Genomic DNA, 60,948 nt, shown 5'->3' on the forward strand with positions numbered 1-60,948 from the left:
GGTTTGTTATAATGCGTTCAAATAATGCTGGTATATCAAATATCGTGTTTATCAATCAGGTTAAAATAGATTTCACGCTCGAGGGGAGGTTAGCACCGAGATAACATTACCTTGATGAGAATGGAACACAATATGTTTTGCCGTGCACAGACACGATTTGGATTTAATTCTGCAAGCTACAGCAACTATATTCATGTATGCATGTATAACATTGATAGGTGTTATTATTGACAGGTGAGAAGGGTGAAATTGAATAAGGCTGGACTTGTCAGTGCTTGTAGATGTAAATTTTCTTATCGTATTTCAGGTTCATTTGTTTTTCTTCCACATTATTTTTAAATAATAATACTTGACAGATTCATTTATTACACTAACCCTCTTCATAAATAACCTAAACTATACAAATGATTTGTCTAATAATAGTGGAGTATAATCATGATAATAGTAAAACATGCAAGTCAATTATAACATAATGCATAATTTCTTATCATTCATTGTATAAAGTATAGCTGAGGGCCTACAGTAAAGCAAGGCTTATTGTGGATAGGCCTGGAGAATGATTTGGTACAAAATGTAGAATTAAAAGCTGCAAATGCTAGTTTTAAATGTGCAAGTGTTCAGTTATCTTCATGTCTCTAACTCGGCAATTAATTTTTTTTATCGAAATGACACTATTACTGATTAAAATCATGGCCATAGATTTAAAGTATTGTTCCACTTATTGTGGACAGCATAACATAATTTCTGGTTCAGTATTTAGCTCACAAACGCCAATCACTCGAAAGTAATATTTTCCGATTATTTCTGGTCAGTAACCATTTCGCTATATCACGCCCTAAACAGAATGAAGTTCAAATATTTCTGCCAATATGGTTACTCAAATTATATGATGAAATTAAAATCATATATATTCATTAGGCAATGTAACCAGCAAAATGAAAAGTGTAAAAATGTACATCATGGATAGAACCATAAGTAATATGATATTTTAATAGACCTGGTTGGAACCGTCAGAAATACTACCCTGAGCAAATTATAGTGTTTAAACAAAAATATATATTAAGGAAATAATAACACTGTGGGTCTTAAAATAAACTATGCACAGAAAACAAGGATGAAACTGTTTAGATGGTTGTGGAATCAAGAGAAGAGTATAGCTCTTGGAAACACAATACGCGTTTTTAAATGTGCATGTCTGTCTAACTTATACGTTTAATTGTTTATTTTTTTTTTGTATAAGAGTGGTAACATTGCATAATAATATTGCTTAACAAAAGTTGAACAATGTAACCAAGCATTGTGGTGTTTTTCTTAGCTGCAATTAGAAGTTGCACAAAAGCACCATAACTAAAAAGCTTGCAAATTTATGATATAAATGAATAATATGATGGACAATTTTCAATGGTAATTTTGAAGGGGAAAGTGGCAATGAATCATCTTTCATATTTATTAAACTGTTCATTTATAGAACAAAACAAAAGATTTTTACAGGCTTACAAATAATTCATTTTAGAGTTAAGACATCACATAAAGCAAATATCGACTGGACCAACAAGTAATGATTTTTATTGTGATAAAAGAAGGCCAATCAGATTCCACTTATTAATAAGATTTAGTTGTTGAAGACAATAATGAAGATTTTATGATTCTGACATTCATAAAAAGCAGTGTGAAAAGTGTATTCATTCGAAATTCTAATTTCATTCACAATCTATACAATTAAAACATAGTGACAACAAATGGGAACGTCCTCAAATGAGATTGTAAAATTTCATGTACCATTCACAGCATAATTACAGAATTATATCTACCTATAAGAATACAATTTATTCATGATGACAATATTACATCCCTGTGACATTTTGAGCAAGTTATGAATAACATGATACTAGACTGCAATATGAAGCGGTGACAGGAGAAATATACAGTTCGATGACATGAAAATATGTCATGAGTCATTTTTTTATATCAGTTATATCAGTTATATCAGCCTCTTTTGTTTGAATTTATTTCAATTAAAGGACATTAAACATTCATAATCAAAAGGGGGTATCATCGTAATGATTTGATTATCAAAAATACATTTTCTGTATCTCTCTTATTTAAATGACGTTATATTGAATGAAAAAATATCTGAGAAAATTGAGAGAAGAGTCAAAAGTGTCTCCCTATCTCACCACTGTTTGATAACGGACATGAGATTGCAACGGTTAATGTAAAAAAAAAAAAATCAAAAAAATCATACTGTCAATAATTGACCTAAAACCGTATCCCCATGAAAGTACGGTGTAACAGATCAACACGTTTGCAAAAGAATGGCAAAATCACCTTCAAAATAAAGATTTACATCACATTTCAATTAATGGTATACAGTTTGTATACCTTATCGCTTAACAAATAATGCGAATTTGTTTTTGGAATGAGAAAGTGACCTTCAAAATTAAAGTTATGAATGAAATCTTTTACCTCATCATTCTACATGAATTGAGCTGATGACGAACGTGTGCGGGTTTGCGATGCTGGTTTGTTTAACGAAGTAAATGGTAAAAATGCAACGAAGAAGATAGATCCAGACCATTCATTGCTCTTTGAACCATTAATTCGTCAACTACAAAGACTTTTATTGCAAAAACAGGCGATGAATAAACAACAAATCAGTCTCCCCATCTAAAGTCATGCATCCAGCATCAAGTCACGCGGTTGAACGGTCTAGTGTGAGATGCGACGCCCAACGTTCGGGCGGACATATCCCAGACATACACGGTGACACAAATAATAATTATCGGCACTCGAATTGGATGGGCCGGGTAGAGTAAGGATGCACGTAGACGAACGTGCTTTTCGGTTAGGAATTAGATGCACTTTATTCAATTAGTAGTATTTAATTAGATAGATACAGGTTATAGTAAGTAAAAGTGGTTATAGACATATAGACTTATTAAAAATCAATTTTTATTTCATGAGCATTTTTTTAATCAATTGGCCTAAATTGTTATTATTAAAATATGTACTGCTATAATAATCTCTCGTTTGATAGGCCTATACTGTTTTGTATTTATTATTACAATTCCTATGAGCGCCATATTATGGCCATGTAGGCTAAATTTGGTAACAATAGTTATTTTCATGCCATAACACCCGATCAGGCACTGTTTAAATACGGCCAGTGCAGCTAACTCCGAGCTCCACGCTATGTACAAGACAGTGTTCAGGGCCCGCATTGGTTTAGGCCGATAACACCCTATAAACAAGCTTATTATGGTGACTTCATGGTTAGGCCTACTTTAATTGTTCCAAGTAGCACCTCATTATATACCTTATGGAAGCGAGATGTAAATTGGCATGTATAGAAAAGAAAATTAAATATATCTGTTGTCTGGCAAAAATAGTGATCATAGCGATGATATATTTTCAAAGACAGTGAGATAACTTTGACGGATCATTGTTTTACCTACATGGCACTTTCAAAAAGGCGATTCGCCAATCCCGACTGAATACAACTATAGAGGCGTTAATCGTCGATTTTATCGTCGTTCAACCAAGGTTTCATTCAATGCATACTTGTTTATTATTCAGTAAAATTCTCAAGTGGGAGTGTCACGTATGACTATAACTTTTCAACAAGGAAATCTTTCTTTAGGCCTATATGGGCCTACAGCAGAGTGTCGTCGCCTGAGTTTCGGGCATGCAGGCGGATGTGAAAACCAGGCAGCTGAGAGCTGAATACAACGTAGCTCCCATATAGGAAGTAGCCCGATGGGTTGGGCTACGATGAGCATCATGTTCCGTTGCTTCGTCTGAGCCGCGACTTACGCCTTAAAAGCATTATAATATAGGTGGATTAGGCGACCGTTATTCACGGCTATTTTGTCAAAATATCCCTAGCTTCGTATGAAGTTTAGCATATTTCACATTAGCATGTTTTATATTATGCAGGAAAAGAAAATCCTTAACCACATCGCTCATCGTGATTAATAGCAGATAGAAATGAAATCGAAAGTGCAACTCCTTCCTGCCTTGACCAAGCTTAGTTTCATGAAAGATGCTTATAGGCTCTATAAGCATGCACTGGCTAAATTTGGAACATTTCTTGACCACAACTTATTTTAGTACATATTGCACAATCGTCTTTTCAATATATCGGGGAAGTAAAACTATGCAGTTGCAAATACTTGCAAGTAAAACTAAAGCGACTAGTTGGCCTTGGGTTTTTTACTGACCGAAATGTCTGTTGAAACCCTTAATTAACATGATATAATGATCCTTATCATGCTTTGCAATTATATATATATATATAACTAGACTTAATTCTCACTGCCAAGATTCCAATTATTTTTTTTAAAACAGAGAAAAGCACTGTAACTAACTATTTTTTTTTAAATAATTGTTCTATAAGTTTTATTTATAAATGAATATAAGACCCCCCCAAAAAAAAAAATTAAATTAAAAAAAAAATGATGATGATGATGATGAAATATGACTACAGATAGGATATCTAATTTTGAGTTTTCCTACTTTTAATATTATTCCTCTCTTACATGACTTGTGGTATAGTTATGTAAATTATGTTTAAATAGAAAACGAGGCAAACAGTTAAAATCATTTTTGGAATTCAACAAGGTCAACATTTTATACTATTGCAATAATAATTATATAGTATGTTTTCATGCAGGATTGGCAAATTGGCAAAATCATGAAACAGCAAAAAATGAACTCGTATTTGTTTTGTATTTTTGTATTTTTGGGGGGAGGGGGTGGGGGGAAGGGGCGATGCAGGGGTATTTGTCTTAGTGTTAGTTGTCCTAAATGCTTTGAATTTGTATCTGCTTTAAGATAATATACCACAGATTTCAAATCTATAAATAAAATTCTACGTTATTTCAATAGAAAAAATACATGTAATCGTGCTATACCATAAAGTCAGACAATAGCGTGAACACTTTATAGCAAAGCTTTTTTTTCCCTTCAAATTGTTAACTTGCTCAAATCTCAGCATGAAAACAGGTGTCACTAAGACAGAGAGTACCAAAACTTTATTCTTAAACACAATTAGGGGCAAAAATGAGATTGGTATCGTAAGTCCGTTGAGCCAAGGATGCTGTTGGACTGGATTTCCATACTTTGAATGATTTAAAGATTATAGACAAAATGTGCAGTGGTCATTAATGCTTTCACCTCTTCGTACGTTGAGTAACAGAATGTTATGTATACATTTTATTCATGTCTCGCAGTAACGTGAATGAATCTTTTAAACAAATTGTGAATTACTTGATCATTTATTTTTTATTTTTTAAATAAGACCCCAAGAACACTCCAAAAAGTGTGGATTTAAATAACCGGGGACCGATGTTTCTAGATAAAACATTTGAGTTCCTATGTAGGATGTATGTGTAGCTGCTGCTGGACAGAACAAATAGCAAAAGACAATCGTGGATACCTCAATATACAGTACTTAAAGTAAATTTCAAATGAAATATCTAGTGTAACTCCCGATTCATTATGCCATTTGCAGACAGAACTGACGTAGTTTCACTGATTATGAAATAATCATAAAGACAGACGTGGAAACCTCAATATATATATACAGTACTTAAAGTACATTTCAAATGGAATATCTAGTGTAACTCCCGATTCATTATGCCATTTGCAGACAGAACTGACGTAGTTCCACTGATTATGAAATAATCATAAAATTATCATTTGGATTGATAGTTTGCAAAGATGGTACTATTAAAGAGAGATGTGCAGGTTGGATAAATATCTAATAGGCTATCTCGGTAAATGTAAATCGTGCAGTTCATAATCAAGCAACGTGGTACCCTTAATATATTAAAAGAAGCATTTGGGCACAGTGTAGATCGTTATCCAGTTTTATATTAACGGAACTTACAGAAGGAATCATGGGACTAGGAATGTTGTAATTCTCGTTAAAAAAAGGAGTCCCAGGAAATTATAATTGTAGGTATGTCAATATCACAATCATCAAAATTTGTAATTTTCAATTAGTTTATTTTATCCGCTCTGCTTGATAAAAAATGTGTTAATCTTTTTCATGTGTTTTGTCTGGGGCTGTCTTATTATCAAGCAATCTGCTTACAATGACAGTCCTTCTTCCGCCAATAATTGTATAATGTTTGAGGAAATTTAGTATTTATGACAGTTTATCATTTCGTTTCTTTAAAATAATGATTTATATATATATTTGCGTATTTATGATTCATTGTCAGAGAAAAACGTATCGTACTTTATATTATTATCGGTTATCGAAAAACTGTGTAGTTACATGAATGCAGAAGAAAATCAAATCAAATCAAAATCAAACACGATTAGCCTTAACAAAAATTCAGTGTCACCATTGTAACTTATTTCGTACCAAAAATAAACGTTATAATCAAGTTATGTGGCATTGCCATTAAAGATGAAGTTGAGTTCTGGTCATGCGATTGCATTGTGAAAGAAACGGTGTGAAATCGACCAGAAAAGGTGGATCATCTAGCATATCAGAATTTGTGTGTATTGTAAGGTTCTGGAATCATCAAAATGATAAGAAATATGGCCAAGTCTTGGTAAAGTTACAAATACTGTACACATAAAGATGTATATGGGACTACACGTACACGTGGCGTAAAAACCTACCCCCCGAGTTTTACGAGTTACATGACATATTTAGAATATAAAGGCATTTGAAGAGCCATGCTTTTCAGGGAACATGTCTTATCTGATGTTCTTCCACACTTGCATAATAAGAATGATAACGCTCACAAATTATTTTTCACCTCTTCCCAGAACTCAACCTTCTCTTTAAGTCAATTCTTCCGGTGCACTCAAGCAACGTGTCGCTAACTTCAGATGTTGTACACTTCATTCACATTTGTGGTAGGTGGAAACAAAAGGAAGAGCAAATGCAGTCTTGGCTATTTGGTCAGGTAAATAATCTCATAACAAATCTGAATTTTCTAGTCTATATTATACTCTATCTCTTTTTTATCAATCAATGATTAATTGAAAAGAGAGTGATAGTACCATGTAACATTGGATCATAAAGTGGTACATTCAATTGCAATTTAGTTAGCCTAAATATTCCATTAAATCGATGATTTTATCAAAAGTAAATTAGTAAGAGTAACGTTAAAATACATTTATAACTTATCGTTACAGCTAGAATTCACAGTGAGTTCATAAGATGGTGACTAGTAATATTTTTGAAAACATACTAGATAAAATCACCAGCATTATACCTAAAATGTGACGGAATTTCTGTGAAAAGTCATTCATGATCTCGTACGCATAGATTTCCACATTTTCTCGTTGCATAAGACCATCTTGGATAGTATTCTTGTATAATCTTTGATCAACACAATTCAAGTTATTACACAAGCTTATTTTTCCCGAGTGGAATACATAATAACGCCTTTAACATGTTCAGTATTATGAAAAGCAGTGATATAATTATATTTCCATATCTTTCAATCTTTAATACCTATGAATCTTAAATTTTACCCCAAAACCCAAAATGGAATGCCTTGTTTTGACTAGATAAGAAATCATTTATTAATATTGGTTAGAATTTCAAGCCGGTTTGAATGAAAATACATATATCTAATGTCCACAGCTCTAACTGCACGTCAAACGCACCATGAAAAAACATGCGATATAAATAAAACAAACATGTTTTTTTTTTTTCTTCTGCTGCTTCTTGTTTTTTTTCGCCCGTACAGTCTTCTCATATTTTAACATAATTTAGATAGCCTAGGTGTTAGGATTGTTTTGTGAAACTATATAATTATATAACTGTAATTGTAGCAGAAAAAACAGTTAAAAAAATTAAACAGAATTATGAAAGTCACAATTTCTTTAAAAAATATTACACTAACTTCAGTGGTATCAAGACTGTATAGCCCAATGCATTTATGGAGACGTGTTTGGGGTGTTTTTTAAAAGCAACCATTCAGCACCATCTTCACTAAGTATAAAAACTGAAGAGCTAAATACACAAAAATTGAGGTTTTAAGCCGGGGTTTTAAGATAAGAAAGGAAACACTTTTCAATAAGCAATGATTTAAACAAAAATATATAAATGGAAAGAATTACATACCCCGTTCAAGTGACAGCACTCTGACAGGCTTTCCTCATAACTTAACAGCAGCCATCTGCCCAGGAGCACAGTCGCATAGCTTCTGCCAAATCGCTGCACAACGCCTGGTAGGTATACCTATGGGTACGGACACGTGTGTGATTACGCAAAGGGGAATTCCCTATATATTTCGCGCCTTTTTCTCAAGCGCTGATTGGTTAATACTGTTTCCATGCATGGCACGTGATCGATCTCATTGGCTAAAAGGCCTTGACAACTGTCTACCAATCAGAGGCACTCTGATGGACCATGATCAGTCTCACTGATTCGCAAGGGCCAGGGTGACACCACCCTATAGTAATTCATTTGGCGGGAAACGCACCTTCGTGGCACATTTCGTGCGAGGAATGCCGGTGATATTTCTTTGATGATTGTTTTCGTATAGAAATAGAGCATTTAAGCGGGAATTTTGGGGTAAGGTTCTATATAATGATTTGAAGCCTTGATGTAAAAGCATAAAGTCTTTGCACGTTTGGTTATCATGTTGGCTGTGATAATGACAAAGGGCATCATTGTAGATGTAACATCTTAAATTAATGCGGATGCTGAATATATAATTGTTTGTATTATTACGTCCTCTATGACTAAAGAGTTATATAAATCCAATGATATAAACCCAAGTGAATTCAAATACAGAACAGTGCCAACTTGACTAAAACATCTCCACAAAAGGCGTTTACCTAGTACCCAAAGATGGTTCAATAAGCATGGAAGACGTCTGAAATATACTCATATTAAGCAGATGACTTTACAAAACATAGGGCATGAGTCAAGTGAAAATCGATATAATATTATCAATCAATCAGTGGTGAATCCAGGATTTTAAAGCAGTAGGCCGAGGCAATAATCTGAAAAATCTGACAATTTCGGGGTTTTGGTTCCTTGTTGGGTCACAAATTGGGGATCCGGTAACTTTGTCTCAGATTCTGAAATAAAATTCTGGATTTAGCTCATGATGCAATGATAATTATAAACCTTTAGGTCAGTCAGGAACCCCATGACTTTTACAAGCCGATCGCCTGTCTGATTATCAAGATATTTATGATTGGAATTACAAATTACGTTCGCCTGACGGTTTTCATAACACTACAGTCTATTGGGGAAAACGAGTATGGTAAAACCGGTCACTCAAAGATTTTTACTTTTTTGAGGCACTTCTAGATCATTTTGAAGCGCAATTTGTTTAGGGCTTCAATATTACACCATATCACAGACACTGATAACACGTCTTTAACAATGTTAAACGATCCATTTCTATGTCCCATTTGCAGCCAATGTCAAATTCTTTAGAACGTTGCAGGAATTATGCGTATGTCCTATCTGTGAAATATAAATGTTAGCACTTAACAGTGTCCTAATATTCAAATTATGCAAGGAAACCCGTTTACTTTCTAAACTTCAATGTCATACACTGTTGAGTGACTGACTGACTGACCTTTTTTTTGGTGGTAATAACATACATAAAATGGGCTGTTAAGGGTACATAAGCATTTGTCTACATCAATAACCCACTTCTTGTAATAGCCAAAATCAAACTGATTGAATCTTTGCGCAGCACAAAACGTACGACCATTCGGTACATGGGTATGAAAATCAGGCTATTACTTCAGTGATTGTAATCAGTCAATTCGACAACCAATGGTCGTTATTCCCACTTAAAGACATGTTCAAGCCCTTTCGTTTGGAGGGAAGTTCTAAATTAATATTATCTTTCAAATGCCGTTGGAATTTAACCTTTTCATTTTATTGGCCTGCAAACGGGACATAGTACCTTTAAATTCTGTGTACTAAGGTGTATCTGATTGGAATTTTCCAGGGGACATGTGAAGCCTCTCCGTACTCTGGAGTAAAGTAAAAGTATATACATGTACATGAGTTTGGGGTTTTTGCCAATGAGCATGTTATTATTGTTTGCAGTCTAATGAGCAATCATGTAATGGAATTAAAAGAATCAGGTGGAACTGGACGAGATTGAATCACATGGGGAAAACCCCCTCCTTGAGTGTGAGAGATTTATGGTAGACCATGGATTCCTCGCTTTCGAAATATCTCACCAAAAGGGAATTTTAAGAAAATTCAGGAATTCAAAGTTTAAAACAGAACATAACAAGGTCATTATGTAATTTCAAAATGACTTTTTATCTAAATCGAAAGACGGCACTCTGTATTCCTAAACGTTCTTCCAAGAGTTACACCATGAATCTTCAATTATGTTTCATGTTTCACTAGACTGAAAGCCCACGAGACCGAAAAAGAAAAAAAATACATGAGAAAAAAAAGGAAAAAAAAACGAAGTTCCCAACGGCCCACGAACAAGATGAGACCGACAAAACGTGTTGTTTTAATGTCGGTCTCGGGGCTTTGGGCAGCTATTGAACATGTACATGCTTATGTAAACATAGTTACAATGTTTTAGGTGACCAATGCAACGTGTAAAAGCTTATAAAAAAATCAAAATGCTCGTAAAGGTCGCCAAAAATTGCAACTTTGTGTAAAGAACCTAACGAATGCAACCAAAACATGATCTGGATGCAACAGCTGCTTTCACTTCGTAATATTGCTCATGTTTCTTCTCTATTCAAATTGCCAAGGCACTCTTGAAATCAGGGGATAATGGACGGCACTATATATAGCGCATGAACCCGGATCTCCCTCTTCCCAGGCCAGGGATGACAAAACAAGGGAAAACAACGGACACTGGTCGATGAAGAAGATGATGAACGTATACCCAAGCACCTAACGATTATTTACTCAAACGTGTGGCTATTAATGATCTTTTTGTGTGCAAGCGCCTAAACGAGAACAAATTACGGCCTTTGAGTGATACAGACTGACGGAAACGTAGAAAGTGACAATGAAAATGTGCGAGAGAGAGAGAGAGAGAGAATCAAAGTAAGAAGGGGAGCGGACATGATAAGGTGAGAGAGAGAGAGAGAGAGAGAGAAAGAGCAACACTATAATTCGAAATATTATGTCATTTGCTTGTAGTGTAAAAACCCGTTTCCACAAAAAGCTTGATGTTTCTTTTCGTCTTTTTTTAATAAAGGGGTCCCCCCCCCCCCTGGCAAAAAAAGGAGGAAAAACAAGGAGGAAAAAAGAAGGAAAAAATAAGAAGGAAAAAAAAAAAGGAAAAGAAAAGAAGGAAAAAAAAGAAGGGAAAAAAAAAGAAGGAAATAAAAGTGAAAAGAAATCAAAGGTATCAAAATAAGCTCATCTGACCGTAATTAAATGCCTAAAACCCCTTGACTTCCGGTGGCTCTGCCCCTTGGACCCCACATAGGGTCCTAAGGCGGATGGCTGGATGCTAATCTGACTGTAATTTGATGCATAAAACCCTGAGCTTCTGGGGTCTCGGCCCCCTGGACCTAACGCTAATTAGTGTCCTGCCAGTGTCAACAAATAAAATAAAAACAAATATGTTCATCTGACCGTAATTAAATGCCTAAAACCCCTAAGTTTCCGGGGTTCCATTCCCACGACCCCACCAGGGGCCCTAAGGCAGGCCCCTGGATGCTCATCTGACCGTAATCTATTACCCAACACCCCTGAGCTTCCGGGACTCCGCCCCCTGGACCCCACGCCAATTCGTGACCTGCCAGTGTCACAAATAAGGTATAAAATTATGCTCATCTGACCGTAATTTATTGCCCAAAAGTCCAAAACCCCTGAGCTTCTAAGGGCTCCGCCCCTGGACCCAACACCAATTTGGGTACTGCCAGTGTAACAAATAAGGTATCAAAATATGCTCATCTGACCGTTATTTATTGCCCCAAACCCCTGAGCTTCCAGGGGCTCCGCCCCCTGGAATCCACGCCAATTCGTGACCTGCCAGTGTCACAAATAAGGTATAAAATCATGCTCATCTGACAGCTATTTATTGCCCAAAACCCCTGAGCTTCTGGGGGCTCCGCCCCCTGGACCCAACACCAAATTGTGTCCTGCCTGTGTCACAAATAAGGTATAAAAAATGGACATCTGACGATAATTTAATGTATGAAACCCCTGAGCTCCTTGGGGCTCCGCCCCCTGGACCCAACACCAATTTGTGTCCTGCCAGTGTCACAAATACGGTATAAAAATAATGCTCATCTGACCGTTACTTATTGCCCAAAACCCCTGAGCTTCCGAATTTTCGAGGGCCAAAACAAAATGTAGTGCTTACTACCCCCCCCCCCCCCCCCCCCCCCCCCCCACTGAGTCTCACATGGCGGTTTAATTTGGGGATTCAAAGGCTAACTGTAGCCCGAATACACCATCATATCACCATCATATCACAGCAATACTCGAAGTGCATGTGTAAAACTTAAAATATATCTATTATCCCTATAATTTGTTTTAGTTTAACACCTATCTTAAAATAAAATATAATTTGTAAATAACCATAAGAGAGAAAGAAGGGGGAGGGGGGAGGTGGTGGTGGGGGTGGGGGATGGGAGGGAGGGAGGGAGGGAGGGGGGGTAGAACAAATACATGCGCAATACTCATTATTATGTTATTATATCTGTGTAATTATTTTATTCATTTGGACGCCTGAATTAACAAGCTAACATAAGCTTCCTACAGGTGCTCCCTTTTCCTTTTACTCATTTTCACAGTTTGTTTAAATTAATTTAATTTAATGCTCATGATTTGTATATTTTAAACTGTTTGTACTTTATCACATGTATATATTTGTATGTTTTTTAACGGAAATAAAGTCTTTTGAATTGAAAAAAAAAATTGAAAAAAAAAAAAAATGTATATCTAATCCCCAAACGATTCTCATGAATTTGCCGGTGAGATCTTGAAACATAATATTTTGTTTTCTCCGCCAGCCTTAGAATAAAACCAGCTTCATAATAATTATGCACCACGATGATAATGCTTCCTTCTCAAGTACTTGGCGGTGTGCAATAACAATCATTTGTTTCCTGTGATACTATTTTTAAATTCATAGATGAGGCAACAGACAGTAGTTGTGGTCAGACCATGAAAAGGCTATTTTTAGACAGGTTTGGAAGCAGTCTGTTTGCTCTTCTTTCGATGATTTGTGTTCATGTGGGGAGGGGGGAGAGGTGTCTGTGTGCTGTAAATCACAATGCCTATACAAGTTCATTTTATTGCAGTTTCATTTTAAATGATGGACAAGAAACACGCCGATTGAAACTACTTTCGAAAAATCAACCTACCGCAACTTCAATAGTCCCGTGCGTGACATATTGAAATGAGCGAACAGTAAAGCCTATTGGAATTGCTCTTGAGGGTTTTTTCCCGAAAGTCGTTGCCAAAGGGAGTTTACACATGTCTACATGGATAAAAAGAGAGAGATAGTGAGCGAAAACAAAATGGAAGTGATGGGATGTGATGATGGAAGAGTAACCATGATGAATTGAGCTTAAATATAAAGTGGAATTCTGGTCATGTGATTGCATCGTGAAAGGAACGGTGAGGAATTGATCAGTAAAAGTTGATCATGTAGCGTTTAATTATGGTGTGTACTGCAAGGTTCTGGAATTATCGAAATGATGAGAAATTCGGCCCAGTCTTGATAAAAGTAACAAGCACTGTACATAGAAAGATGTATATGGGACTACACAAACATGTGGCATAAAAATGAGGCCAGTATTTATGAGCTATTACATGTCATATTTAAAATATGAAGACATTTTGAAGAGCCATGCTTTTCAGAGATCATTTTTTCTCTGATGTTCTCTTCCTAACTTAATTGCATAATAACTATGCAAACGCTCACAAATTATTTTTTACCTCTCTCAAAACTCAACCTTCTCTTTAAAAGTAAAGACCAGTATTGGAAACGCCCCAATTTCAAAAAATGAAATGGAAGCTCTCATTACCAATCATGTGAAAGAATATGTTTTGACTAATACATGATGATAACAAATTTGCCGGGAAACTAATTACTAATTCATATATTTGGTAAATTTGTTTCTCTCATGGTCTGTGAGAGATATAGGGTAGTCCCATATACATCTTTCTGTGTATAGTGCTTGTAACTTTACAAAGAAAGGGCCAAATTTCTTATCATTTTGATGATTCCAGAACCTTGCAGATGCTAGATGCTAGATGATCAACCTTTTCTGACCGATTCCACAACGTTTCTTTCACAATGCAATCGCATGAACATAACTGGTCTTTACCTTTAACGTCGAAATTGGGAAGGGCTGTTGTATCAAAAGAAAGAGGGGTTGGGTCGACAGAGAGTGGGATAGGGGTGGAGGGAAATGGAGCTAATGTTGTTGTGCTTTGTAGGAAGGCATTTTGAACTACAGTCGTCGATAGTCACAAACACTTAAGCTGCGAGACTATACCTGTATATCGACAGACTGAGCGGTCTGCGACTTTTTTAAAACCTTGACCAACCATCCCAGCGCTGCATTTGATTGGCTCTAAAGAAACATATACGTCATGCGTTTTCATAAATATTCACATAATCTGATGCGATAATGTATCATATAATGAGATGTTGTATAGTGCAAAGCTATGTTTACTTACAATAAATGACATCGCGAGAAAATCGGGAGGCTTAGCCTATCCTATCGTAAACGAATAACTACCTAGGTCGAAACTTGTCCATAATAATTGCGACATACCGGTTAGTCCACTATCTGGCCGATTTAATTTTGATCTCCACCACACCGTACCAACGCAAATATTCAATTATTCAAGTGCAGCGCTAATATAAAAGTTGGTCTAGGTTAAAACAAGACGCGAATGGCCTTTTGCACCCCATATAGTCGCGGTATATTTGACATAGCCAGAGGTAGGCTCTTCTCAAGACTTTCAAGGAATTCTGTTAAATAAAAATTTACAGTCTGTGTCTGCAGTCTAAGTCATATATAAGAGTAATTCTTTCTTTTTTCTCTTTTGGGGCAGAATCTATGTGGTAGAGTGTTATTTAGACATGACTTTTGTTCTATATAATTGATTTTATTTTATTTTATTTCTGCATTTTTCCAAATATAATAACAGAATAACAAAGAACATATACACGTAAGGTATAATACAAAATCTACAAACAATGATAACTTCATGTCAAAATGTCGTTTTTGGGGTTTTTTTTTTACATACGTACATAGGCCTATAATAAAGAAACTTAATATTTCTATAACATATTATTATAAATTTAGAGTATTATCCAAACTATCAGTTGAAAAAGTACAGGAGACCGCAATCATAAGCGAAGCTTGACTAGGATGTCGGCCTCAAATAGAAGAAAAAATAATCTCAAGGTAAAACTTAAAATGAAAAAGTGTTTAAATGTTCTTTGTGTATAATGTGGGCCTCCTGCCGATATTAATTCTTTATATTGCATTTTATAGTGTATAACTTGATTTGCAATGGTTTAAATGAAATTTGTAAATAAATCGATACTGATCTCATGTAACACAGAATATGTCACTTATTTAAGTGATACACACACGCAAATTATAAAACAAAAGAACAGAATATACCCATAAGATCAAATATTTTACATTTCAAAGTAAAGAAAATATCAACATTGCACAATGAATACAATATGTGTCTTGCCCTCTCAACTTTCTCTCTGCTCTCTTTATTCATTTATCTTGATATATCAGTACCCCCTCTCTCCCCCTTTCCTTCTCTCTCTCACTCCTCTATACTTCCCGTATTTTTAGAAAAAGAAAAAAAGCATGAGATCAATTTAAGAACAGGTAAGGATGCATTCCCCCAAAAATATGACATTTGGTCATCATATAGATGATTCAATTGCAGATTGTATGGAAAGCTGTATTCAATTGCATAGTATTGTATTTCAATTCAAAAGGGACAAAGCTTATTACAGATCGAACTAAACAAAACAAAAACTAAATACCTACATGTAGATAAGCACTACATGCATTAGTTTGAAATCCGATATTCAAGTATATTCATTATTATAATTATGTTAAGCTCATAAACAAATGTGATTCTATCGTCATTGTCACTCATTGAAAAAAAATTGCTGCAGCAGACATTGCAAAATCACAACAGAAGTATTGTATTATATCTACATTTAATCGAGATTCTGACATTTGAATAAAACATAAAATATGTCCAGATTAATGACATCATATTTTTTAGTGATCAAGAAGAATGGTAAAATTCAGCAATACAGATATTTTATAATAAAACAAAAGTAATCAGGCCGCGCATTATAGTCTACAAATAAATCACACTATAATTAATTTTATACGAAAGATCTAGAATATGTACTAAGAAAAGGATATTATATATGTGATATATGTTGTATTGTGCTTCTCTTTGGTTAATGTCTCTTTACATTGATAATGAATTAAAGAAACAACTAAGCAATTAAGATATTTTAAGATTAAAAAAGTGATCAGGGCGCGTATTATAGTCTACACATACATCAGATAACAATTATATTTGTACGAAAGATCTACAATATGTTTTGGGCATATGATATTTTGATTAAGTATCTCTTTGCAGTGATAAGGAATTGAAGAAACAATGCAGCAATACAGATAATTTATAAACAAAAAGTTGTACTCGGAGGGCTTATCATTGTCTAAACATAAATAAATTAAAAAATATATATATTTATACAAAAGATTTAGAAAAGCTATTAAGAATGGGATATTATATATATGATATAATTATGTTGTTATTGTGCTTCTCTTGGATATAAGTGTCTCTTTTCAGTGATGAATAATATAATTGAAGAAACAGTACAGCAATACAGATTATTTATAGACAAACAGTAGTACTCGGGGCGCTTATTATAGTCTAATCATAAATGAAAATTAAACAAGTTTGGAGTTTAAATCTCCAGTGGTTCTTGAGATATCATGATAACAATCTCAATGTATGGAATTTCATAAGTTGACCTCTGTGACCCTTGACCTTTGACCTACGTGCTCCAAAATCTAATCAGATTGTCTTCCTATGGTGATACACACTATCATTAAGTTTGAAGTGAAAATTCTCCAGTGGTTCTTGAGATATCGCGATAACGATCTCAATGTATGGAATTTCATAAGTTGACCTCTGTGACCCTTGACCTTTGACCTACGTGCTCCAAAATCTAATCAGATCGTCTTCCTATGGTGATACATACTATCCTTAAGTTTGAAGTTTTTCACATCTCCAGTGGTTCTTGAGATATCATGATATGGGGATACATACTATCATTAAGTTTGAAGTGAAAATTCTCCAGTGGTTCTTGAGATATCGCGATAACGATCTCAATGTATGGAATTTCATAAGTTGACCTCTGTGACCCTTGACCTTTGACCTACGTGCTCCAAAATCTAATCAGATTGTCTTCCTATGGTGATACACACTATCATTAAGTTTGAAGTTTAAATCTCCAGTGGTTCTTGAGATATTATGATAACAATCTCAATGTATGGAATTTCATAAGTTGACCTCTGTGACCCTTGACCTTTGACCTACGTGCTCCAAAATCTAATCAGATCGTCTTCCTATGGTGATACATACTATCCTTAAGTTTGAAGTTTTTCACATCTCCAGTGGTTCTTGAGATATCATGATAACAATCTCAATGTATGGAATTTCATAAGTTGACCTCTATGACCCTTGACCTTTGACCTACGTGCTCCAAAATGTAATCAGATTGTTTTCCTTTAGTGATACACACTATCACTAAGTTTGAAGTTTAAATCTCCAGTGGTTCTTGAGATATCATGATAACAATCTCAATGTATGGAATTTCATAAGTTGACCTCTGTGACCCTTGACCTTTGACATACGTGCTCCAAAATCTAATCAGAGCGTCTTCCTATGGTGATACATACTATCCTTAAGTTTGAAGTTTAAATCTCAAATGGTTCTTGAGATATCGCGCTAACAAACTCAATACAAGGAATTTCATAAGTTGACCTCTGTGACCTGTGACCTTTGACCTACGTACTCCAAAATCTAATCAGATCGTCTTCCTATGGTGATAAATACTATTCCCGAGTCTTAAGTTTAAATCTTAAATGGTTCTTGAGATATTGTGATAACGGTCAAACGGGACGGACGTACGGACGGACGGACGTACGGACGGACAACCCGAAAACATGATGCCTCCGGCACCACCTTCGGTGGCGGAGGCATAAAAATAAAACAAAATATTTATACAAAAGATTTAGACTATCTATTAAAAATTGGATATTATATGTTGTATTGTGCTTCTCTTTGGTTAAGTGTCTCTTTGCAGTGATAAAGAACTAAAGATACATACAGCGATACAGATATTTTATAAACAAAAAATGGTACTCGGGGTGCATATTATCTAGTCTACATATAAATCACATGCTATAATATTCATTGATAATATATATATATATATATATAATATATCTACACTGTATATATCATAATATACATTGTATTTTACTTCTCTTCGGTAAAGCGTCTCTTTACAGATGAAAACAGTATCCAACTCAGGTGGTAATAATGCGCATAAAATTCAAATAGATACAACATAACTTTAAGCTACAAGGAGCCTAGTGTCTGTCACTAATAATGAGAAACAAAGAATCAAATAAATTTCTAAAAACATTAACTTGTTGTTGATTGATGCAATTTTTATCCATCATTCACTACTAGTGTTTCCTCTAATAGACATGTGCGAATAACGTACACAACAGAAGCCTCTTTGAACAAACATGTAAAAGGACTAAATCGTAATCAAAGTGCACAATTTATGTTTAAATTTATCATTATCACTATAAGGATAATGATGATAATGATAACATTATTATCATTGTCATCTATTAATATCATCATGACTTTTAAAAATTATTCGTCATTATTATTATCATTATTATTATTACCATCATCATCATTCTTGTAATCATTATAATAATAATTGTTTTTAATATGTTTGAAAAACCGTGTTCTCAGCCAAATTAACCTTTAAAACTTAAAACATGTGTGTATTGTTTTAAAGTTTTAAAAAAAAATGTCTACATAAATGCAGATTCTGTCACGTCACAATCTTGGTGGTGAATTAATGTTAACAATATTTATATGAATAAGCGTTTTTGACTTTTTGAACTTCCAAGACTTTCCTGGAGAGATGGGGGCGTACGCAGGATTTTTTCAAGGGGGGGGGGGTTTTAAAAATTTGAAAATCGCGCCGGCCGAAAAGTCGCTCAGGGGGGGGGGGGGGGGGGGGGGGGGGGGGGGGGGGGGGTAAGAGGACACTTTTTTTCTTTTTTTTTTGTCTCAAAATTTCAAAATTTGACATTTTTTTACGTATGGGGGGGGGGGTAAGGTCACCTTATTTAGGTTAGCCGTGGGTATAATTTTTTTTTTTTTTTTTTTTTTTTTAAATAAAAAAAAAAAAAAAAAAAAAAGCCAAAGGGGGGGGGGGGGGGCTTTTAGGTTTTTTAGGGGGGTTTACATACATTAAAATACCAAAGGGGGGGTTTGAACCCCCAAAACACCCCCCTGCGTACGCCCCTGGGGTCACATCTATGAAAAAAGGACGATGGAAGTAGTGGTGGATGAGGGGGAGAGGGTAACCTTTTTAAAACCCAAGTGGTATACCTGAAATACCCACGCAGGCGATTATGCATCCCTAGTTGATAGGTGTCGTTTATGAAGCGCCTAGGTCCCTTAAGAATGCCGCTCGTGGTTGTACTTGCGTACACAAAATTCTGCTCTTTTTTAAAGAGTGGCAGCCCCCTCCCCTCCCCACATTCTGTAAAATTCTAGAGCCCCACGTGGTCCTGGACTGAAGATCATCGACTGGTGACAGTTCTACCACAGTTACGACAAGAATCTAGACGGGGAAAAAAATAGAAAATGATAAACGGCTGAGAACAAAGAAAGCAGGTCAGTATAAAAACGATTCTCCATGTATGCCTCTTGTCATAAATGTAATGGAATGATACAAAACAGCAAAGGGATCCATAATTATTCCTAAAATTCTACTCTGTCTAGCCTTGTCAACAAACTACGCATTTTAGTATGATAAATAGTTGTATTAAGCAGGTTTAAAAATCAAACAACTTGTCATTATTATAGAAATGAGTTCTACGACACATTTAAAAATTATCTGGATTATAGGATGTATAACAAAAACTCCTTTCCAAACAATCGTCATAAAAAATGTTCAGCAAGCTTTTATTCCGTTTTAACAACTAAGCACGTCTTTGTAAGAAGGAAAGGGCAAAACCATAGCCTAATTAGGATAGTTCTTATCAGATCGGACGTCAGGCTATTCCTAAATTTATTTGGTAATATTTTAAATTTGTAAACCTCATCAGGGTACTGGTCAATGTGCATACCTGCTCTTTGCCTCTGGCCTGCAGACATCCTAGAGAGTGACGTCACGGCTTGTTTTCTCGCCCTGTCCGAGAGCATGTTTCTTGCTGCCATCTGAACATGGCTAGGAGCCTCACCATCATCATACAGCGCGTCGACGTCCGATCGTGCGTACTTTCTGCAGTGCGTGCATAGAGAGCGAGATGGATGGTTTGCGGTAGTTCGCCGGAGAGCTAATGACAATCGTGATGTTGAAGCCCGTGTTGAAGTAGCTTTCTGACTTGTTCCCTTTACTCCTAACATATCAAGCTGTGAGAGAGGAAAGTATCGGAGATTGGTCTTGCTATCCATAACAGTTTTCCGATATGAGCAAGGGACCCTTTACCCACAAAACGAAATATGTACTGAAAAACCATGTTCCACTTAAATATTGATAATTGTGAAAGGATATGAGAAAATTTGAATTTCAAACGTCCCTCTTCGGAGTTTCTTCCCTCAAAACTGTCTCTCTTTACAACATAATGTGGACAAAACATTGCAAAAGGGGACAATATGTTACCTTCTTTTTTATTTACCATATCCATTTCCCCCCTCTCTGTTCGTGGAAGCATTGAAAATGTAAAGCTAAGTATATTTCTTTAATTATCTTTACAGTGCTTGATGAATTAAACCAAATCAAAATCGAATCCATTGAAATTACCTCAACCTCTAATCTGAAACCTCACATTTGCATACTCTTATATGACTATTTTATGTTGACATATTATGTACAGTAGCATTCATTTATAGTTAGATTCATTGTTGTTGAGGCCTTGAATTATTATACTACCATATTTTGTATTACTATGATGTATTGCTTATTTTACTTTGTTATACTTTGTTATTTTAACTCCTTTTTATATGATGTTTTTAATACCAGGTCCAAGATGCAAAACATATTTACCTCTGATCTTGTGTACCTGTATAAATATGTTTGAACAAATAATAACATATAACATAAACGTCATCTGCATTTGATTCCGTAAAATTGTGTCTCACTTGTTTGTCTCCGACTTTGCCAAGCCATGTTTCTTTGTCCATGGTGTTGATCTTCTTGATTGCTGCGTCCATGTCTCTTACCCTTGTCCTGTTCTGATGTTCTCTCTTCTCATTTATGGAGTCTCTGTAACATTAAAGATAAAGGTAAGTTCGGGTCATGCAACTGCATTGTGAAAGAAACGTTGTGGAATGGATCAGAAAAAGTTGATCATGTAGCGTGTAAGTATTTGTGTGTACTGCAAGGTTCTGGAGTCATCAAAATCATAATAAATTTTGCCCAGTCTCGGTAAAGGTACAACCACTGTACACAGAAAGATGTATATGGGACTACGCGACACGTGCGGGATATCTATAAGGTCCAAATAGATATACTAATTTACCAAATATATCAATTAGTAGGCGGTTTCTCAGCACAATTTGTATCATCGCGTATTAGTCAAAACATATTCTTTCACATGATTGGTAATAAGAGCTTCCATTTAATTTTTTGAGAGGGGGGGGGGCGAGTTCCAAAACTGGTCTTTACCTTTAACCGTGAGATTATTTGACACTGTGGTTTTGTGTGAACCGCCAGGAAGTACGGTTTCTCAAATATTCCGGAAACATTGAAAGCAAAGTGTGTACACATTCTCAAAAACATGGAGATGTTCGAATAATGTGGTTATACTGGGTTGGTGACACTCTGAGTTTCCCTTTGTGACCACAGTATGCCCACAGTGTTTACGTTGTTACTAGCATGGTAGCGATCTAAATGTCATGTGGTCTCATTGTGGCGCGTACGCAATTTTGTAAAGTTTATTTGTGATCACAGTCTGCTGCCGGTGTGAACAATGTCTCGACACTGTCAAAAATGAAAGTGAGGTTATATGGTATTGTGTGGACTCTGATTTTGTATTACCACAGTCTTCACCCATTGTGGACAGTGTGTTTACATTGCTTCTAAAAAGTTGAAATCACAATGTGTGATCTTACTGTGGTGTAAAATTTGGTGTGGTTCTTTCTGCGACCATAGTCTGGAATGTTGTTCACATAATTGTTATTATGAAAGTGTTCGTAACCCAGTGAGTGATCTCGATTTGAGGTAGACACAATGCGAAACTTCTATGCCCACAGTGTGTAAAAATGTACCACACTGTGGAAAAAGTGTGAGCATAGCACTTTTGCGTAATCAAAACTATGGAAAGACTTCTAACTCTATTCATACGCTTTTCTTTTTGAGAGAACATGGCGTATTGAAAAACCATCTAACTATATAATTAAAAAAAGGAAACTTAGAATAGAGCGCAGGTGAATCTTAACCCAATCTCGATCTCCTTCTCTATCGACTTTACAATAATCGAGAATTAGTTACTAATTTCAAATCTGGCTTTGTACTTCCAAATTGAAGTTAAAATACATGTATAGGAGCATAATTATTTACTCTTCTACAAGGAGGAAGCACTGTGAATTTTGAGCTCTAGCTCGTCCTTTCGACTGCACCGTTCCGATCTCATTGCTGACGAAGTTGTACCGGATGATGAAATTACAGGCAGGGACGTCGAGGCCTTCCTGCACGATGTCAGTGGCGATCAGGAGATTGGCCTCGCCTTCGAAAGAGAATGAAATCGTCGGACATGAATGATTATAGGTGCCCCAATATTACGCCCAGAGGACTTTTGCTCCAGGCTGTATTTCGATAGGGTCAGAGTCATGATTGCCATTTTTCTTACGGTTGACTTTTAGTGTTAGGTATTGTGCTTGCTCTAAGGTTGAAGTTAATATTTCTGTTTTACTGTAAGGATATTAATTGCGAACTATTGTTGTCTAAATGTATGAATAAAAAAAAAATCACATTTAGTAAAGCAACAGTATGTGATTTATCTTATTATATGTTTGTTTTGCTATTGACCTCGGTATATTTAAACAAAATGTACTGAAAACAACCACTTTCTAACGGCTCTAGTCTATACATCAAGTACATATCTCGTGGAAAATGTAATTTGTTGATAATGATGTGCTATTTCATCCAAGAACATCTCTTAACCGACGTGTAACTGATATTCACTGGTGAGTAGCACGTTGTATCCTGCAGCTTCCATCTCTTCGGCTTTAATAAAGCCTGGCTTATCCATCTTAGTAATAATAATAATAATAATAATATTCAGCTTTTATATCGCTTAATACATCTCGGACGTCTCTAAGCGCTTTACAGATATATTATTGCACCGGAAGTAAAAGAAAAGAAAAAAGTAAAGAAGATTCTAATATCAGGAAGAAAAAAAAGTTTTAAAACTTTGTATACAGTGCTTATAATACATCAATAAATGATGTTAGAAGGAACGGAAACAAAGTAAAAAAAAAACGCAAGACCATTCACCTGTCCTGAATTGATTAAGCGCAGCTTCTTGTTTTGCCGCAGTTTGGGCATCTTCCATTTCTTTGCCCTGACCGACGATCCGAGTCGGTCGTACCTTCGATGTCGAGTAACCGAAGTGGTATCCGATGAAGTCATACAGGGCTCGGGTAGCGAACCGTGTCCTTGCAAGTACAATGCCTGTAAAAGAAGACCAACATGTTTCCATAATGTCTGAGAATTCACTAAGGGAGCGGATCCAGGATTGTCGGAAAGAGGGTGGGGGCGAAATTGCTCCCCATATTACTTTATCTGGAGGAAATAGAGTACCGAAGCTGTGACATCATAAAAATCTATTTTCAGAATTTCTCAATTTTTACCTCATTTTCCGAAAGAGCATACAAAAATAATGTCCAAAGGTCAAAAACCAATTCTCGCTACCCCAAATAGCGATTCTGCCGAGATCCGGGGAAAATCCTGAAAACGCGCATTGCATTATGGGATAGCTTTTCGACATTACAGCTTCCTGTGCAGGCGTTCGTGATCACAACCCTCTCTTTCACGGTAGAGTTTAACGGCCTTTTGTGCTAAAGTCACTAATTCTGCCCGAAGCTTTCCATTGCATATTATAATCTGTACAAATTACACTGATTGGCATCGATTTTAGCGTGCGTGAAAACTCTGCACAGCGAACACAGGCGCTAGCGCCAGCGGGATGGGACTCTATACCGGAAGTTGTAGTGACGACCCGAGAGAGTGAAAATTACCTCATCTCGCGAATTTCGAGATTTTCGTACCTATTTAGGGTAGCGAGAATTGAACATGTTCAGTATTGACTGAGATATGACCATCTGAATAAATAGATTGCCTATAGGAACTCGGTGTTATTTTGCTCTAGTTCGTAAAATATTTACCTCTCGAATTTGGTATTGTGGTGAATACATGTTTCAGCTTGTCAACCAGTTCTTTGAGTTTAGGAGTGCTCAGGGGATCCTCCTTGCGTGCCAGCTGCTTCAACTTGGCCACACGGTCTTCATACATTTCTCTGCACGCTTTTCCCGCCTTGTTCATGTCAAACTCGAGCCGCTTCTGTTCCTTAAAAGCCTCTAATGCATGCAAAACGTAGCCGGCTGGTAGATCCTCGTAGGTTTGGAGGGCCATGTTTAGCTTCAGAAGATAGGACGCGGCTGTAAAATAGCCACATTTGTTTTCATTGAATCAAGAAAAAAATATATAAATCGTGATAGTTGGCATGACTTACCGCTAGTATCCACTCTACCATTAATCTTGTAAATATCTATTTAATAAAAATCAATATCATAACTTCTTTCTTCAGTAATATAATGTGATGGAACTGTTTTACGCATCTGTTTATTTATTGTTTTTCTTCAGATTCATTGATTTTATAAACGCGATGGGACTTTTTGGTTTTAGCACTCCCAATTAACTGATATTGTAATTATTACTATTATTACTATTATTATCATTATCATTATTTACCAATAAAGAGGGACATGTTCTTCTGTTCTGCTGTGGATGCTATTTGCCCAATCCATGTCTCATATAAGATCGATCCGTACGGTCGGGAAGGATCACCGACCGCCTTTCCAATCAAGAAACGTTTCTCCATATCTACCATAAGAGTCTTTAGTGTCTTCAAGAAGCAGGTGCTGATTTCTGAGGGCGCCCTGGGAGGGGTAGAGATTATTTCATCCAGCTCGGGGGGTCTGTTGATACCTTCCAGCTCTGTGCGATGATAAAATATGAAAAATAATTGAGATCTTGATCCGAAATTTATTGTAAGACTCGCCACCCCTGGCCTGCTGGAGTAAAGTGAGTCGGTCTGTGTGCACGTGCCCATGAAAAATTATTTTTAAAAACACAGGTGATCCGACGTTTGCTCTGGCGACACTTGCCCTGGACTTTATTGCGATACAGCGATAGAGATAGGCTTAGGGATAAGATTGAAATTGGGTTTTATGTTAGATTTCGCGTAAGAGTTAGGGTTAGGGTTGGGGATACGGTTGGTGTAAGGTTATAGCGTTGGGTCCAGTGTTGAGGTTCAGAATTCGCTTATTGTAGGAAATGGACGCGGAGTAATCGTGCCAAAGACAATTGTCGTTAAACCCCCCCCCCCCCCCCAAAAAAAGTGTTATTGATGATGTTTTTGCGAATACTAGTAAGCTTTTAAAGTTGCTCATGCGAGGGTATATAGAGGGCAGAGGGAATACGCTCAAATCACTCGAGGAAATACTTCCTACCGGGTATTCTACACCTGGGTGGGGAGAAGCAAATGTAGAATAATGTCTTGCCACAGGACATGTGGGGAACAGAGTGATGGGACACCTTTTTTCATACCTTTGACGTTGGAAGGATCTGTAACTGTTACAACACCAGTGCAGTCCAGGTTGGCGCACAGATTGACGACGTGTTTCACTGCGTCAGCTGACCCACCCGTTCCAAGAGATGCTGTTAAACCTGGATTATCAAAGAGAACATGCACAAAGAGCCGACGAAATACATCATCATTAGGGACTTTTAGATGTGCACGTTGACATAGGGGACTACTACGTGTGACGTCATTTTAAGGCACTGTCATTGCTTACAAAGGACGTCACACGTAGCAGTTCATTATGTCGACGTGCAATTAAAAAAGTCCCTATACGTGCAACTCATATGCGATACACATTCTCTTTTTCAATTATTAAAATTTGAGGAATTTGTACGTCACAAGATTACCCTTGAATAAAGGTGAAATGCACCGATTCAAAGACTCGCAAGACTTTCGAAAAACCAAATTAAGTCAATGTCTACACCCTGTTGAATTGCCTTAATAAGCTTGTTCTGATTATGTAATATGTCATTCGACTGTTCAAAAGATGACGCAAAGGGCTACTGAATTACCTTAGGTTGATTTTTCGAAAGTCTTTGCGATCGTGTTCGATAACAGTATGCTATCTTGCAAGAAATGAAACGAAATATTATTTTAGACATCCGCAGACGTTTTCCTTTTAAAGCTTATGCAATGGTCACCGATTAGGCATTTTCTATATAGAGGGAGCAAGTAGCTAAAAGTAGTACAGTGGGCCTTTAAGATCCTGTAATTAAATCAAAATTATATTTTGAATTGTGAAAAGGAAGGACCCGTACGACTGGTTACCCAGATCAAGGAAAATGCACCTTGAAATATGAAGTCTCGTATTTTACATAATTCCTATTCGTGTCTCCCCTAGCCTGCATCTTATCTTATCTCTCCTTCCCTGTCTTCTCAAAAACACGTTCACTCGGGCTTTCGATAAATCAACAAGGGAATTTTCTTAAACCATATTGGTCTGCTGTTAGAAATTAGGTTCGTGTTACGTAATACCTATGATATTCACTCGATCATTGAAATAGGTGACGCACAAGGCTTTTTAAACTGTCGAAGGTTCATTTTTCGAAAGCCGTTGCGACTTTCGAAATTTCTTTGGAAATTTAAAGTCCCTCTGCACTAGTTTGGCCGGGAGGGATTAGACCTTCCACCATGGTCACCGTCAGGTGGTTATCTCCAGGGCCGTAGCCAGAGTTTGATGTTTTTTTTTTTTTTTGGGGGGGGGGGGGGGCACATAGGTTATAATCGATCGACGTCCTGGGGAGGGGTCTAAAAAAGTTCAACCCCGTGGCTACGTGCCTGGTTATCTCATCAAATCAGCTCTCAATTAACATAAGAAAAAGGGGATCATGGGGACCAATGGTCACCGACTAGGCATTGTTTGTTATATAGAGGGCGCAAGAAGCTATAAGTAGTGCAGTGGGGCTTTAAATCACCTATCAGCCTCGAATGTGCAGCTTACCAACTATCTGAGGCAGACCTCCAAATGGCAGCCCAACCAACCAAGCTCCTCTCTTCTTCCTATCAATCAGCCGCTTCTTCTCTTGCATATACACCTTCATGATCTCGTTGTAAGGGTGGTTCTGCGTCGTATGATGACACTCGTCAAATACCAGCATCGAGAGCTCCTCGAACCGGAAGTGGCCATTGTGGAGCGCGTTGACCAGGATCTGAGCGGTGATCATGAGGACATGGACGCTGGGATTGTCGAAGGTTCTTCGGAATTGGCTCGTCTTCGTGACGGCCACTGCCGAGGTCGGCTTGAAGATATCCCAGAATGCATCGCGTTGCTGACCCTTCAGATGGCGTGTCGGGACGATGAAGGTGGCTGACTCCGGAGAGAGAGAGAGAGAGAGAGACGGATTCATAATTGTGAAGAGAATTCAGATTACATTGACAATCACAATCAAGTTACATCATTGTTTTCAGTTCCCCTTCAAGGCTTAGAAGTAGTATGTTTTTAGCGGGGTTTTAGAGATGGTTAAAACAAAATAACATGCCCCCTTTCTTTTGCTGGTTTGTTAAACATAATTCCCCCCCCCGCCCCTAGCTCAACCCGGTAAAGAATCCCGGTTATGTCTTGGTATTGTGTGGATGGTTTGATACCTTAGGATTTTCATTATTTTCTTAACAGGTAGAATACGTTTCCTGAGGTCTGTCTGTCATTTTCTGGGGGAAACATCTTACACAGATCGAAAGTGGAAAATTGTACTTTAATGACTTGTAAAATTACCTTTAAAGCGCTCTCCTTGTTTCTTCAGTTCGACCATCCTACGATGGCAGAGCGAAGCAGCCGTCATCGTTTTACCCGAACCCGTAGGGGCGCAGATGATGTAGTTATAGCCTTGAAGCCCTGGAGCAGCGAGCTCCTCCTGGTAGTGTCGAAGCCTCTTGCCCTGACTCATGGCTCTAATGATGTAAGATATCCTGGTATTTAGAAGGGCTAACGATGTCTTAATAGACATTATTTTCCCTAAATGTTCGAAATATTCCTAAACGCAGATCAGTTTTCAATTTTCAAGTTTCGTAACGAATGGTTTGCTACAGAGTCTCGTCGGCTACCATAGTCGGGCCATATATATCTACAAAAGTCAATTGAGGCTCATAATCTTGGTAAAATAAATGTACTTTTAAAAACTCCTCCAACTAGTGCGATGTCTGTATATAGGTACTAAAAAGATGGCCACGTGTCTCCAACATACATAATTAGATTTAGAGCGAAAATAAAGCATGGATTTATGACCAAAGTAGTTTTGCCGAACGTGCATGTGTTCATTCGTCTGATCAAAATTTGGTACCGTATATTCCAAAAGAATAGCTTAAGCCTTAAAGGTACTATGTCCCATTTGCAGCCAAAAAAAAATGAAAAGGTTAAATACCAACGGCATTTGAAAGATAATACTAAATTAGAACTTCCCTCAAAACGAAAGGGATTGAAAATGTCTTTTAGTGGGAAAATAACGACCATTAGTTGTCGAATCGACTTTAGTGATTGCAATCATTTTAATAATAGTCTGATTTTCAGACCCTTGTATATACCGAATGGTCGTACGTTCTGTGCTGTGCAAAGATTCAATCAGTTTTATGTTGGCCATTACAAGAAGTGGGTTATTGATGTAGACAAATGCTCATGTACCTTTACAGCCCATTAATTTTCATATTTTATTACCAAAGAAAGAAAAAAAGTCAGTCAGTCACTTAATAGTTTTTGACAGTGAAGTCTAGAATGTCAACGGGTTTCCTTGTATATACTTGACACTGCTAACGTTTAAATTTCACAGGTAGGACATACTTGACATTTTCTTAATTCCTGCAAAGTTCTGCAGAATTTGATGTTGGCTGCAATTGGGACATAGTACCTTTAAGGTACCTTAAAAAAAGAAATGTAGGTGACTTTGTTATTGTGGGATGAACCTTAGTCCGTAATGTCGGCAAAAAAAGAACAAGATCTGGTCATCTTTGAAACATGCTCTATGAGATGGTCAATTGCTCTGAAACTATTCACGTGCAATAAATGGAAATCAAATAGTCCAGGAAATATCGTTTTTGTAACATCAAAAATTTCGTTCTTTAGCCCATGAGGCTATTCGTCAGCGATATTATTATTTGAAATATAGTGTAAAGACCAGGGGAAATTCCAGGATTTTCCAGGGGGGGGGGGGATCAAAATGTACGAAAATGCGAGCGCGAAGCCTTTTCTGCGTGGGGTCTGGGGTCCGCTTAAGGGCCCCGCACAACTTTGAACCTTCGTTCGTTCGTGTCTTAGATAAATGTGTCTTGATCTTCGGAGTAGTTGCTACAACCGGCCGTGTCAGACACGTTGCCCCGGGGTGCGAGATAGGACTCTTGTAGCGTGCCCCCATTTAACACAATTATACAATAACAATTAACATTACATTTAATTAAAAAATGAAGCGATTAATATTACTCTCATGTTACGGGGAAAGATATATATATATTATGAATCAATTGATTTGGTCGATCCAGGTTGAGGGCACAAACACTGCACTACTGGACAGAGATCCTAATAATTATAGAGCTCGGTCATGTTGCTCTGTTCGCCAGCAGTTTAAGCATATGGACTGCTGGTGAACAGAGCAACAAGACCAAGCCAATAAAGTTAATAATGGACTTGTAAATATCAAAATGAGATTAGAAAATGGGGTTAATGTTGGGGTTAATGTTGGTGTTAATGATGCATAACTAATTTTCTAATTCATAAAAGGGGTTATTGGTCATTTAGGAATAAATATATTCTAGGCAAGAGGTAACTAACTTGATATGAAAAGGATGGGTTTTATAACATGCCTATATAATGTAACCAGGTATGTTATGCTCTGGTAAAGCCGTCATGCGATAGTGGATCTCCAGCGCAAAGCAACAAGAAACCAAGGGATAAATGGGTTGATTGTTTGTACACAGGATAATGCAAATTTAAATAGATATTTAATTTTTAGCCCGTGGTCGCTTACAAATAAAATCTTGATAATGTTTCACTTCATCATTTCAAGCACGGTCGAAACCATGTGATTTCCAGACAGATGAACAGAGATAGGATATTGATTGACAGTTTAATAATAACGTATTTAGGTCTGTTTGGAGCCAGAACGACGTTAAAGGTAATACAAAGTTTGGGGAAATTTTGAAAATTGGGTGGATAGTGATTCTTTACAATTCTGATATATTTGGATGCCCCTGTGGATATATTAAAAGCACTAGAAAATTTAGGCCCTAAAACACTTCTGCTTTCGAGAAAATTTGAATATAAAAATTTACCGGTGCTCCCGGTTAATTTTGATAAATTTCAAATAGCGTCTACGGCCGTATAATGGCAGCTGCGACCATGAAAATCTCAGTATATGTAGTTGTGATATATAATTTCCAAACGGGAATAGCTAATCGGTCGATTTTAGTCAAGAAACATTGTTTTATAGCTTAATTAATATCTTGACCTTGAGAGGGGGCTATACAACATAAAGAGTTTATTGTTTACAATTTCATAACTTTAGACTCGATTTCAACCGCGACAACGATCAATGAATATTGTAGGATCGCATATGCTTCCATTATGTTAATTTGAACCAAATTCATGACCCCATACCAAAACTTTGTATTACCTACATCCTCCTCGTTCCAAACAGACAACAAACTATTCCACCTTGTTCTAATACAGTCAAACCTGTCTGTTGAGGCCACCCAAGGGAAACAGAAAACGTGGCCACTATAGACAGGTTTTACAACACACATTTGTTTCTCGAGGGAGACAAAATACATGGCCACTAAAGACAGGTTTGACTGTAATTGAAAATCTAACCTGACATAGCGACAAAGATTCTGTTCACAAGGGACTCTGCAGGCCCTAAAAGAAATCAACGCTTTATGGTATACATTCTGAGGCATTTTGAAATTAGTAAACTGATCATTTATTTAAAAATATATTTTGGGAAGGTAAAAGGGGGCGTGCGCCCCCAGGCCCCCTGCACGGATCTGCCCCTGAAGACCACACCACACGATAATCTCACAACGATCCGATTTTGGAATAATTTGCTATAGCATTTCATAAGAATATTCAAATGTAAAATCTAAATGACCGATGATCTGAATGGTCACAGCCATAGTTAATAATATTGAAATTCCAAGGCGTTTCATGCTTCCTTAGAAAAGAAAAAAAAAATCGGCTCAGATTCGTGAGAGATGTCAGTTTTGTCACACCAGTCGTGCGATTGTATACGATTCAATGGCTTTTATTCTGACTATAGAAGAGGTAGATTATGCACTAAAATTCAGATTGTTGGTATTCTTATCATAATTTAGAACTTACATCACGAGAATGATGTGTTAAGACATCGTTGTGTTGAGCATTGCGTGTACGCATGCGCAGAGTTGAGACTTGGCATAAAACATTGGAAGTCAACAGTATGATGGTAACTTTGTTTAAATGTGTCCTGCTTACTGCGTCTTTGCAACAAACCCACATATTTAAAGCATAACAATTTTGGCGACAAGGAACGGATTAGATAATATGGAACGACTGGATTATGAGACACTGGGAAAAAGTGGATAATTATGGATTCTGCTTGGATTGCACATCGTCGTGATTGTGGGCTTGTCAGTGTAATGCCTTCGCCAGTCCTACGCCTAGCTATGTGCAGAATTTGGCCTCAAGACAACCTGGCTTACAGGGAAGGTGATTTCTAGGTTTAACCCCCTTGTGTGCTGAAAAGTGAAACTGTGATGTGCATAGAAAAACGCCATCATTGTGTCCAGACCCACATAGTATTAGTTATGGTGGCCCTGAAGGGACATCGCGAATAGACTAAATCGTGAAAAATATGCGATAAAATTCACGATATCGTCAATTTTATCGCATATTTTTCACGAAGAAATTCACGAAATTGACGATATCGTGAACTTTATCGTGAACTTTTCACGATGAAATTGACGATATCGTGAATTTTATCGTGAAAAGTTCACGATATAAAGTTCACGATATCGTCAATTTTATCGTGTACTCTATCGTGTACTCTATCGTGTACTCTCCTGACGGGCGCTTCGTAAACAAAACCAGCCCTAGCTGGGGGAGACAGAGAGAAGGAAAAAAGGGAAAGGGAAAGAGAAGATAAAAGGAAAGAAAGAATAATAAGAAGAAAAGAGGGAAACGGGGGGGGGGGCGAAGGGCTCTTGCCTCCTCCTCACTCCCCCCCCCCCCCCCGCCAAAAAATAAATAAGGAGAGAGAGAAGGGAAAGGGAAAGGGAAAGAAAATATAAAAGGAAAGAAAGAAGAGGAAGAAGGAAAGAGGGAAACGGGGGAAGGGCGAAAGGCTCTTACCTCCCCCCCCCCCGCCAAAAAAATAAATAAGAGAGAGAGAGAGAGAGAGAGAGAAGGGAAAGGGAAAGAAAGAAGAGGAATAAGAGGGAAACGGGGGGGGGGGGCGAAGGGCTCTTGCCTCCTTCCCCCCCCCCCCGCCAAAAATAAATAAGAGAGAGAAGGGAAAGGGAAAGAAAATATAAAAGGAAAGAAAGAAGAGGAATAAGAAGGAAAGAGGGAAACGGGGGAAGGGCGAAGGACTCTTGCCTCCTCCCTCCCCACCCCCGCCAAAAAAATAAATAAGAGATAGAGAGAGAAGGGAAAGGGAAAGGGAAAGAGAAGGTAAAAGGAAAGAAAGAAGAGGAAGAAGAAGAAGAAAAAAGGGAAACGGGGGCGAAGGGCTCTTGCATCCCCCCGCCCAAAAAATAAATAAGAGAGAGAGAGAGAGAGAGAGAAGGGAAAGGGAAAGAGAATAAAAAAGGAAAGGAAGAAGAATAAGAAGAAAAGAGGGGCTCTTGCCTCCTCCCCCCTCCCGCGCCAACAAATAAATAGGAGAGAGAGAGAGAGAGATAGAGAGAAGGGAAAGGGAAAGGGAAAGAAAATATAAAAGGAAAGAAAGAAGAAGAAGACGGAAAGAGGGAAACGGGGGAAGGGCGAAAGGCTCTTACCTCCCCCTCCCCCTCCCGCCATAAAGGGAAAGAGAAGGGAGAGGGAAAGAAAATATAAAAGGAAAGAAAGAAGAGGAAAAAGAATAAGAAAAGAGGGAAACAGGGGCGAAGGGCTCTTGCCTCCTTTCTTTTCTTTCTTTTCCTTCTTTCCTATTCTCCCTCTTTTCGTTTTTCTCTTTCTTTCTTCTCTTTCCCTTTCCTTCTCTCTCTCTCTCTTATTTATTTTTTTGGCGGGGGGCGGGGGGACGAGGTAAAAGCCCTTTGCCCCCGTTTCCCTCTTTTCTTCTTCTTCTTCCTCTTCTTTCTTTCCTTTTATCTTCTCTTTCCCTTTCCCTTTCCCTTCTCTCTCTCTCTCTGATTTATTTTTTGGCGGGGAGGGGGGGGGGGGGGGGAGTGAGGAGGAGGCAAGAGCCCTTCGCCCCCCCCCCCCCCCGTTTCCCTCTTTTCTTCTTATTATTCTTTCTTTCCTTTTATCTTCTCTTTCCCTTTCCATTTTTTCCTTCTCTCTGTCTCCCTCAGCTAGGGCTGGTTTTGTTTACGAAGCGCCCGTCAGGAGAGTACACGATACACGATAGAGTACACGATAAAATTGACGATATCGTGAACTTTATATCGTGAACTTTTCACGATAAAATTCACGATATCGTCAATTTCATAGTGAAAAGTTCACGATTAAAGTTCACGATATCGTCAATTTCGTGAATTTCTTCGTGAAAAATATGCGATAAAATTGACGATATCGTGAATTTTATCGCATATTTTTCACGATTTAGTCTATTCGCGATGTCCCTTCAGGGCCACCATAATTAGTAGATATTAGTAGATGCCAGGGAAACATCTCTTATGGGGGTTCAAAATAGCAACAACAAAACAAAATCGCCTCGTCGCTATGCGGTTCGTGGACGATGCCCCGCATGTTAGTAGATGCCAGGAAAACATCACTTACCGGGGTTTAAAATAACCACACACAAAAAATCAAATAAGTCACCCCCCCCCCCCCCTTGGCAAAAAGCTAGCTCCGCCCCTGATTTCCACAATTGCTTTATCCACGTACACCATAATATAGTTAGAAGATGATAGACAAGTACGTCGCCAACATTGTTATGTTTGCAGTATGTGGGTTGGTGCAAAGACGCAGTCAGCAGGACACATTAATAGATCATCATAATGTTGACTTCCATTAACGCCATGTTTACTAGTGCAAAGTCTCAACTCTGCACATACGTGCAAGCAACGTTTAATACACTATGATGTAACTCGATACATAACATGATGCTTGCTTAGATTTCCTTATCTGATACAATTGCTATTTCTTTGAAGATCGGATCGCAGAAGAATCGTATAGTATGCGGTGGGATTGAACATTCTCAATCGTGCGATTTATTAAACTGTATTGACCCGTACAATTATATAAACACAATCATGCATGTGTGTAGGCGTAGCCAAAGGAATTCCCCAACCAAATAATGAAATTCATTGGCACACCCAATATGTCAGCATAATCGAACCTACATGTATTTTATTTCTATTTAATTTGTCGTTCTCCATGGCTGTAAATATACTACCCCACCCCCCCCCCCCCACAAAAAAAAAAAATATATATATATATATATATATATATATATATATATATATATATATATATATGTAATAATAATAATAATGATACAAAAACAAAAGGGGGGAAATGAAAAAATAATAGAAACAAATAAAAAATGAAAAATCTTACAACCATTGAAAGGGACTACCGTGATTATGATATGATACATCCAACATAATTGTAGAACATTAAAGTTAAAGATATGTATATAAAAACTCTGTCAACCTTACATTGCCGATCACGAGGCGGAAATAAATGTCACAGTCCAACTCAATTTAATTAAATGTGCATGGAGCAGAGATAAAAATCGCGTGCATATAATTATGATAAAATTTCATAAATATTCATGTAATGGTAAGGTGAAATATTATATTTGATATAATCTTACCTGGTAATGTTGTTATGTGGAATCTTCAGGCTGAAACAAGAGAGAGGTTTATTCAGGTGGCAGAATGAAGAGTAAGACCAGAAAAATGAATCTCAGAAGAAGATCCTGTGTATCTGTAGAAATACTGCTCTCTCTCTCTCTCTCTCTCGATTGATCGATCGAACAGAGAGGGTTATTCAAGATATGAGCAAAAGGCAGCAATTGAACAATGTTGAACCCTACATCGTCGCCTTGCACCAACTATTTCGCAATTTGATCGCAGTTTTCCGCACTGCAGAGCACAGATTACTAACTGAATCTGCTATACGGAATGCTGGGAAATCCCCCAAACTTGTCTTTAAAATCAGACGCTTTTAAGCTTTATGTTTCCAAAGTATTACAAATGATCTAGAATCATCCTTCAGCTTGTAATATTAGACACTTTCGAATACATTTTGGCATACAGAACAGAACAATACAGATTGATACCTCATCGCACGAAATTTTCATTTTAAATTCATAAATCCCCCAAAATTTAATTCGACATTACACACACACACAGGTCTGAATTTGAGCGCACATGTACGCATGCGCAGTTTTGGGGAATCCCAAAAGCATTGACCCGACTGGCGGGTGACCTCTGCTTCAGAGGAGAGTAGTATTGATCAGTCATTTATATACTGCTCCCATCTCTCTCTCTCTCTCTCTCTCTCTCTCTCTCTCACTCCCTCTTTCTCTCTACCTACCTCCTCATTTATCTAATTTCTTCCTTTCCCCTCTGCTTCAGCCTATCTCTCCCTCTCTCTCCCTCCCTCTCTCTCTCTCTCCCTCCCTCCCTCGCTCTCTCCCTCTCATATCCCAATACATGTTGGGGTTCATTCTCTTTAATTCTATCCCATGCAATCCATTAAGTATTTCATATAGTGCCTCTTCCTTGCAGCTATGAGGCAAGACTTTGCTTGTGCTGGTAGAGAGTAGAAGAGAGAGAGAGAGAGAGAGAGAGAGAGAGAGAGAGAACAATGTCTTTCAGGGGCGGCGGAGCGACTTCCAAAGTGGGGGCACCAACAAAAAAAAGAAACTTTCTGGACAAAAGAAAGCACATTACAACGGGAAATCTCAACAAAAAAATATACATTTCTCAGACATTGTTATAAACCCCTACATTGTGATTGCATCCCCCCAACCACTCAGTGGTAATAGGGTATACGCGTATGCATGTTCCCTCCTTTTGAAACACTCCCCCCCCCCCCCCCCCCCCCACCCTAAGTCCGTGTGTGTAAAGTCAATACAGGCCGATTTTGTGTGTGCTACGAGCCAGACGCGTGCGTGAAAAGTACCCCTTTACCGGACATTTTGGGAACATGAATGCGGTCCCTCTATTCCCGGTGTGTGTGTGTGGGGGGGGGGGGCGGGATTGCATTATCTGGGATGATTTCTTCATTTGTTTCTCTCTATGCATCATACAAGATATTGCTTAAGCATCATATAATACTTTGCAGTTGGGTGGAATGGTCTGAATATTCATTTGCGAGTGAACGAAGCGAGCGTGGACAATGACAACTTATAAAGAGGAAACAAGGGAAACGCTTTTCGCGGTCTCGCCTGTATTGCGCAATTCGATATGATGAAAAATTGAGGTTTGGACACTTATCACACTTATCACACACAAAATGGAGCACATGTCAAATTACAAAGGGTAGTTAATCAGAAATAAAAATGGAGCACTTCTTACACTTGAAAAGAGACAGTCACCGGCCAGGGATGAAAAAGGGCACTTATGAGAATGGGCATGAGTCGACGGAAAAGGGGCACCCATCAGATGTTCAACATGCATCTATCAACTTGATAGATGCATTTATAAGAGGTGAAAGGGGCATTGATCAGATATGAAAGGGACACTTTTCATAGGTGGAAACGGGCATTTATGAGAAGGGGAAGAGGCTCTTAAATCATAAGGAAAAAGGGGAACTCATTAGAAAGGGGCACATATGAAAATAAAAGGTGCGCTTATACGATTTAAAAAAGGGTAGTTATTAAAAAGGAAAGGGGCAATAATTATTGTCAAAGTAAAATGGGCATCTCTCAGATTTTTATAGGGCAATTATCAGGGGACACTTCTCGTACCTGAAAAGGGACACTTACTATAGAGATTAAAAAAGGGCACTTATGAGAATGGAAAATGGAACCTTGTCGAAGAAAAAGGGGCACGTGTAAAAAAAAAATGGGCACTTATCAGAGGTGAAAAGGGAAAGGAGTACTTTTACAAAGTAATAGATGCACTTGTCAAAGAAACGGGGGCACTTTTCTATGAAAGGGCACTTTTTACAATGTTAAAGGGGCACTTTCTCTGTAAAAAGGGGGCACTTCTTACAATGTTACAGGGACACTTTTCCTATGTAAAGGGGCACTTCTGGGGTACTTTAAAAAGTGGGGAGGAGGCACTGTGACCCCAGTGCCCCCCCCCGGAGCGCTGTCTCTAATATATGTTGTATAAATATGAAATGGAAGCAACATTTTAATTATGCCAGAAAACACCATGTCAATTTCTCACGTTTTAAATTTTCTTTGTGAACAGAGTCTCTCCCTCTTTCTACCATACCAACAATAACATTCATTAGCAGACATATTTGATTGGTGGATAGGCTTACTGCTTTAAATGATATAGGGTGGCCCCTGTTTATCTACTAATGGATGTCATGCACTTGAACTGCTAATTCCATTATTCCATCACATAAATTATGAAAATCAAAATTGTCATCGCAAAGATTCCATCAGCTTTAGTGACGTCATCCTGATGTATTCATCGTTTTGAACCTAATTTTGGGGATTCCCCACTGCCAAGCTAGATCATACCACTCGTAAAAGTGGGGGATTACTCCTTCAAAACTTATTCCAGTTTTGATAACTTAATGCTATTTTATATACTTTTGACTGATATTATTTATACATAATCATATAAAGAGCAAAGTCAAAAAGATTAATCAATTGATTTCTTAATAACAAAAACAAAAAGCCACACACAAAATCTTGACTAATAATTTGACCCCTCTTTGAATGCAATCGGGCGTCAGTAACCTCGATCATACCTTATGTGCAGCGCAACTATACCACCGGTGCGTGTACATACACTCTACTAGACTCGCCCGTCTACAGCTATGTGAGTGAATGGACCTGAAAAAAAGGTTAATACAGTACATAATATTTCGTATAATTTTTCTTTCGCGATGGCTGCTGAATTCAAAATTAAGAAAAAACCCACTTTCAGGAGTATTTTGCTGCATATTAAGAAAAATTTGACTAAAGAGGATCGAAAGGATTTGGTGTATTTAAAACAATTACCCAAGAAGGATACAGAAGAATGTGAGCAAGATTTCTACCATTTTCTTGATTACATGTCGAACAGACCAAACGATTTTGGTTATGGCGAGGACGATCCATGGGAACTGTTTGAAGACCTGAATGAGATTGGACGTCAGGATATATGCAACACAGTCATGCAGAAGTATGGTAATTATAATAAGCATTAAAAAAGATTAGCCTGTCATATGCCCGGCCCAGGACGCGTCTTTTTCTAACCTAGACCAACAATTTCTGTCTCTTTCGTTCGTTGGGCTCTGATTTGGCCATTTTGGGTAGTCGACCCTACCCAAATCAGAGGCTAACGAACGAAAGAGACAGAAATTGTTGGTCTAGGTTAGAAAAAGACGCGTCCTGGGCCGCCAGCCGGGCATATAAGACGTATAAGTCTTCGCTACGCCTACGATTTGTGCGCTTGTCGTCCAAGTCAGATTTTTGCTAGATCTAAACAGTAGAATTTTAACCATTCAGAAGAAATATTAATTCAATGACATGACAAGCACACAGGACCAACTATCACAAGTACCAGAGGGCACCGGGGGTTGGCGGTCACTAAAATCCTTTTCATTGGCAACGGCTATAGACCCTAAAAATATGGGATCTAACTTCAGTCAAAGAACTTTTGATAGTAAGCAAATATTAATCGACTACGAGGGTATGGTGCAAACTATCATAGCCGAGGTGATCTCGATCGGGGCTACTATCTATGGTAGCCCCGAGATCCCCGAGGCGATGATAGTTTGTATCCATTGCCCGAGTAAAGGAGGTTAATATTTGTTTTATATCCCACATCGGCAATAAGGTCTATTTAAAGTGAATTTTACATAATTAAGAACTGATTCTGCAGACAGTTTAGCTTCAGCTAGATTTTACAAAGCGCAACATGCATACATCTAATACAGTCGATGCGCGCTCATTTGACATTGACATTGACTCGCGTAACCTACTTTGCTATGCGTATTCAATGGGCAAGGTTGGGCAAGTGGGGTAGCAGCAAAAAATTACTTTACAATAAGTACTATCTCAGGTAGATAGTACCTATCTATACCTTTTTCGTGCTTTGTACAATTAATGCAAACAACTATACATGAGGGATATAACAATTAATAACAATAATAATACACAATATTAATTTGGCGCTTAATACGGGTGTCTCTAAGCGCACTATAGTCTGACTAAAAAATCATTTACCAAAACTTATGATAAACACACAACTTATACATCTGTATACACCTGGGGGGGGGGGGGGGGGGGGGGGGGGGGGTATGAGGACACTTCTTTTTTTTTTGGTCTCGAAATTTGAAAATTTGACATTTTGCTCCGTTGGGGGGGGGGTAAGGTCATCTTTTTAGGTCAGCAATTGGTATATATTTTTATTTTTTTATAATTTTTTTTAAAATTAATTAATTTTTTTTTTTTTTTTTTTTAAGTTCCCAAAGGGGGGGGGGGGGGGGGGGGGGGTTCTCAAAAATACACACATACAAAATACCAAAGGGGGGGGGTTTAACCCTCAAACCCCCCCCCCCCCCCCTGCGTCCGCGCCTGTACATAAGGGTTATCAAATCACAACTCCTATGACACATATTCCAGGCCACAAAGTCAAGGTCAAAGGTCATTTTTAGGTCAGTAGACTTGGATGATGTTTCACAACTTAATATGAGAATTAATAAACCAATTTCTGTTATTTGTTCATATTCTATTAAAGTTATCGATCTTGGTACAAATTATAGTAAATAATTCTTCTGATGATTCTTAGTCAATATTCACTTCAAAATGCTGAATATATTCAGAGGATTTTATTTTGAGGGGCCTGCTTATGGGCCATCCTGGCTATAAATAATGTCCCAACCTCAATTTGTCTTCATATCGAATTGCGTAATGCAGGCCATTTCCCTTGTTTTGTTAAAGCAGTGAAATTTCGGTATGCATGATTTTTGTTTATACAAGAGAAATAAAGAGATATAGTGCGGACACTTTCCTGTTCTTCCTATTTTAAAAATGTCATTGTTTTACAATTATGCTGCATATATTTCATTGCCACTGGTTTTATTAATTTTTTCCATCTTTTGTTTCACCTCAATCTGAATTGTAGAAGAGCTTAAACAGTACAAGGATTCTCAGACAAGAAGCCAAGGACAAGGATCTACAAGCCCTTGTGGATCAGGAACTCCTGCTCCAAACCCGCCGTCTCCTGGATTACCTGTTGTGGGTAGTAATATTAGCCAAGGTCCTATTCCATCCCCAAGCACACCCCTAGGTCAGCTTCCTGCATATTATCCAGTCTCTCCACCACACAACAGCCCAAGATATCATCAAGGTGGTACTTCACCTGGAGCAATTGCTTATGAACCACCATGCAAAGTCCCAGGCTCACAGTTTCAGGGTTCAACACCGGAAGCTTTCCCTACCACTTCACCTAGAGCAACATCTTTTGAACCACCATGCAAGGTTCCAGGCTCACAGTTTCAGGGTTCAACACCGGCAGCTTCCCCTACCACTTCACCTAGAGCAACAGCTTATGATCCACCATGCAAAGTCCCTGGCTCACAGTCACAGGGTTCAACACCAGCAGCTTCTCCTACTAGTGGAAACCCACAACAGAGCTCAGCATTAAGCCCAAATCCTGGTGCTGGGACTACTTCTAGTCATGGATTAAAGAGCACAGAGCCATTGCCACCAATGCCAAGCAATGTCGTCCAAATGCAAGGTTTACCCAGTGACCAGTCATCTGTTGGAGTGGTCCATGCCAACATTGGTCAAGATGTCAGTTCAGTTAGTTTACCGAGATCTCTAAAAATCAATGAACCTGTGGGTAATCCTGCGGCTGTTGATCATGGCTTGAAGAGCTCAGAGCCACTCCGAACAATGCAAAGTAGTATGGAACCAGGGCAAGGTAAGCCTGCTTCAGCTACCCCTGCTCATCCGTCTCCTGCTAACTCAAACTCAGTCATCAGTACAGCATCGCCACTTACGAGCAACGATCCAGCTGAAATTGGCCATTCAGGTAATGCTAATGCTGAGCAGCTTTCACATTCCAGTTCAGGATCAATGATAAGTTCAGCAAGATCCTTGCGCACTAGTGATGAACAAGCAGCTTCACAGATACAGATTCGAGCACCTTCCTCTCTGCGGGCTGCTGGTAACATGAAACACACCCTAGAATATGTGATCCAACCATCCTCAACACCTGATCATCTAAGGGATGTTATCCAAAGACTTCTCCTTGAACTCAGTCTCATTGAGGAAGAGGAGATTGGGACGAGTGTTAAGAGTAATCCAAGCCAACAACAGCCTGTCATTGGTGAAGGCGACACGGTAAGAGATTGTGCAAATGCACCTTCTAGAGCAGAGGTTCTCCCAGCAGATGTTGTCAGAGATTCTGCATCAGATCCAGAGCAAGTAGGTGAATCTGCAGCAGGGGCACTTGATTCTTCCATTCTTGACTTCCCTCAACCTCCAACAGACAAGAAGGTTATATTGAGAGGCTACCAGGTGGAATTAGCTGACCCAGGACTCCAAGGTGTCAACTATGTAATCTGTGCTCCAACGGGGTCAGGAAAGACCATCACAGCAGCTCAAATTTGCTACAAAAATATGATGAAAATGAAGGAAGCTGGCAAAGAAGATGACTTCAAAGCCATCTTCATTGTTCCTACAAGGCACTTGAAGAAGCAGCAGCGAGATTGCTTCCAAGATCTTTTCGTTTCAGGGCAGGTTACATCACTTGCGGAAGGGCAGATGTTCCGTGATGCCTTAGGGAAAGGTAATGTAAGAGTCTTGATGATAACTGCCCAGGTGTTAGTGAATGCCCTGACTCAGAATGAATTCAAGCTACCTGAAGTGTCTATGCTGATATTTGATGAATGTCACCACACCACCCTGAACCATCCTTACAATGAAATCATGCGACATTACATGATGGAGAAGAAAGCTGTTCTAGTTCAGCAAGGAATACCTGAAGAGCAGTGGCCTGTAGGACAGCCTGTAAAACGTCCCCAAGGAGGAATACCCCAGGTGGTTGGTAAGTTGTCCAGAATTGATTTACATTCTTAAATTTCTGCCCGGTTTGGCTGACTAAAGGCCTGTCGAAATATGCAGCAGCAAAACCCAGTAAAAAAAAGGTTTGCCACTTCATATTTGAATGAAAAGTGGACTACCATCAGCGACTGAAAATTAACATTAGTATTCTAGTCGTGTATTATGAGATTCTGGAATCATCAACATTAGTCAAATGGGCTATGTATTCCTGAAAATTACAAACTGAAAAGCAACAGAAAAATTAAAGGATGAGACAAGACTCCACAAGCATTTCGTCCAAAGTTTTAAGTTATTTTGAGTCATAAATTGCAGTTTCAGGAGTATATGTTGGTGAGATGTTGCTATGATAATATTCTATCACATGCATGTGAAAGCTTTCAGATTGATTGATTTAAATCAATCATAGCTCTTTATAAGACAGGGTCCAGAACTCAATGTTCTGTTTGAATACATTTCTTTCCTAGGGCTAACTGCATCGGTTGGTACAGGCACTTCTGATGATGCACATGGTCACATTGTTACGCTATGTGCAAACTTGGATAGCTCTGAAGTCAAGATTGTCACCGAGCCAGAAAATGTGCAAGAAATGAAGCAATGCAACAAGACGCCTGAAGAGGATCGGATAATTCCAGTCCCTAAGAGAGAGTTAACCCCAGAAAGTTCCCGTTTTATTAAAATTCTGGAAACCGTCATGGGAGAGATTAAGGAGAACGTCCTTAACAAGCACCAGGATGACTTCACCTCAAAAGGCATCGCATTCTACTCCCCAGCATATGGAACTCAAGAGTACGAGAACTGGATTGCCAAGATTCGTGCCTGTGCAGAGCTTCGCTTCCCCAACCTTGAAATCTGTGCCAATTATCTGTTCCGTCTAAACCTAGCCTTACTGCTGTACAATGATTTACGTGCTAAGGATGCACTAGAATCTATGGAGATCTTCAAGCTACAGACAAAGGGGAAACAGGATGAACTAAGGGATGGGCGACACTGTAGGATGATCTATGAGAAGAACTTGCAGGAGCTGACGGAACTAGCAAGTAAGGAGAATCCGTTGTCTAATCCCAAGTTACTCTGTCTACATGAGATGATCAAGAGGGTGTATAGCAAGGAACCGGAATCAAAAGGTGAGTATCGTGGATTTTATCAGATCTTCAATTGTTATGCCACATAGTGATGCAAAGCACTGCCACACGATAAAATCATTTTATGTGTGATGGAATGTCAAGTGGGGAAAAATTTAGTGTCAAACAATACCATTTATATCTTCATAAATATGTAAATGTGTTGTATTAAATAGTTCAATTAATTAAAGAATGAACTTTCTTTTTAGTTTTGCACATAACAACTCCTATGTTATAGATTGAAATGCAAGATGTGGATGACCTTTTGATGTCAATTGAATATGAGCTCGTCCTATCTTGCCCAATATGTTTGATTTGGCTTATAAGATTTGTTTTTAAAAAAAACAGGAGTAGTGACAGACATATACTTTGAAGTATATTAAAATTATTTAATAAAATTGTTTTCCGTGTAGGGATTGTGCTAGCAAGGACACGTTTTGCAACATATGCCTTGCTGAATTTCATCAAAGATTCTGAAGAACTGAAGAAACTCAGACCTCCAATTCAGCCAGTCCGAATAGTCGGACAGAGCAGAGAGATTGATCAAGGACTAACACTAACAAGACAAGAAGCTGCGTTAGATGCCTTCAAAAGCGGTAATGTCTTTTAGAATGTTTGAGGATGCTGTCTTTATGTTTGTGTATCATATCAATCTGCTCTTAAAGTTAAAGACCAATTCTGTTCATGCGATTGCATTGTGAAAGAAACGTTGTGGAATCGATTAGAAAAGGTTGATCATCTAGCATAAGTATTGGTGTGTACTGCAAAATTTGTATCATCACGTATTAGTCAAAACATATTCTTTCACATGATTGGTAATAAGAGCTTCCATTTCATTTTTGGAGAAGGGGGCGTTTCCAAAACTGGTCTTTACCTTTAAAGATTGCTCCCCCACAGATAAAACAGGTATTGTTAAGCCAGTTTACAGAATTCGGAGCAGAATAAGACTCAAATGCTTGGCACTGGGAGTTCATGATGAATTGACCGTTCCATAAAAGGTAACCCATCACGTTTTAACCTTTTGAAACCAAAGCCTAAGATAACTCGGCTATAGTGTATTTATAAAACATTGTAATATAACAATCAAGTAATATTCAAGGGGTTTGTAGGAATATACATGCACATAATACTTGTTGATAATAGTTAGTACAACAATGTGTGATCTATTGTGTTTGTTTCATTATAAAGCAGATCAAGCTAATCCCGGTGGGGTCACTCGGGGAGCTAATCTCCTTGTGGCCACTGATATTGTCCAGGAAGGTTTGGATATTCCTGCTTGCAACGTAATCATCAGGTACAACTTTGTCAGCAATGAGATTGGAACGGTGCAAGCAAAGGGACGAGCAAGAAAAGAAGGATCCAAATGCTATCTCATCGTTGAGAGGTAAGATCAAGTTTGCTCTGACATCAATTTGCTCTTAAAAGGGGGGGGGGGGGGGGGGGGGGGGGGTAGTGAGCACTATTTTTTTTTTTGCCCTCGAAAATTTGAAAAATCGTACCCCCCCCCCCCCATTGAGCGCCAGGGGAGGGGGCCTGGGCCCCCTGGATCCATCACTGCGTACTGGACATTTGTTGTGCACACTTGCCATTTATTTAAACCACAACAAAATAAAAGTTTTTGGGGGGCGGTTTACGGCACCTCAACAAGCTTTCACTTGCAAAACTGTCTGTTGTCCATGAAAACATCTTTTTCCCTAAATAATTATCATATAGCATAGGACAGTTAGGTCACCATAGCCTGGCTCTCTCATTGGATACTGGGAAGTGGGAAAAGAGTTGATTGGGATGATTTTCTTGGATGAAATTGTCCTGGATTTTGAAGCTTTAGTTTACCCAAACTACTATTTTGTGTGTAGGGGATCAGTTAATGAAGCAAGAGAACACAAGAACAGAGAGAGGGTTACGGAGATGGATAAAGCGATTCGGGAAGCAAACGCCTTACCAAAACATGTGTGGCATCAAGAAATACGTCAGAGGCAGGTATGTGTAAATCAAAATCTGCCATGAATATTACATGATAATAATATTCTATTCTTTTACAGCTCAATTATGATATCAAGTTTCCATGCACTTCAGAAAAACTTTGGAGTTTATTGTGTGTCTCTTAAAATCAGCAGATTAATATGAAAAGTTTTTAGTGATTTTAAAGAGGAGGATTATTGAAAAAGTATGTTGCACTGTATGTTACGGGCTCCATGCAGCTATACTTATACTATATTCAAAATATTAGCTTCAAATGTTACTTCTGTATTAAAAGATATTCAAATGTATGCAGTGGATCTGTATGCATTTGCTTAAGATAAGGATATGCAAGGAACCAGAGTCTGAGTTTATATATCTTTTGTTTTCTTTATACTCTTAATAACTGTTAACAGAGAATGTTGAGTACCGGTATTGTTTGAGGGGTTGATTTGATATATACAACATGTCCACAAACTATTTTACACATTTTACAGTGTGCTGTTCTTGATTTCAGTTGTCTATCTGTGTTGTTTCGTAACCCAACTCTTCAACTTGTATAAGTCCTAAAGGCTTTTATGTAAATGTGAAAACAAATAAATTTAAAACTTATGAGATAATGATCAAGACCTTAATAGATGGTTCTTTCACTTCCCTCTTTAATAGCTGACCATCATTAGGGACATTGAGGAGAAAGAAGAAAGGGAGAGAATCCAGCAAGAGGAGAGCCAGCATGTAGATGTCAAGCTTCTGTGCCGCGGCAATGACTGTGGGAAATTCATCTGCAAATCATCTGACCTGGAGAGGAGACTATCCAACTACACCTGTCGTGACCCCACTATAATTGCTGACAGGACAAGCATTGTTCGAACCAGTGGTATGACTTTTAAAGAGTCCAGAAGAATCGGTAAGTCTAAGAACCTGTTCTCACTCATTCCTAGACCAATCCATGCTATACTGATCTAGGCTAGATCGGTCTAACTGCTGCGAGTGTCATCTTCTGGATCGGTTTGCTTCCTAGATCGCCCCAGACTGTTACAGCTTTCAGTGTGTACACAAACCGTGCCAGGAAGTGATCTTCAACCGGAAACTAAATGAGTATGTTTTTGGCGGGAAAGGATTAAAAAAGAGAAAGAGATTACAGTACACGATTAAAAACAGAGAATAATATAAAGAAAGATAGAGAGAAAACGATAGAATGATAAAAACAATGAATAACACAAGAGAAGTGATAGAAGGAAGAAACAAAGAATAACATAAGGAAAGACAGAAAGAGAGAATGATAGAACAATATAAACAATGAATAACGTACATGTAATAGAAGGCGATGGAAGGAAGAAACAGAAAGGATAGCGAAGGAAAGTAAAATGACAAAGATGAGGCACTCTATTCGTTTAAAATTCCGTGCGAAACATTTCCCCTTCTGACCTTTGCTATCCCAGCAACAGGAGCGGTCTAGCTCGTGAGTGTGTACATAAAACGAAGTGAACCTCTGGAGCGATCCACTGGATCGGTCTAGCCTTGATCGAACTAGGAATGATTGAGAACGTTGAGGTGACCAATCACAACAAAATATATACTTTGCTTTGTACACATTGGGTTCTATTTAAGCAGTGTATTTGAAATACATGTATCAGCTTTATATACATGTATTATTCTTATAAAGAAATTCTGTCAGGGTAAATATGATCTGATTAAAGTTAAAAAGTGACTTTTTATATTGGGTTTATTTATTGTTATGCCTCCCCCCACCAAAGGTGGTGCCGGAGGTACTGGCCCGAATTCACAAAGGAGGTTTAATTTTATCCCATGGTTTAAACCCTCATCTAAAATTAGCACAAAATAAGCCTACCTTTGCATCTAAGATTGGACTCTGACTGTTTCATGCTTATTTTGCACTAATTATAGACCATGGGCTATGTAAATAAGGGTTTAAACCTCCTTTGTGAATTTGGGCCATTATGTTTTTGCGCTGTCGATCCGTACGTCCCGCTTTCTTGTTACCGCGATATCTCAAGAACCACTTAAAATATGATGATAGTATGTAACACCATGGGGAAACAATCCTAGTAGATATTGGAGAACCTAGGTCAAAGGTCACTGAGGTCAACTTCTGAAACTCAAGCTATTAGCATCGTTTTTGCAAAATCTCTAAAACAATAAAGATTATTTGGCTTAAACATGGTGATAACTTCAATATTTTTTATCATAGGAAGACATTCTGATCAGATTTTATGTTGATAGATCAAAGGCTGAAGGTTACAGAGGTCAATTTCTGAAATTCTAGATATTAGCCTTGTTATAACGATATCTCAAGAATCACCAGAGATATGAGGCTCAATCTTAGTGGCAGTATGTATCAACATGGAAAGAGAATCTGATTGGATATTGGCTAAATAGCTAGGTCAAGGGTCAAAGTTCACAGGTTAATTTCTGAAATTATCATCATTGGGAGACAATCTTATGATTAGATTTTGTGGGAAGTAGGTCAAAGGTCATAGAGGTCAATTTCTTTAAATAGAGGTACATGTATTACCCTTGATACATGTATCACTGTCTAGAACTTCTTGAGGTATGAGCTTCAAACATGGTGACAGAATTACATTTTGGGGCTAGTAGTTCGGGATTATACATAGTCGTCAGTATACATTTGATCAAAGGCTTTTTGTTTTCATTGTGATATGTCAGGAATAATTCCATCCTTTCCTATACTGAATTTAGGGCAGAGGCATATATGAGATGCAGTCAAATATTTGTTGTTTATAATTGTGATTATATATATTTATTTTTAATTTTTAATTTTTTTTTTTGGTAGGGGGGGGGGGGGGGGGGAGGCCGTTTACTGGTCTTTGCTTTTAACACTATATACATGTACATGTAAACCATACAAATACTCTTCTTGGGCCACATTGTATTTATTATGGGATAGATATACCAGAGGCTTAAATATATTCAACTGTTTCCAGTTACAAATGGGTACCGTAATTTTGCAAACTCATTGTGTTGCACAAGGCAATCGTTCCGTCAATTGGTGCCTATTGTTTTTTCCAGAATTACATGTGTGGCAAACGAGTGATAGTGCAGAGACGCGAAGAAAGCAACCGCAGTATCAAGTGCCCCATTGCATATCTCTGATACAAGTGAACTATATAAACTATATATAACTATTATCCTCCCATTTCTACCATTCTTTACCGATAAAGGCATTTTGGAATGCAAATGTGGTAACCAGCTTGGACAAGTCTTGGAGTTCAAGCGTCAGGATGAATGGAAACTTGGATATAACCTGAGCCCAAAGAGCTTCTTCTTCATGTACAATGATGACCCAGACAGCAAGCGAGTCTTTGCCAAGTGGAAGAAGGTGGATTTTCATATTGCTTCGGAGATGAGAAGCAGTAATCAAGTGGTTGATCCTTAAATTGGACACTCTTGCTACGCCCAGGAAAATGTTGTTGATGTCGAGTTGATAAGTCACAAGGTATAGGGTTTGATTCCGTCCCACGGACAGATTTTAATCAACGTCTACGATTGCGACACTTTTCCTATAGGTGAACTAATTGTGTACCTGGTAGGATGTATTCCATAAATGCACTGAGAGCTACGATTATCGTAGCTAGAGCCGGGGTAATAATATACAAATATTGACTGCTTTAAGGGGCATGGTTATAATTATTTCCCAAGGTGATCTCAAAACTGTACTGAGACCTGAGATGAAGTTGAGGGGCATATAGTACAGTCTTGAGATCACAGAGGAGCTATAATTTTAACCTTTGACCACAAAATGAGCAGTCGATATTTGTTTGATATACTGCATCCCAATGTCTAAAAAGAGATATTTCAACAAAACATGCCTGACAAAATGAATGTATCTGTAGAGTCTGGGGAAATTTACCCATCTAAGATCATTGGCGTCTCACTGCCCATATTCAGTGTTAACTTCACTCACAACCATTGCGTCCTTGTATTGTACGCGCAAGTAGAACTATGCCCAGTCAATATTTTTTTGCTATACTGCCCAGCAGTCAGTAGCGAATTTCTTGCCTGCAGTTTGACCAATCAAAGGCCTAGAATTTTGATACGCCGTATTTATACTGCTTTGTATGAAGGGCATGCAGTCATTATTCCATGATGTAATACATGCCTTAAAATCAGGAATAGAATGTTAATATCATGATTATATCAGAATCGTTCTGCAAAATCACTTGTTGCTGCTTTGACCTTTGAACTTTGCAAGCTACACTGGGGTTCATCTATAGATAATTAGACCAAAATAGACCTCTACATATATACCTGTCTTTGTGAAGTTGGAGAAGTGTGATGTTCCTTTTGCTGCAGAGAAGAAATAATGAATTGGCCAGTCATACAGCCCTAATCTTTATGAGAGGAGAAGTTGTATACAAATTTTTAACAAAGAAACCTTGTTTATAGAGTCGATAGTGTTGTTTATAGAATCAAGCATCAACTTCATAGAATCAACGAGCAGATAAGGTGTACCCATGAGATACATGTTCAAGTATATTATGTCTTAAAGATTATGAAAGAAATATCAGTGTACGTCACTGGCATTGGTTCTTGTGCTTTTTAGTGAATGTCATTTTCAGTATGTTTTTCTCTTCTTTAATTTTCTGATATTTTACTAGTCCATACATTTCATTTTGTGCATGATAATCAATTCAACATGACCTGTAGCTAGGTCTTCTCCAAATACAATTCCATGATATGATCTCAAGGTTAGCTCTAAGATTGCAATTGTGTACCTGCTGGTTTTGGGATACTGTGCTTTAAAAACATAGATTATTTCTTTCACTTTTTGTTTTGTGTTAATGTGTAAAGGTATTATGTGCGATTTCTTTGTTTTCTCTAAGCAAACACCAAATATGTATGTGCATGTTTATCTGAATTAATATACCAGAGAAAGAGTAATATATATTTCAAATTGCGGCCAGTTTTATAGATGTAGACATCTAATATGCCTGTGAGAGAGAATCAAAGAAGAAGAAGATATATATATTATATATTTGTTATCAAGATTTATGAATTCAATGAAAGTCATCATGAATAGATTCTAAATTTTGTCCTTATCACCGTGACCACTTTTGTAGAGCCAGTTATCATCTGTTCGGAGCAAGAAGGACTGTCATGCAGAGTCAGCACCCTTCTGGCTCCAAAAGGACTCTATTAGAATAGATGTTCAAGATACTGTACATGTATTTGAGCTTGAAACAGTTGAATCCTAATCCAGAATGCCTATTTGTATTACCAGTACATATTCAATGCAAACACCCATGAAATGCCATTGGCCCTATGGTTGATACATTTTATTAGGTTTAGGGTAGGGATTAGGGTCAGTTTAAGGGTAGCATTACCTTTAATAAGCCAAACAATTAGATCCAAATGTTTCACTATATAGAATTAATTATGTTGGCTTAAAGCTTATCGATCACCAAATTGTATTCTGCTCTGTATGTTAGCAGTTTCAAGTTGTAATGCTGTTTTCAAAATATGACTTTCAATATGACTTCTGTAAAAAGATTTTACAAGTTTAAGTACACTCTCTTTTAACATTAATAAAATGAAATTGTGAGTAGATCACTTGATGTACCCGTACGCACTCGCATAATAATTATGGGGCCCGCACGGAACCCATATCTGACTTGGGTTCTATGTTTGCGATTTTATGTTGTTCATTATTTTCTTCATACTCCTTATCCATTAGCCCATATAAACCCGAGTGAAGTTTATTGAGGTTGATTTTATCCATTCTGGCTGCATGTGAATGTAGACCAATTGTTTTGTGTTTTCTGTAAGGTGATTGGTACACTTTAAGACCAAACGGTACACAGAACCAATGTGTTTGCTGGTAATCTTTAAATTTCTCTATAATATATGTATATATATATATAATTAATTTGTTATCATCAATTTATCATTATGAAATATTCCTGAATTGCGCAGTTTGAACTGGGCTCTGATGATCTGAAATATTTAAAATGGCTAAAATAGGCCCTCTCCTGTATTTGGATTTATCATTTTTGTAATTGACATTCAGAAGATTGTCTATGGTTGAACTAATATAGCAACAATTACTTCAAGCAGAAGGTTCAGTGATCTGATCTGATAAATGAAATCAATTTGTACTAGATAGCAGGAATAGAATAACATCCATTGATATGAATTGTGAAAATTGTTGCCATTGATGAAGATTCATTCTTAAAACTGAAATTTAAATTTAAGAACAAGTATCTCTATATTGCATGCATGTTTTCCATCATAACTCAAATTAACGTCAGGTAAATATATTTGTATAAAAATGAATAAGAATTAATGTTGGAATATAGAGAGCAAAGGTTTAGCGGAAAACAGAATACTCCCAGTGAAAAGAGCAAGCATTTTTGCCCTGCCCCCTCCCATTTCTGTTGGTCTGATCTGAGAATGGTTATGGGCATTTACAGCTGTATCTCAATATCAAACATATATTTTATGAGGAGGATGTGATTATGGACGCAAGGCAAAGAAAATGTTTGTGATTTAAAACAAAAATTTATGACGGGGAATAGCAAACTGGCCCCTGTGTTCCATCTTTGTCAAACATATTCCAATGCAAAATTAAAAACATTGAAACTTGTGACCACAATGTATTGTTCTATAGGAATGTATAGAAATACCACTGTCTATATAGACCTGGGCCCCGTTTTATAAAGAGTCGTGTTAAATCGTAACTTATTTACGATTGATATCAATCGCAAATATGTACATTAGAGACGGGACAGCAAACTTGCGATTGATTACAGGACTTGCAATTGATTTGGATCAATCGCAAGTCTTTATAAGACAGGGCCCAGATCTTGTGTTTAATTGAATCCTTATTCTCATTGAAGCATGTACTACAGGAACCTGTACAAAAAAGTCATCTACCTATAAAGATTACTTTCTAGTCTCCCTTAATGTACAGGCTTCACTATACATATAATTTTGGATTGTATATTTGCATCATTGCATGTACAAGTATTCATGCAGTATTTTAAATGCTTGTAATGACAAAATGTGTTACTAGTTATATTTTAGGTGTGAGGTATGCTTCAATAATGATTTTTTTATTTTGAAGGGGAAAACCCCTTTTTTTACCACATAGTTATTTCACATCCATAACTATCCCATATAGTGTAACAGTTGATTTGTTGGTAGACAGTTTCCTTATGGTTTGACCTAATTGATATGCTGCACTTTGAAGACAAAAAACGCTGCAATTTTCCATCTTCATCTTTATTTTGCTTTTTTGTTGCCATTTTTATTGCCATTTTTTCATATCTCTGTTATTTTGCAAATACTATAATGACATTATTGTGTTGGAGTACTAAAGGAATATGTATCAGGAGATTATTCACGGCCTTTATGAAAATTGTAATACCTGCAGGAAAATTTGAAGAAAAAAATTGAAACAAAGTTCTCATTCCTTAGGTATCATTTTTTTAAATTCTGAATTTCTGTTGTTTACATAAGTCAAATTAGTGCTTGTAACATGTGTGTTAATAATTTTGTATAACAAGCTTAAATTGCATAAATATATGCAATGTCCAAACTATATGCTCACACACAGCCAACTATCTACAGACATCTACAGACATTAAACTGATGGTTTGTTCCAATTTATATTTGATATGACATTAATGATAGAAAACAGTTTTCAGAATACCCTCTAGATTGATAATCAATGAAACTTCAATGTGTATTTCTTGTGAGGGGGAGGGGTGTTTTCTGTATCGTTTTCTTTCTCATGATGATGCTGATGAGAATAAGAAGCACTTAGTAATTAGAAGTTACCATTTTGTTCTGCATGAACTGTACTGTTGCAATGACTGTATTAACCCTTTCATGACAATTATTCCACAGTTTGTTGTCTGGCTCAATAAATTTTGATTTTAGAGCCCTTAAAATAAATCAGATACACAAATAGAGAGGGCAAACATTTCTGCAACATTCTTCATCTATTTTATTTCATGACTATATTTCATTTGATGCTAGGAATTTTTAAAAGAAAATTAAGTTTTGAAATCCTTAAATTGATAACACGTTGAGAGATTAAAAATCGTTGTTTTTCTTTAAAAAAACTCGCCATTTTAAAAATTTGTTGACAGAATTCTTGCCCATGTTTATTGTTTTCAGTGAAATGGCATTTTATTCTATCTTTGTAGTGATTAAAGAAAAATATTAGTGTTGCCATTTTGAAGAACAATGTGTCATTGACCGATTTTGCCCTAAAAATAAACCCTGTCCTAAACTGTTCAGCTAGGGAATAGCTTTCACTTTAAATTTGCAATTCTATCCTGTGCCTTTCTTATGCTCATTATTTGTGTGTGAGTTATCTGGAAATGAAACTCATTAATGAGATTACTTTATCTTCTTTCAGATAAGATTAGATATGAAATAATATAATTGTTTGAAATGTATACATTGCATTAATTCTATTTCACAATTATGTTGCAGCATTGTGAAATAATTGTACTTTTTAGATTCATCTCATCTCTTCAAGTAATAAATGATAAAACATGCCAGTAATAAATGGTAGTACATGTACTTGATTTTGATTACTCTTTTCAATTATGTGGTACTTCTTCAATTATGCTGGTAAAGTTATTAATTCTGTTATATAAACACATACTCTCAAACGAAAATTGGATCGTAAATAATAATTTCCAGTCTGAAGTTTGCTATTTTGTAAGAAGTGATTTACAAGAAATCCTACTGTACATGCCCCCCCCCCCCCCTTCGTTGAGCCAAACCAAACAAATGGAGCTCACTACAGTGGCGGATCCGGGAATTTCTTACGGGGGGGGGGGGCACAAAATCGCATGGGGTGAAATATATGAAAAACGATGGAGCGGAGCGACCAAGCGGGGGTGTGTCTTGGAAGGGGTCAGAACTACCTCCCAGAGTAGTCGAATGGTCCGACCCCCCTGGCAAAAAATAAGAATAAAACATTAAATAAAACATTTAAAAAATCTCCCCTCCCCCCGCTTATTCAACGGCTGGCTAAGTCGCCGCTAAATATTTCCTCAAAAATTGGAGCAAAAAAAAAATTGCAATTGCTCTTGCATAGACTTAATTAAGACTGCTTTCATTTGTATGGTGTGACACTGTTAGGGATCTATTATATCTCAATTTCCTTCCAGTCATTTTCATCAATTTACACTCTGAGGGGAAATGTCTGGTCGGAGGTCTACCAACATATATTATGCTTGCAGCTGAAAACCATTTCTTCCCGAACATATTTCCGCAACTTCCAGCCAACTTTATATCATTCATCCCTAAGGCCAAAAAAAAATCATTTGGTTGTCCTCGACCGCCCGCTCGTCATTTTCGGGCACTCGTATTTTTTTTTTTTTTTTTTAATTTTTTTTTTTTTTAATTCAATTTTTTTTTTTTTTTTTTTAATTTAATTTAATTTTTTATGGGGGAGCAATCTTAAATGCCAAACATACCATTTTTATGCATTTGCAAGGATCAAAATGCGTCCCGTTGCCAGTTTGGTCTTTTCAGTACGCAATTAGGTATTTAATAAACTTGCCATTTTTATTTTTCTATGTCAAAATGCTGTTCATTCAAGTCAGGTTCTGAGCATTCTTAAACTCATTTTAAAGCCCATCTGTACAAGTTTACAGGAGGGATTAGACCATCGTGCAAGGTCACTGGACAGGTGGTTATCTCATCAAATCAGCTCTCAGTTAATATAAGATAAAGAGGATAATGGGGGACCAGTGGTCACCGATTAGGCATTGTTGCTACATAGAGGGCGCAAGTAGCTATAAGTAGTACCAAGGTGCTGTATTTCAAAGCCCAAAATACTTTCTGTGTTGGCCTTGATATTCATTGTATATTAAACTAGTCTTTAACCATATTAAAGTGTTTTATAGACTTGTTTGTTTAAATGCTTGACAATCCCAATTATTTATTTTTTTTATGGAAAAAAAAATTATTACAAAAAAAAAAAAAAAAAAAAAATCAAGAAAAAATAAATAAAAAAAAGACACACAAATAATGAAGTTTTAAAAAAAAATTAAAAAAAATCAACAACAAAAAAAATCCGCCCGCCCGCCTCTACTCCAGGGGGGTGTTTCACAAAGATCCTAAGTTGAACTTATCTCTAAGTTGGACTTAAAATTTATGGGAAGCCATTAGCATCCTTGAAAATATTTTGTAATTTTTTTTTTAGAAGGCATAAAATGTTGATTCAAATCATTCATATTTTCTATTATCATGGTAGATTTCATGTTCTTGATGTGGAATTGATGAAAAGTCTAAAATACTCCAATTTTTGCTTTTGAATATATTTCATTTTAAGGCTCCAATGGCTGTCCATACTTTTTAAGTCCAACTTAGTGTTAAGTTCTACTTAGGATCTTTGTGAAACACTCCCCAGAATAGCAATCGAGGACAACCAAACAATTTTTTTTTTTAGCCTAATGTGCCAGCTTGTAGAAAGTGGATAAATAAAATGAAACCCTTCAGATGCTGTAAACATCTGAATAATTATATATTTCTATTTGCAAAAACATGAGGTTCCACAAAAGAAAGATATCACAACAAACATGTCCCACATGACATCATGTTTGTTGCATAAGGATGTGAGGAGTGAGAGTGTTTGCATGAGTAGAAATCTGTCAACATGGATGATATGCAAATGATTATATGCCCAAGAGATCCACAAATATGTGAACAAATCACAGAAAAATATGCTCTATTCATGACAATTTCATGAAATTTGATATCCAAACACAATTTCTTTATATCATTTTCAATAAAAAGATAAAGAATGAAATAGATATCATTATTTTGCATGTGCAGAGGATTTGTTTTTCCAACAGAAGAAAACTACAATAAACTTTGAATAGAACTACTGGTAGTGGTATGTACTTGAAATAACAAAAATAACTCTTGTCCTCCATGTAAGTAATTTTTTTTGGAGAGAACTCAACTTCTTTCATTGTGCCACTAGAAATAAGACAAATACATGCCCCCGGTATGGGTTTACTGCAGCTGACATTTCTGGTCTCACATGCATGGTTAATTAGCAGTTTGCATAAAAATACTTAAAGTAGGTTACATTAACAATATAGCCCACTACTGTAACAGTAACATATACACAATTTCCACAATCAATCACTGACTTCTAGATCGTTTAAATCGAAGGGGGAAAGGGTTGAAGATCAAATTGGAAGCAATAATCATTAAATCACCAAGACATGATTATAAAAAGCACCTTCTTATATCATCCCCCTTTTTTCTTTTCCCGTCTTATTACTCTCCCCCCCCCCCTTCCCCCCCCCCCCCCCCCTCTCCTCCGTCTTATTTCCCCCTTTCTTCCTTTTCCGCCTTTTCTCTCCTCTCTCTTCCCCTTTCTTCATTCCCCCTCCTATTTCTCCTCTCCCCGTTTCTCTTCTCCCTCTCTTTTTCTTCTTTCTCTCTCCCCCTTCCCCCTTTTTTTAACCGGGGGGGGGGGGGGGCTCGTGCCCCTTTGTCCCCCCTGAGTCCGCCACTGCACTACCCCACTTATTCGGCCGGTCGGCTAAGTCGCCGCTTAATATTTTCTCACGAATTGGGGCCCCTCCCTCGCCGCCGGTTGGATCCGCCCCTGGCATGAACAAACTCGTCATCGCAATGTGATTTTATTTTTTTAGAATATACGCACTTTCTTTTCGGGTTCCAAATAAATCCTCCCAGATACTCTATATTATCTGCCTCAGCCTGTTTCTCTGTCTCGCTCACTCTTCGTACACGTTTCTCTCCAATTGCCACTGTCTCCATCAGGCGTGGATCTAGGATTTCTTATCATTTGAAATTATGTTAACCAAATATTGGTACGTAATGGTGACCAGTAGTGACGCAATTGGGGTGGGGTGGGTGCAGGGAGGGGCGAGTTTTCCCCTCCCTCCTCCGCTAAGCGCGGAAGCTTTGACGTTTCATTAAATTATTAGAGAAAGAAGACGATTCGTCGTGCCGTTCTCGAAAATAATCCTCGTCCGAATTCAATTCGCCCCCCCCCCTCCCGCGCAAAGCGCGGAAGCTTTTACGTTTCATTAAATTATTAGAGAAAGAAGACGATTCTTTGTACCGTTCTAGACTCTTATTCCTGGTCTGAATTTCAAAAATGTTCTTTGTCTGCTCCTTTTTCTTCCTACGTCCATTTTCCTTTTCTCTCCTCTCCTTTTTTTGGCCGGCGTTTTCTTTTTGAAGGACCGCCCCCACCACCCCCTGGCTACGCGCCTGCGGTCAGATGAACATATTTTTTATACCTTAGTCGTGACACTGGCAGGACACTTATTGGCGTGAAGTCCAACAGGCGGAGCCCCCAGAAGCCCAGGGTTTTAGGCATTAATTACGGTCAGATGAGCATATTTTGATATCTTATTGTGACATTGGCAGGTCAAAAATTGGCGTGGGAGTCAGGGGGCGGAGCCGGTAGCTCAAGGGTTTTAGACTTTTAGGCACTAATATACGGTCAGATGAGTATCAAGGGGCCCGCTTTAGGGCCCTTGGTTGGGCCCAAAGGAACAGAGCCCCCGGAAGCTCAGGGGTTTTAGGCGTTTAATTACGGTCAAATGAGCATTTTTTTATACCTTATTATTTTGTGACACTGGCAGGACACTGTTTGGCGTGAAGTCCAACAGGCGGAGCCCCCAGAAGCTCTGGGGTTTTAGGCATTATATTACCGTCAGATGAGCATCAAGGGGCCCGCCTCAGGGCCATAGGTGGAATCCTTAGGGCAGAGCCCCCGGAAGCTTAGGGGTTTTAGGCATTCAATCACGGTCAGATAAGCATATTTTGATACCTCAATATTTTGTGAAACTGGCAGTTAACTATTCTTTCTTTCTTGCTCTCTTTCTTTCTATTTCTCTTTAATATACTTTTTTCCAAAAAAAGTGGGGGGGGGGGGAGAGCTAGAGGCTCCCGATCCCCGCCGTTCCGCGGGCCCTGGCATGTAGGCATCTCAAGAAGCATAATTCTTGCCTGGCTGTAAATTTAGGAATTTGTCATTTTCCAACCGTGAAACGCATAAAAGAGTATAATTTACTAAAAAGTGAGAAAAAATCTCAGAAAATTATGTCATTTTAGAATTTTGTAAACCATCGATATTGAATAAGAAATAAACCGCATTTGAATCTTATTCGGGGGGAGGGGCAACACTCAACCCCCCCCCCTCCCCGATCTACACATAGCTGGCGGGAAAATCGCAACTGGCTCCCCTATATACACTGTAAAAAAGAATTTGTTCATTGGTAATTTTTACGTATATTTTCCATGTAGAATTTACTTGAAAACATTAGTTTTGCCACTTACGCACTAAATTTAAGTCTTGCTAACTCAAACTTTCAATTTAGTAGAACATACGTGGAATATTTAAGTAAAATCAAATACATAAGAACTTCAGCTTGTATTAATTTAGTAATTTTAACTCAAAATCAGAAATTATACGTATTACTCAAACAATTTATGTTGATTATTCTTATCTTTTTAAAGTAAGGACCGATGCAGTGCGTAATAGAAATATTTACATAATTTATGAATATTCATTAAGACCAAATTAAACTCTTTTTTAAATAAAACAATTCTTTTTGTGGTTGAATGAAAATTTAAGGACTTTAAAACATTTACTAATTCATTTAACATGGCTAAGCAAAGACAAGACATTTTTTAATTGTTACCCAGTTCAAAACAAATCAAAACTTGATATTTCAGGAAATTGTCAACCAATTTTCCTTTTAAGATGCTACGATCAAGTATATATAAAATTTGGAGCCTTTCAATATGTGTCGAATTGAAGCGTATGTAATAGTTTGTGATGGTGGTAGATATATATATATAAATACGGTTAAATCTTAAATAGAAGTAGTGTTAGTGATTAGTGATTAATCTTAAATAGAAGTAGTGAATGATTAGTGGATGTTACTTGTTAGATTAGATGGGTACCAAATCGTGCAATATGTAATCCTATCATAGCTTTTTTTTAATTATCTAAAATGATTACAATACTTAAATTATTTACGTTAATGTAACTCGATTTAACTGAGTACAAAATTTATTCAGCAAAATAAGTAAATTCTACTTAAGATGTCGTAGGTAATATTTACTTAATAAAAATAAGGCAATTCTTTTCCTCAATTTTATTGAGTTATTTCGACTATTATTTTTTTACAGTGTACCTTTCTTCTTTCTCCTTTTTTTTCTTGCCCTTTCTCTCCTCTTGCCCTTTCCTTTCCCTTCCTTTTCTCTCTTTTAGGTTTGCTGGGGGGGGGGGGGGAAGGGCCTTTCGACCCCAGCCCGCTCCACACGTTGTTGACGGGATCAACCGCAACTGATCACTTCTTCTTTTCACCCTTTTCTTTTCTTTTTCCTCTTTTTTGTTCCCTTTTAGCTCTGCTCTTTCCCTTTTCGTTCCTTCTTTCTCTTTTTTTAGCGGGGGCGGGGGGTGGGGAGGCAAGGGCCTCCCCCCCCCCCGATCCACAACTTGTTGGCGGGAAAATTGCAACCGATATCCCCCTTCTTTTCCTTTCTTCTTCCTATTTTGTCCTTCCCTTTATCTCCTCTTTTCCTTTTCCCCCTTTCCTTCCTTCTCTCTTATTTTTTATTGGGGGGGGGGGGGGCAACAGCCTGGGATGCAAGGCCCTTTCGCCCTCCCCCTGATCTCCTTCTTCCCCTTTTCTTTTCTTCGTCCTCTTCTTTCTTTCCCTTGCTCTCTTTTTTCCCTTTCCCTTCTTTTCCTTCTCTCTCTCTTTTTTTTTTTTTTTTTTTTTTTTTTTTAGCGGGGGGGGGGGGGGGGGGCAAGGCCCGCTCGCCCCCCCGGATCCGCGCCTGGTCTTCATCCCGCCCCCTCTCTCTTGGTAGTATTAGTTACATAATATTATACAAATAATACA

At 37.7% G+C, this 60,948-nt stretch overlaps 2 protein-coding genes across 4 annotated transcripts; one reads left to right on the forward strand and one right to left on the reverse strand.

Moving 5' to 3' along the window:
• Positions 1 to 19,575: 19,575 nt before the first annotated feature.
• Positions 19,576 to 35,983, reverse strand: LOC589895 (probable ATP-dependent RNA helicase DDX58). Of its 2 annotated transcripts, XM_030976109.1 has the most exons (11): positions 35,583 to 35,983; positions 28,352 to 28,527; positions 27,581 to 27,946; positions 26,106 to 26,225; positions 25,248 to 25,493; positions 24,662 to 24,934; positions 23,772 to 23,948; positions 22,836 to 23,001; positions 21,416 to 21,539; positions 20,401 to 20,686; positions 19,576 to 19,892 (listed from the first exon to the last, which is right to left on the reverse strand). In XM_030976109.1, exons 2-11 carry the CDS (start codon positions 28,521 to 28,523, stop codon positions 19,852 to 19,854), a joined length of 1,971 nt encoding a protein of 656 aa, XP_030831969.1. In that variant the 5' UTR covers positions 28,524 to 28,527; positions 35,583 to 35,983; the 3' UTR covers positions 19,576 to 19,851. The 2 variants fall into 2 exon arrangements, with proteins under 2 accessions (XP_030831969.1, XP_011663010.2); XM_011664708.2 differs by lacking the exon at positions 35,583 to 35,983 and having other exon boundaries at positions 28,352 to 28,723.
• A 2,712-nt stretch (positions 35,984 to 38,695) lies between these two features.
• LOC577076 (interferon-induced helicase C domain-containing protein 1) lies at positions 38,696 to 51,915 on the forward strand. Of its 2 annotated transcripts, none has more exons than XM_030976116.1 (8): positions 38,696 to 39,068; positions 41,011 to 42,939; positions 43,421 to 44,080; positions 44,491 to 44,673; positions 45,266 to 45,461; positions 45,934 to 46,057; positions 46,703 to 46,943; positions 49,240 to 51,915. In XM_030976116.1, the coding sequence occupies exons 1-8, from the start codon at positions 38,786 to 38,788 to the stop codon at positions 49,452 to 49,454; spliced, it is 3,831 nt and encodes a 1,276-aa protein (XP_030831976.1). In that variant the 5' UTR covers positions 38,696 to 38,785; the 3' UTR covers positions 49,455 to 51,915. The 2 variants fall into 2 exon arrangements, with proteins under 2 accessions (XP_030831976.1, XP_030831983.1); XM_030976123.1 differs by having other exon boundaries at positions 45,269 to 45,461.
• Positions 51,916 to 60,948: the final 9,033 nt, after the last annotated feature.

Source organism: Strongylocentrotus purpuratus, unplaced genomic scaffold (assembly GCF_000002235.5).
Source record: "Strongylocentrotus purpuratus isolate Spur 01 unplaced genomic scaffold, Spur_5.0 spur5_contig_869, whole genome shotgun sequence".
Classification (NCBI taxonomy): Eukaryota; Metazoa; Echinodermata; class Echinoidea; order Camarodonta; family Strongylocentrotidae; genus Strongylocentrotus; species Strongylocentrotus purpuratus.

Bases quoted from the DNA above. Each gene is read 5' to 3' on its own strand.
- LOC577076 (XM_030976116.1), top strand. From the start codon at position 38,786: ATGGCTGCTGAATTCAAAATTAAGAAAAAACCCACTTTCAGGAGTATT. The intron at 39,069-41,010 runs GTAATTATAATA...TCTGAATTGTAG, and splicing joins CACAGTCATGCAGAAGTATG to AAGAGCTTAAACAGTACAAG. The intron at 46,058-46,702 runs GTATGTGTAAAT...CCTCTTTAATAG, and splicing joins AAGAAATACGTCAGAGGCAG to CTGACCATCATTAGGGACAT.
- LOC589895 (XM_011664708.2), bottom strand. From the start codon at position 28,583: ATGTCTATTAAGACATCGTTAGCCCTTCTAAATACCAGGATATCTTAC. The intron at 26,226-27,580 runs GTAAGCTGCACA...TTGATAATCCAG, and splicing joins AGGTCTGCCTCAGATAGTTG to GTTTAACAGCATCTCTTGGA. The intron at 25,494-26,105 runs GTATGAAAAAAG...ATCATCGCACAG, and splicing joins AGATCCTTCCAACGTCAAAG to AGCTGGAAGGTATCAACAGA.